We start from the raw sequence: 72,089 nt of genomic DNA, 5'->3' as shown, positions 1-72,089 counted from the left end.
AAAATATTAATTATAAACTTCCTGAGCAATGGACAGAAGCTGGAATGTTCTTTTGCACACTGGTGAGAACTGACCATTTCATATTCTTCTATTGAATGGCTGCAACTTCGATTTGCAGTTAACTCAAAGCAAGTAGAATCCATCCCATAATAGGATTTTTTTAATAGTCCCCAAACTATCGAAAGCTAAAAAATCTTACTGATGTTACATTCTGGTTTTGACTCTTTCTAATATGATCCGTAGGTTCAACATGGACTAGGGACTTATGCTGGTGAATCATCTTTTAAAATACTTCTCTCTCTTTTCATTTTCTCACCATTATTTTTCTCAGTATAACTAAGAAACTAATTTTCAATTGCATAAGCTGAAAAAATGAACTTTAAGAAGGTTGTTCCCTAGAGCAGTCATTAATGGGCACTTGGACCCTTGGATAATTTCCCCAAACTCTTTTTAGAAATGCAAAGATGGTTCACTGTGTTTTTTCACTTTTCTGGGGAAAGAGTAGCAAATAGCTGATCAGTTCTATATTTAGACATATCCACTAAAAGTTAATGTCTGTTAAATGTAGCCTTCAACAGGTGGATTATAACTAGATGGGACCCAGGACACTCCTTCTCTTTTTCTAAACTCCAAATATATATAAAATATTTACTGTTAGCTTGTAAATATTTAATAATAAACAGATAGGTTCCCATTTCCTTGGAATTTGTGGATTTCAATCTGAGTCAAGTTTTCAGTTCTACGTAACAACTGGGAAAAAAATCAGGAGAAAGGCAGACAAGGAGTACAGAACATTTAGGTAAATTACAGTTCACCGGGGAGAGCAAATTTTATGAGACTCAGAAATGAAACTGCAGATAAAGAATCTAAAAAAAAGTATTCTTCCTCTTCTGCAGTTTTCCTGGTTTTGTGACAATTCCTGGTGATGATTTGTGTTGATGACTCTACTGTATCTTACTGAAATATCCTCTTTCCCATCAAAGTTCTTAAAATATCTCAAAATATTAATAATTATTTGTCTTCAGCAAATAAAAATCTGTTTTAGAGCATCCTCACTGTTCTAGATAATATTTTTATTATGATTATTATTATTAAACAGAGATGGAATCTACCGCAGAGCAAAGCATCCCCTGTCAGCTTCAAGTCAAAATAGAAAAAAGAGAAACTCAGGACATTAGGAGACCCTTTTAAATGTTGGAACCTTGAATTAACCTATTCCAAGTTTAAACATTAGACATGGAGCTAAAAAGCTATCATCTATATAAAAAGTAGGGTTTACTCTAATGATCTTGGTCTCAGTTCTGCATCATCAAGGAGACTGAAAGCAGAAGACTTTTCTCTAACTGCCTTGGCTTTGGAAAATCCTTTTGAAATATTTTTTTTTCTATTATAGGTCAGTAATTCAAGCAAACAAAAAGTAGAGACCATGAAAAATGCCCTGCAGGAGGAAAGAGGAAATAGATAAAATACCAGTCAGATGTAGATACCAAGAACAAGAGATAAAGCAGTGTGATAAAAGGTAAGAGATTTTCTCTTGTTCTGAATGTCAACATTTAGTTCATTGTTGGTATCTTCCTTTTATCCATTTTTTGGGTCTTTGGTCCTGATTTTGTTCTGCTAATTCTTGGTCAGGGACACAGAGTGTAAAAAAATCCAGGTCTTCAAACCAAATATGAAGAACACAGTGGTGATGTCAGAGCATGGGCAGGCAACAGCTTCAGAAAACTGAGACTTTCCAGCAAATTCCCTTTTCTCCTATTCTCATCCTTTTGATCTGAGGACAAAGATCATCTTATTATTAAATCAGCTGATCTGGTGTTCTGTTATAGGTGTTTTCTGCCTCTTTTTATTACAAAAAAGCCTCATTATGGAAAAGGGGAAGTTATAAAGTCTTGATCTCTGTGCACATGGCTTTCAATTCAACATCACAACTTCAGTTTGATCTCTGTTTACAGAGCTTAGAACTATTTCAGCACTTGTGTTCTTTTGTATAGTTGCTGATAAATACTTAATTTTCCTTCCCAGCTATAGAATCTACGTATATAGCAGTGCCTTTTGCACTCTGAAATATGTGTTGTCAATTTCTGAGTGGATACTAGCCAAAAGGAAAAGTTGCTATTATTTTTATATGCAGTCTAACCTTTAATATGCTATGTGCAATTAAAGAGGAAAAATCTTTCCTTGCTTTTATTAAATAACAGAACAGTATGGAAAGCCCTGAGAAATCTGTATTTTAACATTGGCATTGGGTATTTTTAGCAATATATACACAAGAAAATTTTATATCTTTAATAGAATAATACACTTGCATGTGTAATCTAGTTACTTTCTAGTAAAATTAATAATGCTGCTGCTTATCTAAAAGCTATGGAGAGGACAGATTTGAATTTCTGTATTCTGTAAGGATAGTGTGAGCAACCTAACATTCTGGAAAACATTGCAATTAGATGCTAAATTACTTTACTGTTCTTAAGCACATGAATCAAGCTGAGAAATAATCTCCCAAAACTCATTAATCAAATCAAGTATAGAACATTCCTTAACTAATGCTGTCTATTCCATGAAATGTGTATACAGAAGTCTTTCTTTTTGCCTCTTTCGTAACTGTTTACATGCACATTGAAGAAATACACTCAGCACTGCTAGCAGTAGTTCCACTTAAAAAAATACCAGGAAAACAAGCTTATAATAAAAAGAGTGATTATTAGGAGGGATGTGTGAAGGAGCTCACAGAAACAAAGATGTACAAAACTGTGTAAGCCCTGCTTCTCAAGGAGTTACAAAACCAATAATCTGGTTTTGTACAAACTCAACCTGAGTTTCCCTGAGTTGCAGTGTTTAAAAGAAAATACAAACTGAAAGTGAAACTCAGCTTGAGAGCACTAGATTTTATCTTGTTTTATATCAAAACCTAAAATAACTGTGAATTTTTCTTGCTTTCAGCATGAAACTATAAATCACTTCAGGTTCTCTCAAACATTTAATTAACCTTTAGGTTAGTTCCTCAGGGTTAAATGCTGTTGTCATTGGACAAAATGGGATTTTTGCCATTGACTTCAGTGCAATCAAGCTTTGGCCCTCAGTGAATTATTTAAGTGAAGTCAGTCAGCTGGGGAATACTGTAAAATAAAACTGGATAATTACTTAGTAGGCATAAGAAACAAACTCTTTAAAAATATTTTTCATCTATCTCTATTGATGACATTTTCTACTTAGAGAAAGATTTGAAATCTGGCATTTTTTTCCAGATTCCTCAATATCTTAAGAATATTCCACTAAAAAGGTTACAAAAGAGGCCAACTTTGCCAATGTCTTTAATGGATACCAGACACAGCAGTATGAAAAATTACTGCAATCATTCTTCAAATTCTTGGCTGCATTCAAGAAAGAAATTCTAAAATTATGGTTTTGAAGTGAAATGGAGATAAAGTCTGTTTTAGGATTTGGGTATTTCCATCACTATTTCTAGCTTTTGCTGTAGATACATACTTGGAAATAAAGGTAAGCACCAGAAGGATTTTAGAAAATATTTTAGATTCTGCTCTCAAAGTCCTTGTATATGTCTAACTGTATCATAGATGCTTTGATGCACTTTAGCCCTAAACAAAACCCTCAAAATAAATGTTGCAAATGAGCCAGGGAGGTACCAAAAGACAGATAGGGAAGTGATAAACACAATCCAGACCTCAAGAGGAAGTCTTCCCAGTGATCACTACGGGAATGTCAATTGAGCCCAGAAGCCCTGATTCAACATAGCATTTAGGCTTCAAACTTCCCATTCATTTTCCTCTTAAATTAATGGCAAATTTGGACCTAAATACTTCATTAAACTTGATTTGGCTTTGGTGATGTTTTCAGCACACTATGTTTTTGATGACTTACAGAATTATTGGAAAGACTTAGCTTGTATTAGGGATTTCAGATTGTCTTTTAGTAAAAGCAAAACCAATAATGCATATGTGTGCTGCACAGGAAAGAATTTATCCAAACAAAAATTGCAGTTTCAATTTCTAGGCTATTTTATAGCTACACCTATGAGGCTGTAGGAGATTAAGGATGTAGGATTCAGAGGCATGATGATTAAAATGATCTGCTGATATAAGTTCAAACCATGCACAACTGATAGGAGCTATCTACTGACACTTGACTCTGAAAAAGAATGCATAAGTAATGATTAAGTATTTTTGTGTGCAAACTGCACTGAAAAGCCAACTAAAAGTAGTTTAAACTGATTACCCCATGCCCCATTTAATTTTAAAAGCATTTGGGGATGGATTCTTTATTTATTATTTTTAAATGCAATGGGCAGGATCTGTTTTACTGTAAATACGCTAGCAGAGCACACTCTTGAGAAAACTTATCTGATTCTGCCATTCCTCCATTCTTAATGGGTTATAATTCAATGGGATAGCTATGATTTTTGACATTATGGGATCTGGTTCAGATCATAAAGGGTATACAAATCAGCTCATATAGATTAGATGCTATGTTGGTCCATAACTGTTAAATGGGGTCATGGTTTCTAACTAGCTAATAGACTTCCATGTACTAAATTATTTCATGGAATTTAGTAGCATCTATTTATCAAAAGATTGACATGCATAATCTTAGGTAATTAATTTAGAAATTTTTCCCTTCTCTTGCTTCTGGTTTGGATGCGTTGTTACTAAGACAAATTACTTAAGTAGTTTTCAGTGCTAACACTACCAATATTTCTAACTAGCAGTGACATTTTCATGGCAAGTCACTATTCTAAGCAGGACTGAAAAGACAATACTAGCATTGTAGCATTTTAGTTTCCTTAACTGGGTAGGAATAACAAGTGTTCATGGGTAGCACAGAGCATCTTCAGTACTGGTGGACACTTTATATGAAGCTTGTTCTGACATACTCAAAATTAGCAACGGGCCTGTTTTCAAGAAATAAAGATGTTAGGGGTTGGAAGGGACCTCATCGAGTCCAACCCTCTGCCAGGACAGGATCACCTAAATTAGGACTCCATAACCTGACTGGGCAGCCTGTTTCAGTGGTCACTTCTCACATTGAAGAAGCTTTTTCTTATATTTCAAAGAGTTCTTTAGAACTCATCCATCAGTCTACTTTTCCCAATCAAAGTAGCAGAAAATTTAAATTTACATTACTCCAGTACTTCCCACTTCTTAAGAAATCAGAATTAAAGGTGGGTTTTATTTCTTTAACATTAACAAGATGAGAATAATGGGTAATAATGTGAATAAACAGAATGGCTGACAAATTGACAAGTGTTGTATGAATAACTGTTGGAGAAGTTTATAAATGCTTTCCTCTCCTGGTTACTTGACTTCTATAAACAGCATGGAACACTTCAGAATAACTATTGCTACTGGCAGGAATGCCTGTGCAGAAAATTATTGTCATATTGAAAATAAATAAATAAACCACTACAGATAATAAATGGGAAAGTCAAAGAAGTAGTTCTAAAACGTGATGAGGAGAAAGCAAGCAGGGAGATTGGCTGTTGTTTTGTACAGTGCTAAGGACACTCATTGCCCATGTTATTCTCCAGTTGCATTATCAAGTTTGGGAAGTATTTCCACACACACATTTCATTTTGAGAATTTATAAGGTCCAGCAGGTTCTCTTGATCAAATAAAAGATTTGTATATGTAGTTATCTGGCAAAGATAATCAATAAAAGCACGAAAGTGTCACCTCACTGTAGAACACTTGGGATGCCTATAATGTCCCTGATAAGAAAACACAACATCTAATAAAAATGATGGAAATTAGAAGCATGCTTTGCAAGAAAAACAGACTCCTCTAAGGTTACCTGTTTGAAAACTCTATGGAAATGCCAGAAAGCTATGTTTGATAGACACAAGCTCAGCTTTATCACATTTAATCTCTTCTAAATGATTGAATTGCTAGTACTATCCAGAAAAATATTTACAGAATTTTGTTGGAGAAATGTTTTCCTGTTTAGAAAAAGAAACCACTAAAAATTAATGTTACAATGAGCTGTTAAGGTGGGGAAGAAGGGACTGCTGGTTATTATTGGCTTCTGCAGCTGTTGCTGGTCTGAAGTAGTAACTGAGATTGGCATCACATGGCAGATAGAAAGCATCTTGGGGGAAGCAGTAGGAGAAGCTGACTTTTTGTTTGCCATTTTTGTAAACTGAGGTGAAATAAAGAATCAAGCTAGATGGAAGATTTTGGTTTACTGCTGTGGCTAAATTTTCTTGGTTTCTGTTAAAGCTCAATTGTCTTGTTCTTATTGTGAGTCACTGTTGGGTTTAGGGTGGCCTCAGAGGGAAAGAAAAAAGTCTCTTCAAAGTGTTACATACCTGTCATGTGAAAATGAGCTGGAATACAGTGACAGCAAACATGGTACCCAGGAGATTTGTGTTAAAGCAATAAAACTGTTACAGCTTTATAAGTCAAGCACACTTTATAATGAAAGTACCTCAAACTTATTTTTTGTTTTGGTTTTAGTTATGAAAAAACAAAGCTTACTCACTGGACAGGCTTCTTATTAAAATATTGATATAAATGTTGTGCCACTCCTTCTCTTTCCTGACACATGCACAGCACAGAGGTTGACCTGTAGAAGTCATACAGTTATTTCAGCTGGGCTGCACCACCTGACATGCTCTGCTAAGCACATCCACACTTTGCCCAGTGCAGCAGAGCATGCAAGAATGAGGAGGACCCCTTCCCTCTCCTCCTCTCCCTGTCTCCCCAAAGTTATTCTCTCTTACTCTGTAAGACTCAAACGCCCAAGATAAATCAACTCCTTTTGAGTTCATCATCCTGGTACTTAAAGAAATTTAAACATAATCAAGATGTAGAGACATTTCATCCCTGGTTCCAGTGCTTATCTTCCTACCAAACACATTTGAATTGAGACTTTAGTTGAAAACAGAGCAGTGCTCTGCATTTGTATGTTTGCTTTGGTGGATGGAGGGAGAAGACTGATGGCAAATGGTATTTGCTGGGTTTTGCAGACTTTGATGGGATGGCTTCACTTGAAGTTAATAAGTTTGCCAAGAAGATCATTAGCTGTCCTGCATATGATTCCCTGCTATTTTTAATATATAAAATGTAGTATTTTAAATCCATCCCATGTCCTAAACCAGATTTTGTCTTAAGCAGCTGTGCTTAAATTGTAAAATCTCACCCTTGTGTCTGGTTTCACATCTGGCAACACCCAGCTAACAGTTACAACTTACTTAGAGTAATTAAATGAGGTTCCTTTAAAAAGCCAGAATGATACATAAAAAAATAAATTATTAAAACAGTATTTTGCTTTCCAACCAAATTCTACAGAAAGTTTGTAAGTAGCTGGTCTGCCCAGTTATTTCTAAAGGTGTTGATCAAAATAAGTGCAGGCTGGGGAAGGTAAAGGCAGACTTGTAAATGGATGGGGACTGGGCAACATTAAGCTCCCATAATTAGTAGTCAGCAGTGTGTCTCCACTTTGATGTCAACTATGTGCTTTCTTTAGTGTTGCAGGGAGGAAGAAGGCTTAAAAGATTTAGTTTCAAGATAATAAAGGGCCTTGCACATATATGAACAGACTTTAACTGCAAATGGAAATTTAAAGGTTACAAATACAAATGTGGGCGTAAAATGTTAATTTTGTGTGTTATTTATGTAACACAGCCACAAAATACACAAATATTCTATTTATATGAGCACCATGTAAGGTATAGCTTATGGAAAGAAAAATGATGGAATTTCTTGCCTCTACATCTATGATTTCTCTCTATAATTTTGTTTACATCTGATACAAATGACAAAGCTTTAAATAACCTACTAATAATCTATTTACTTAGAAAATATATAAAGATGACCCATGCTGCACCATCATTCCTACTTAAAAGTTATACCAACTTTAGTAGTTTTGAACAAGTGTATCTGTCAGAAGACTTTAGCAAACATTATTTTTACTCAAAGAATAAAGATCTGACAATGAAATCCTGCAATGAATATAGGACTCATACTAAAGCAATTCTTTCTAATAACTATATTGAGCCTGGGGTCTACCTTCAAGTAAGAAAACATTTATTAATAATGCCTATCTCATAGTGCTTTCTTTTTAGATTTTTAATGTGTATAGGAGGAAGGGTTAGAGGACAGTAGGAGAGAGACTCTTTGCTCATACAGCTGCCCTGAGAGTCTGTTTTGGTTCTACTGAAAATTTACTGCATAAGCAGAGAGAACTGAAGTGGAAAAGGTGTTCTTCATTCAGTATCAATGAACATTCAGTGTGAGACAGATCTGAAAAAAATATTTCATCCTCTGAGAGCTGTTAAAAAATCTAGAACTTCCAGACTAACACCTAGCAGAGGGGTATAGCAGAGGATGGCACTCCTTTAGGAGATAGGAAACATTAATTCAATCCCATACTCCACCTGCCAGGATTCAAATGCATATTTCCCTGTTCCTAGAAGAGGAACCTGAAAACCAGATTATATGTCATTCCAAAAGGGGAATGGCTGAAAAAAAAAAAATAAAATTAAAAGGTATTGAAAGTCTCTGAAGTGGCTGGTATAGCAAATTTTCACTTTAGTTTTTTCAGTCTGACCATAAGAAATTACTCCTACAGCTCTACACATAAATGATCTGGATTCCAAGCCCTTCTCCAATTAGCATTCAGTTTACTTTATCTACTGTTCATACTGTGGAGTTTTTTTGTCTACATTCATTCATGCAGCAAAAAGCAATGTCAGCTGATGTATTTCACATAACACTACAGAGTGCCCTTGATTATCATCTGTATGCATAGTTAACAAAGCCATGAAATGGGTCCTATCCAGGCATCCTATTAGTAAGATGACTATTTTTCTTTAAGGACTAGTTCACAAAGTGCTGATAAATCCTAATCCTGGCTGTTTCATAAAAGGCTTGTTGCTATCTGACACATCAAATAATTTGAAACATACTTTTCAGAACCACTTCTGTTTCTGTATCCTATCCCCTCACTGGTATGGTCAGTTGTTATCCTTTTATGCATATTTGATGTTCTGAATTCCTGCTGAAGAAACCTCCTGAAGAAACAGCTTCTGAGATATGAGGGTATTATTGTCAAGCCAAGTCAAATTTCCTTTCAGAAGTTCGTTTTTCATGTGACAACTCAGGTCACTCCAAGGCAAGCAACAGAAACAGCAGAATTCTTTCTGGGTAGAAAACTGTCCTTCAACAGTACCTAAACATCTCACTCATTTTTATTAAGTATTTCTGTGCTCCCAGAATTATGCTAGACTCTCTAATCTCACTACATAAAAAGGATTCAAGTTCTGCTTATTCAACATCAGAATTCAGTAAGCATTATGAAGAAATAGAAATTTAAATAAAGGTACCACTTGACAATGCTTATGACTGGCCCAGACACTGCCCAGGTCTGTACACATCTGGAAAATCTGCACAGCAGCTGCACAGTAAAGATGACCAATACTTGTCAAAATGAAAATAAGCTAAAATGAAAACTTCAGGTTCACCAGTTCTGTTTTATATGGTGCTATGGGAGCACTGAACTGCCTTCTTAGTTACATGTGAAAGTTGAGAGCTTTGGTGAGCTTTCTTAGGTCTGATAAAGCACTTCTAAGTCTTCTAAGACAAAACATTCATTGCAACTACAGAACAAACAAGAGTTTTGCCTGAAGGGCTGAGTAGAGACTGCAAGGCTGGAACCTAAGCATCAGAAGTCTGATATGAAGATTTAGGTTGCAAATATTTACCAGGATTTCTGCTTTCAAATTTAATGACAATTTTTTAATAGATGCCAACAGGAAAGCTCTCATATGTCAGGAACTAAACAGATCACAACTTTTCAGAAGCCCTTTAATTGGGGGGAGAGGGGCTGTGCCAGCTGTTGTGTTCATACTATAAACGGAAGAAAACAACTCTGGGGTGGACATTTAATTCTGTCTCTCCTGATAGCAAACATTAACCACGGGCCTGCTATGGGACCACCTGCAATGTGTTAGTCATTACAGAGGTCACTGTTACCCAACATTTTAAACTGTGAATAGCTTCAGTTTAAATTAGGTGTAAAAAAAGTCATTTCCTTTCAGTGATAAACTAAAACACCTGCAGCACAGCTCAGGTTTACCATGAAAGGTATAAACTCCCACTCTGAAGTTGGGCTGTTCAAGGACACACAAAACCACAGTTTTGTAAGATAAGATCTTTCTAATCTAAATTATTACTATGTTGCCAGATTAGGTGATTACATGCTCAACTATTTCCCTAGGTGGCAAGTTATTCTTTGCTTTACAAATGACATCTTCTATTGTGAATATATTGTATTACTTTTCTCCCCAAGTCACTCATAATCTAATTTTCCTTTTTGCTAAAAAAAGAAAAATCCCATAACACCATCCAGAACACAATCCAACCAAATAAAACTAAAAGAGGAAGTGTTTGTTATGTCCCTCCCTTGTTGATGCTGTCCCTTCACTATTATAAAATAAGAAACATTGTATTTTAGTTCCAAACCTGACCGTAGTGCTCTAACTGCTGGAGACACTTACTGCTATTTACTCATAAATTTTCAAAATGTATTCAAATGGCTTATCTTTGTTTTATTGTACATACTCTTTTCCTTAAGATCAAGCAAAGGCAGAGATCTGGAATGTTTCTTAAAAAAAACAAAAACAAACAAACCAAAAAAACCACAACCCCCCCCCCCAAAAAAAAAAAACAAAACCCAAAACCAAACCAAATCAAAACCAAACAACCTCATCCAAGTTTTATTTTCAAAGATTTTTGTTCATATAATTTTGGCTAAGCCATTTAGAATTAATTTGAGTGCTGGGCTTTAATGGTCAGGTGTTAACACCACAATTCACATACTTGAGGTGTGCATTCATGTATCCAACTTTTCCTTGAATGTGGCTTTCATCCAGAAGAGAATTAAGGCATTTAGGCAGATTTAGGTTAGACATTAGGAAGAAATTGACATGGAGGATACCAGACCGTTCTTCATCTGCTTTTGGACAGACTATTTTAACTTCTGAATTTAACCATGTGACAATTTTTAGAAAGAAATGGGCAAATTTAAGATATTATAATGAAAAGGCCCCTGAGACTAAAGATTGTGAAGTATCCTGACTGTAAATCTACCTCTTCATACTTCGTGTTCCACACCTAGTCCATAATAGGTTTTTGCCTCAGTTTTACTCTCAAACACTATCTGTATAATCCAAACCTGTTTGATTGCATGATACAGGAAAACAAGAGAGAGAAAGGTGGGTGAGGTACCCAATTTTTTCATTTATGACTCTTCACACATTCAAACATTGGATTAAGTGTAATTCTCAGTCTGACATAGTGATTTTCTACTTTAGCTGACTCATTTGTGAGCCCATTCTTCAGAAACTTGTTGAGATTCCAATTTATGGGATTTGTTTTCCAGCAGCCTGTAAGGAACTTTGAAAATGGCAAAGTTTATGTAAGCTCAGCTGCCAACATGCCTCACAGAAGGAACAAAACTATAAACCTAAGTATATTTCCTATCTCCCTAAAAACCTTACAAAAAATCTTGAAGAAATTGGAATATACAACAGAAAAGAGTCAATTTTGGCAAACTTCTAGGAAGCAGAATTCTGGTCTTAGTATTGTCCCAGCTATTACTGGTGCCTTAATGAACATCACTTATTAAGAAAGCAACAAAATGAGCACTACAAAGGCTAATTTAAAATATCAGATCTAAGTCACCAAGGGACCCATTTTCCCTGATGTTCTAGTATGGTTTTGCCTCCTTAGTTGTTGACTGGATTTTGCCAAATTGTGACTCTACATTTTCATGTGTGTTTCTGTTTGTATATGATGTCATTAAGACTTTTTGCTTTCCATATTCCAACCTGGTTTTATCAATCATTTATCTACAGACAAAGCCTCCCAAGAAGCTTCTTTCAGTACCCCATAAAACTGTGGACTGGTGTGCTAACAGAAACAACTGCTCCAATGTGGGAACCACCTAACCTTTTCCCAGTGTCACATCAAACAGAAACTTATGTGGTCCCTGACAGGGTGCTGAAGCAAACCTACCATGCAGATAATGAAATGCTGAAGCCCATTAATAATATTCCCACTGTTTTCTCCAGGCAATGACTGTCAGATGAATGACCACACGTTTTGTAGATAACAGTCAAGGAAATATTGTGCAGTGCAGCTGTTGTTAGGAAGTCATGTTTGTAGAACCTAAGAGCAGCACTAAACTTCTTTGAGCATTTCCAGGAAACTCCTAATTCTCTAAACAGGTACTTATAATTCCATAATATGTTTACATCTAAGAAAAGGAATAGCTCACTAGCCCCACTCTTTTATAAAAGTAACAAGTTCTACGAGAAGAGGAAAAGTGCCTTTTGCTCTGGTTTGGATTTGAGTAGACAAAACCACCAAAAGTCATTCAAAATTACTTTTGGAAACAGTAAATAATACCAATACCAATACCAAGCAAGCAATATTTTATCTATGTGAGAATTTCATCAAAACAAATTCATCAGGTAAATGATTATAATTTGAATAAAACTCAGACCGAACCCATCACATGTAAATACCCATGGATAGGTTTTAAAAAAAAGAAACTTTTAATTGAACATTATTTCTTTCTGGGGAAAGTTTGAACAAAACATAGGAAACATAAGAAATACCAAGGAAGAACATGGTGCTCAGCATGCTCAAAGAAGCAGGCTCTGTATCTCTGAGTCATAATGAGTTTTTGCCTTTCCCCTACTTGAAACTAAGAGATTTTCCATATCCTTGAAATGCCATTAATTTTGTAATACCTATTATTTTCTTCCATTTACCTGCAGAATATTCCACTGCAGGAAAACAAATCCCTCTCCAATTACTGAAGTTGCTGCCACAGTTATGCTCCTCCTACACAGTATATCCATAGTGATTTTAAATACTATATACATATACTATACATATATGTATATATACAAAGCATACCGCCTACTTCTGCCATTATTGCTATCAGTTTTTTCCTGGCTAATTTCCTGCTTACTTACTTCAACACTTTCAATTTCTTGAATGAAATGGACAGAACACACAAAACTGCATCACTGCAAGGAAGCTCAGGAATGATCCTGCATCCAGATCCTGCAGATCCTGCACCAATCTGGGAGGCCTTCAGTGGAAATGTGCTCTACAATTAATATTATTTCTTAGTGCTCTTTCTTTCTTTTCTGCCATACCAGGCCTGGAGGAAGCTGTGGAATGAGAACATCTCTGTGTTGCTCTCTAGTCACAGGAGATACAGAGCCCCAGCGAGGGTGGATTTTTCTTCCAAAAGCTGGGAAACTGGGCCAGGCTCTGTGTCAAACTGGCCTGTACACTTGCATTAAGTGCTAGACACAATCTCATCCACTTAGCTCAGTATGGCTACTGGAGTAAAGCAATGCTCACTGGGGGTAAGTTTGGCCAACAGGCTGATAGTTGGCAGTGATCAATAGCAAATATTTTTCCTGTTATTGACTGGAATCTATAAACACCAATACCAAGAACTGCTCATCAAGACTGAGTACTCTTCAAACTGTGGCCTTGTGACACTAAGAGGAATAAATATATATATTTCAAAACTTCACTTTATAAACATATGCAAGAGCTTAACATTCATCTCAATGTATCATGAACATTGAGAAAGTATTAACCAGATTAATCTGTTGCTAATTCCAGAGAAAATCAAGAGCAGTAAAACAAAGCCAGTGAAAATGTGATTTCTAAATATATTCATTTAACTGCAGTTGGGAATCACTTGCTTAGAGCTTCATTCTTTGGCCTTTGCAGCACTAATAGCACTGCAATGGAGAACTTGAAATGGTGAGAGGAAGGATAGCAGCTACAAAATGACTTCATATTTCTTTAAAAAATAAGCTTGTGTATTATTTGTGACACAAGAACAATCTACCTCCATTCAAAAGAACATTAACAGATACAAAATGTTGTAATGGTATTTGAGGAATGTTCATTTATAGCTGTAGTAAATCACTAAATACTGAAATACTGCTATTGGAAACAAAAATTGTTCTACACTCCAAAAAGTTATTAAAAAAAAAAAAAAACACATCAGCATCATGCTGCATTTTCTATTGAGAACAGACTGTTTCCCTAGCCATGGAAATAGTTACTGTAATTGTACTCTTGAGTAAGAATGAACCTCTGCAGGAGCTGACCCATGGGCGTCTGCAGAATACTTGAGGCCAGCAATAGTGTAAACTTCTGTTGTTGTAAACATGCATGGCCCTTAATCCATCAAAAGAAAAACATATGGATTCCATCTTTATTTATTTCTTCAACAAGTCAGAGTCATCATGACATCTTTAAATACTTTGAATATCATTGAGCTAACTTATGAACTAAAAAAGGCAAAACTTGTATCCGTAGAAGAAAAGTCGGGCTCTTTTTCAGGCTTACTGCTCAACAAAAAGTAGAGTTCTATAAACATTGCATTAAAATTAATAAAGCTGTTTTGAAAAGTTCTGTATTTCAATATTATTACAGCTGCTCTTGGACCACTATTTTAAATCATGAGAATCCATCAGTTCACATATATTTAATATACTAAAGCTGTAATATATATAAATTGTTTTCAAGTTTATCTAATGGAAAAAACCCCCTTCGCTTACAGTCTTGAAATGTGCATGTAGTGAACCACATGTACAACAAGGAGCAAAAAGAAAACTCCACAGAGATACTCAAGACCTTTTATCCAGTAAATATCCAGTATAATCATCAGAAAGTAAGGATAAAAATAGATTTTAACACAGACACCTGAATGTAAAGAAAAATATCTGACTGAGCTGGCCATTTTACCAAGAGTATTATATCTTCATTGGAATGCAGCAGTGCATTTCTGTTGTTACCAGTGAATGTTACTGGTTTCTCTGCTATTTTAAACCAATTTCAACCATGTCTGGTAGGAGCCTAACTTGCCTCTGCCATTCCCAAGTGTTCCCTTCCTCTGCCTTACACCAGCACTCATACTCCTGGGACCTCACAGGGAGTTCTGGGACCAATCTGGATAAAGTACAAGCATATTAAACAAGCAAACAAAAAAGCTACTTTTTGTCTCTCTCAGTTTCCCAGACCATATTACTACTGTCTTTAAATGAAGCACATATTCAATGATAGGAGGAAGGCAGGACTGTGATAATCAAACAATACTGTCTTAAACATCTGTTGAATTATACACTAAAGACTTGATCATAACTTAGCTCACATGTTTGGCTACTCAGAAAACAGACACGACATCCTGGACAGAAGTGATGTCAATAACTTCCTGCCAGCCCCAGAATTTAGGTCTGTACCCATTAGCAAACGTGAGGGAGAAGGGAGCAAGTTTTAGCTCAGCTTTGCCTGTGTTAGGCAATGGAGATGGAAGTGTGTGTGTGACCATATATTCAAGGAAAGTAAACAGGTATAATCCAATTTGAAAAAAGAAACCTGAGAAACAATAACACAAAAGATTCTTAATTCTGTTGCCTAATCCCCCATTGGACATCAGCTTGCAACCAGAAGTTTCTACACACAAAAAAGCCAAAAAAATTTTATACTGTCTGTGCAGAAACATCACAGCATGGGGCAGGGAAGTCCTGACCAATGTCAGCATGGCTTGGAGACAACTGCACCTGGAATGCAGTGTCCAGAATAGGTCACCCCTCTGGGAGAGGGACCTGGAAAAATGAAGGGAATTAAGAGAAGAACAACAAAAGGGGTTAGTGAAGGGAGAGAGATTTATGAGGAAAGACTTAAAAGAGGTAACAAAGATTGGCCAAATAATGACTAGGTAGGGGATATGAGTCAGGGCAGCAGTCTATAAATATTTCAAGAATATAAACACACAAACAAGACAAAAGAATTATCTAGTGATGCTCACAGCATGTAACTAGGAGTTAGAAGATTAATGTAAAAAGGGAAAAAGTAGGGTAGATACCAGAAAAATTTTTTGAAAGTGTTGTGCCTTAAGATGGTGGAAGAATGTGATGTTTAGATCCTCTCCATTCAGCAGATTCTGAACTAAACTAAACCAATGAAATAGCAAATGTACTGTGACTAAAACGTTTCTATTTAAGTGAAGAGAGCCTATAGTTCTTTTAACATCAATACAAGAAATCTTCCGTTTCTTCAGTGCTAAATCATGTTAAAAGCAAGTAACCTTATTCATTTCCTAAGCTCAGGTGACATTAACATTACATGACTAACATATTTCTATAGCTTCATAATTTTCAGATAGCAGAAGAAATGTTTGAACTTTTCTATTAATTGCCATTCCTGTACATCTGGCAACTAAACAGATTTTGTGCAGAAATTGGTGCTTTTTTAAGGCTAAGTTGGAAAAATTTTTAAATTGTGATTCATACAAACAGTAAGAAAAGCACGTAGGGTTTGGGGGGTTTTTTTGGTATTTATATTGCCCCACACCAGAAATATATTATATTATTTAATGATCTCTCCATAATTACAGCTTAAATTACAGCAACTATAATTCTTATGCATTTTCCACATTATTACTATTCAATTTAAACAAACCTTATATTTATACTGGTATGAAACTACCTTGTAAAAATATTGATGTTTCATTTACATAGCAAAGGTATAATTTTAAAGATCCTTGAGGCTTCTGTTTCCCAGGAGTTATATGTATTTTTACAAGATAGCAAGTGTGTTTTTATTATTTTAAGTAAAATCCATTCTCCTTTATATTATTTTTACTAGTCTTTTCAGTGTTATTTAAATGGTGTTTTGAGAAAAAAAAAACAAAAAAACCTGTTTACCAATAATTCCTTCAATCTTAAACAAACTCACGTGTCCTAAAATAATGGTTAAGATCTGATATTTCTGTTTACAGACTAAGGCCACCAGAAAAAAAATTACACCTTTTCATTACATTGAGAGTTTGAAGTTTTCCAGTCTAATTTCACATCCTTCTATTAATGCTTTTATTGATAATTGGTTGGAAATTCTGTTAGTTTAGACCCAGGATCCAAACTGTGAGCCAGCAAGATAAGAGATATGGAAATTAGCAAATGTGAGCAGTAGAAGCAAAGAAAGAAGCAAAGCCTGCAATTTAAGTCTGTCAATATCAAGACTAGAATAGTATTTACTTTTCTGTATGCATCTGGCTACTCAAAATCAATTTGATGAAGCAGCTCAAATTGTGGTTGTTAGTAGTGGAGGATGGGTGTATGTGTGGATACATGAAGTCACAGATTGGACACCAAAAGCCAGAAGAACTTGCAAAGAGAAATTCCTGAAACTCTTTGCCAGAGCATGCTTTCCTAGGGACCTGTCCAACCCAAACGAGACTCCGTGGCTGTTGGCCATGGGAAGCTCAGAAAACTTCCTGCACAAGGAATTCCAAGCAAACTGGGGGCTGTGCTCCAGCTGAAACCTGCTTTGTGGAGCAGTCCAGTCTGGCTGCTGAGCCTGTCCTTATAGGAATATCACAAGGCAATTCATTTAGCCACTTGTACAAGAAGAGCCATACAGAGTTCTGAAAAAGGGGAATGTAGTATGAGGTCAGAAGGTCAGAAGGTCAGAAGCTGCAGGTTATTTTCTTTATTGTTCAGACTCTGATGGCTTCACTGAAAATCCTTCTGTATAGCTTGAAATTTATTTTTAACACATTCTTGTGTGAATTTCACTTGGAGGAATTGTTGTTTTCCAACTTGGTAGGACAAAAGAAAAATTGCTGTCAGAAGTCTAAGAAGCTACAGAATTCCTAGACACTGTTTCTCAGGAGAAATACACTGCGTGGTCTCAGTATAAATGTATGCACAGAGATATCTCTGTGTATATCTAGTTATACTATGTATGTGTACAATATATGTATTATAAATGTATGTGTATATATATTGTACAAATACATATACATACAGACATAAATATATGACAGAGAGACCACAGACCATATGATGTGCATGAAGAATCTTTTGTGTTTTATAAGGCAAGCAAGCAATTATTCTGACTACAGGAATGAGTTAGGATGATAATGAGAATTCATTAATATAATAAGTTATTATATATAAATGTTTCTTTTCGTATAGCAAAGACATTTTTGCTTAAATTATACTAACATAATTCAGATTATAATGTAAACATCCAGTATAATATCACAGAAGTCATGTTCAAGGATTTCAATATATTTTTGTCCAAATAAAATTATCTAAGGCAAAGTCTATTCTCTTGCTAACTTCTAGAATTGTCATCCACAAGTGATTTGACATTGAAATATAGCACACTGCACATCTAAAAGAAATATTTTAGTAGTCATGTGACAATGATTTCAGTTTAAATGTAGTTAATAATTTGCCATACCCTCTGGCTTCCAGTTTGATCTCTGCAGTTTCAGGTCATGTCTCATCCACAAGTTAAGCATATAACCCTTCCTCAAACCTCTGATTCAAGGACACAGAACTTTTTAGTCATTTCCTATAGATACCTGAAAGGATCAAAGCAGTAGGGTCTATGAAAACTTTACCTGCTTTTAAGTAATGTGAAGATTAAAATTATCAATGTAACTAATGTTTCCTTTTAAAAATTATGTACTTGTTTGCATTACCCTTTTAATAATATTTCTTCTTTATACTGGTTTTACCTTCCAGAATTAAAATATTAGTACTTGGTAGTCTTTTTTATTCCACAATTACTGTGGTTCAATTAGGCTCTTGCATATGTCAGGTACACTACAGTCTAATTTAATCTTCTTTACACATTGCCATATTGCAATTATACATGCTATCAGAGTGTTAACACATATTTAAACCTGTTATTCCTTTGTCACTGATTTACAAAGAGGTACCTGAAAAGAAGCAGATGTCATAATTACATGCTTATTCAGCTCATTTTCTACTAAGTCTCAATGCAAATTGCAGATGAGCTAGGCATGTCCTGAAATTAATGTAGTGATAGCACACTAATGCTGTGATTCATTATGGTTTGTCAATGTGCTCCACTTCTGGAATGTGTGATAAAATTATATTAATACTCCACAGTAATGAGATTAATGAATTAGTACATGGGGAAGAATAATGGTTCACTTTGTTAGACTATTGAAAAAATAACATATAGGTAATTAAAAAGAATTAGTCAAACTCTCCATACAACCCCATTTGTATTAAATTAATTTGTCAGGCTTCATTTCTAGTAATTGATCACTCTCTGTAAATTATAAAGCACTTCTCAACCATATGAACTACTACTGTAGGAGGAGAGATTCCAGAGTATTATGAACCATCAAGGTGGTCCCTGTGGGTTCATATTAATTAAGGTTTAACAGTTTGGAAAATTGTAGCAATATTTTATGATTCATGTAATTAAACTCTGTTACAAAGTGTCACAACTGCTAGTTATATCTGTGCCTATGATTTATATCTTACCCTTATTTCAAAGGGAGCATAAGTAATGAAATATTCTTAAACACACAGACAATCAAAGGAAAAATGTACTGGTTGTTTTTAGTGTTCCTAACTAATCACATTAGCATTTCATTGCCTCTACTTCAGGCACTAATGGCCACCATCAGACAGTGCAAATTAGATTAATTTAATATTCAACATCATAAGCTTTTTCAACAAAGACTTGATTCTGATCTCTGACTCGTTTTATACCTTTGTAATTCCCCTTATTTCGATTGCAGTTTCTCGTATTTTCTGCATTAACAATGCAGAATCTAATCCCTTCCTTCCTTGGTTCTCTCATACAGCTAATACTTGCCAACAAAAGCTACTTCAGTAAATTTGAAGTTACAGATCTTCTAAACAAAAATAGAACTGCAGTCTAACGTGCCTGATGCTGAACTTCAGAGGCTCAGTGTATCACATTAAAAGACTTCCTTTGAAAATGAGTTATCTTGTGGAAAATGTCCTTGAATAATCTACCCTACTCAGTCATTTAGACAATTAATGTTCTTGGAATATTGTTTTATACTGTTGCTGGAGTTTCTCACTTCTTTTCTTATGAATCATTAGCACTGAAGAGGACCTTTTAAAGTGAAATGTTATTGCCAGAAAAAGACATTTTTTTTAAAGTTACACTTAAGAGTTTGCAAGAAAGCTTTAGTTTTGATTGACTTCCCAAGTCTAAAAACTATTCCTTCTGAAGAACTTTAAATGATTGGTACTCTCAGAACAAAAATCAGGTCCAGTTTAGCTTTTTGATTTAACAACATTCTATAGGACTGTGGTTGTCAAAACCCCAGAAACTACAGCACTCAGAGCCATCCATCAGCCCTGCTGTGTGTCATTTGCAATTGATGGCACACCTTGCACAGTGTGACTCGAAGATTGAGAGTAGATGGCAGATCAATCAAGCTGGGAGATGTCTAAATCTGATAAATTTGTCCATAATAGAGACGGTTCTAACAAATCAGATATTGAGCTTGAGACAAGTACAAAAACAAAGATCATATATAAAACCCTCACATTTTTTTTCAAGATTATACTTATTTCTAAATTCAAATTTAATCTAGAAAGCAAAAATTTGACTCTAAATGACTGACTGGCATTTTTTCCTAGAATTCTAACAAACCCCTGTGGATTTATTTTTTTATTTTTCAGGCTAAGGGATATGCCACAGCTATCTCAGCTTGTGTGCTGTGGCTCGTGCAGAGACTGCACATGGCTTGCATTGTGTGGAGTATAGTCTGATGTGTTTGTGGATTAATAGGATTCTTCTGCTCCTGCAACAATACAAAATTCTGCTTTCTGGTAGAAATAATATCTGTTCTCAATGATCTTCGTTCTCAGATATCACAGTAATGGCCATCAAATAAGTACCAGAGAACACTGGTTAGTGCAAATGAGCAACAAATGTAAGGTTTGATGTGATACCACAGAAGTCCATTTAATTGAATAGCAGGCTTCTAACTAGGCTGTTTGTAAAAGCCTACACTGCAGCAACCAGGCTGCACCAATCCTCTGACAGAGTAGCAGCACGTGTGTTGGTGACACTGGGTCCATTCCACAAGTTGAGAGAAATCCTCCAGTTCCTCTGGGTGCATTCTGAATCAAAATGGGGAGGGGGCTGCCCACAGCAATGCTGTATGGCTCTCTATTGGCTTTGCCCAAAGCAGGTTTTCTGATAGGAAAAACAAAATTACTGTTTCTCTAAATTTATAAATCACTGTCTTTAAAAGTCTTTTCCCATCTTTGAATGCTTCATCTTGGTAGTTTTCCCTATGTGAAATTTAGCAGTGAAGAGCAAGTTCCCAGTGCAGATATAAACACCTCTGTAATCTGTTCTAGGCAAGTGAACAGAAATATATGAAATATTTTCACAGTTGCAGTGAAAACTAAAAAACCTCATCTGTTCATATTCACATTCCAGCTTTGCTTCCTGATAGTATTTGGTTTTCCTCTCTGGGTTTTTATGCTGCTTTATCCTGGGAGCAGAATTTAGACTATGGCTTATAGAGTCAGTAGGTAGCAATTCTGTCCTTATCTAGTTATGACAGATTTAATATTAATGGAACTAAGGGGAAAATCAGTTTCCTGATAAATGATGATAAAGTGAAATCCTTAAGCAATAATAAAAATCAACATGCCATATCACATCACCAGTCATTCAAAAGTGACAAGCAGAAAAATTCTGCTGAGACAACATCCAACCCCAAGTACAATCACATTTATGATTTAATTCCCATTTAACATCAATCACATCAAATTAATAACCACTCTCAAAGAAAATTAAATCCTAAGTGCATTATTCCTTTAAAGTGTTATGATCAGAGAAGAAAGTCCTAATTAAATCTCAAACCAACTACATGTTTTATATATCTGACACCTGTAACTTGGCCAGCACTGTGAATTGGCCCCATGTGGGTTTTTGTCATAAAAAACCTGACAATCCCTTCTAGCAGCTGCCATAATTTTGATTAACATGTAACGTATCCTTTTGTAAAAGTTCTTGTTGTAAAGACTTTCCACTACTTTAATGACTGTGCAGCCTTTCTGTTTTAGGAAAATACCACACTATGCTGATTACTCTTTGGCATGCAACTCAGAGACAAAGTTGTGAGCCAATATTTATTCTGCTCTTCCTATCTTAGAGTGTTTCTCAACAAAGGTGTTCTTATTTCATCTTCCCAAGTTGTTCATTCAAATGGTAAGGACACTGTAAGAATAATTTCTTAAAGTTAGTGAATACACATCATTCTGGGTGCCCTGAATCACAGGTTGCTTTTAAATTTCATGTTACTCCCAAGTACTTAGATGACTGAGAGTGGGACTGTAATGCAGCTGCACATCTTCATCTCTAGAGGGGAGCCTGGACACCTTAGGACATAATTTCATGGCCAAACTATCCTTGACTGGAGCAACATGCTGTTTTGTAAGCATCCATGCCCAAACTACTCCCAGGATTCTGTCTTTTCCTAGGTTTTTGGTTTGTCTCATGTTTCTCAGCTAAGTGAGGATTTAGTTATGTGACAGCAACTTGCCACCACTGCTCTAGATGATTGTGCCTTACTGAGACAGGAAACATGAATGCAAAGTTACTGTAACAGAAAGTAAAGAAACTTTTGGAAATCAGAAATACACACTACTTCAGTACTAAAGATGCTTCATGTCAGAAGATTCTTGTTATTTTGATTTCAAACGATGATAATAATCCTAATGTAACACTCGGGCTAGTGCTCCTGTACCTCCTACATGCCATGGTAGGAGCATTTTTTCCCCTCTCTATAGATGAAATTGCAGATACAGGAGATCTGCTCCCTTACAGAATCATAGAATGCAGTGGGCTGGAAGGGACTTTGAAATGTTATGTAGTCAACATGCCCTGCAGTAAGCAGGGACATCTTTCACTAGATAAGGCTGCTGAGAGCCCTGTTCAAGCCTGACCTTGAATGTCTCCAGGGATGGGGCCTCCATCACCCCTCTGGGCAACGTTTTCCAGTATTTCACCACCACCAGAAGCAAATAACTTCTTCCTAATATCCAACCTAAATATATCCTGCTCCAGTTTAAAACCAATGCCCCTCATCTTATCACTACACACTCCTGTAATTAGCCCCTCCCCAACTTCCCTGTAGGGCTCCTTCAGCTACTGGATGGCTGCTATAAGGTCTCCCTGGAGTCTTCTCCTCTCCAGGCTGAGTGTCTGCATTCATAGGAAAGGTGCTTCAGCCTTCTGATCATTTTTGTGGCACTATTTGAATTCTTTCCTTCCCGCCCATGAAACAGCCACTTGGAGGAAGAATGCATATGGCAGAGAATGAATTAAGTATAATAGATAAGCATGTACTTTTCTGTCTTCCTTTTATTAGGCTTAGCAAAGGAATATAGTTTGTTTCAGGATCACAGATTTTGACCTGGGTTAAGCAAAAGTCAGTCATGAAAAACCAAATAATAAACAGCACTTCCTTAAAACTACTCTTTATAAATCACAGCACTATAATGGCACCTAATGCCTTCCTGCCTCTTTAAGCTATAATGTGTTTTAGGATCTTACAACATGCAAGTCTGTTATTAAAGACTCTGCTGAATTATTCAGGGCTAAATCAAGATGTGAAGACACCTTTTTTGAGACAGAAAATTGGCAAACACTCTCCACTATGCCTTACAGCAAGAAAAACAATCTTGCTGCAGCTGTTGTGTTTATAATAAAATTGATGCTATAAAAATGTTACCTGAATACAAATGAAATTATTTTTATTTAAACTTCCCATATTGAGAGGCACATTTCCTCATGTGATTATGAAATCTCCAAGGCCTGCTGTGGATATCTGCCATAAAGTGCTTAATTTATTCTCACTTAAAAGTTTCCTGACATGTCAAGTCCAGATTTTAAAGCACTTTGTCATTGGAGGTCAGATTTTCAGCCCTTTCAGTACACCAGAGAGCAGCTACTCACATGTGTAGTTCCACTGTCTTACCAGGAATTTGAGGTGAGCAGCTGCACACTAAGGTAAGCCATGACCTATCCCTTACTGACTTCAGTCACAGAGTCAAAACTACCAGAACACATAAGTTTCACACTCTGGTCATAACCACAACCATGTATTTTTTATTGATCTAATAGCTAACAATTTGAAATAGTAAGATGTTCTATGCATGGCTGATATTAAAAAACACAACCTCCTATGAAAGGGTAATTTCCTATTGGGATGCAAAGATGATTTTTCACTCTGTTATTCTTCACAGAAGAACTAATTCTACCTGGTTTTCCATGTCTTGGATAAATGTAATTGTTTTCTTAGAAAAATCCAAAATAAGTGTGAAAATCAGCTGTAGCACACTATCCACAGCTGGATCCAGCTGCATTTACACATAAATCTCAAACAATTAGGAAAGCCATCTCAGCATCTCAGTTTTTCTACTTGGTTACCATTTAATTCAGTTAAGTTTCTCAAATACTATTTGTATCTTAATGCTTAAAGAACTGATCCTAAATAGCAACCACACAGAACAAAGTCTTCCTTTTAGCTTTTAGAAGCTTCTTGTGCAGAAACCTCCAACCTCACACAATAAGCAGTCGTCTGCAATACCTCTTGGAATTCTGCAGTCATTTCACTTAGGATGATGGCACCTACACTGGTCAATATCAGAGTTACTTGAACCTATGGATTTTGGGTGAAATCCTTTCTGCTTTTTTATAGTCTCCTACGCCCTGCATCTTTGCCATTAGACATTAGTGAATATACATTTTATACGCACACATTTACACATAAATCAAGTCAAAATCAGGAAAGACTGATGAAGATTCTAATCCATGAGTTTTAAATCATCACAGTCATAGAGAAATAAGATATTACTGGAACCATGTAAGTACATGGAACTTCAAGCCTGAAGGAAAACTACCTGGGGTTCTCAACTGCAAGCCTGGAGAAGAGAAGGCTCAGAGGAGACCTCATCACTCTCTACAACTCCCTGAAAGGAGGTTGGAGCCAGGTGGGGGTTGGTCTCTTTTCCCAGGCAACTCTCAGCAAGATAAGAGGGCAGGGTCTCAAGTTGTGCCAGGGGAGGTTTAGGTTGGATATTAGAAAGAATTTCTTTACTGAGAGGTTGATCAGACATTGGAATGGGCTGCCCAGAGAAGTAGTGGATTCTCCGTCCCTGGAGATATTTAAAAAGAGACTGGATGTGGCACTCAGTGCCATGATCTAGTAACTGCAGTGGTAGTGGATCAAGGGTTGGACTTGGTGATCTCTGAGATCCCTTCCAACCCAGCCAATTCTATGATTCTATGATTAAAGTGAAATGTATCCTGCATTAACAACTGAGGGGGAGCAATCCTACTCTGGGTCCAGAGCATCATATTCACTTGTTCTCTCAGTAGCTTTGTTATGGTAAGACTATAACCTTTGCACTTTGCTAATTATTTTATCAGTCTTTGCTCTATACATATATTTTGTCTAAATATTCATAACTAAATTTTAATAAAATGCAGAGCAGTAGCCATGCAAATAAGGATGATCAGTTTGCATTCTACAGGTTGTGTAACAGCTCGTACTACAAAACTCAGATTAATTACTCTCCTTCTTGTACCTTTGCACTTTCCAATTACTGTTTTTCTCTTCTTTATTAACTAAAGCTCATTTATTATTGAGCTCAGCTTGTCCAGCATGAGTATTAGCTGCCAGTGACAGTGTTAACCAGAGTCAGAAGGAGTGGGTAGATGCTTCTTTCCAAAGCTAGGTGCAGGAAACCAGTCACATAAATAGGAGCTTTGGGAAAATTAGCAATGGGTTTAGGAGAAATTAATTTTGCTTCTAAGAGTAAATCTACATGGCACAAGCTGTATCTAAATAAAGCACTGTACTCATGTCAAAAGCTGCCAACCTCTACTACTAGGACAACTTGCTCAGTGCTGTCTTGAGTTTCACAGAAATCCATGATTTAAACCACCCACACCAAAATAATCTGCCAGATTTCTTACTCTCTTCCTTCTCCTTTTATTCATTTAAGATGCAAACAGGTTTGCCACATTCTGTTTTAGCAAAAATATGCTTAGTCTGACAGTAACTATAGAACACACCCAAAGTCTGGGACCTCTTTCAACTTACTGTTCCTCTTGGTTAGTCAGGAACATACTTTTAAAGCACTCTTTCCAATTATTTTCTTTCAGATGACGGAAGTGATTTGGTTCATCTCTTGCTTTAGAAGTTAAAGATTGTTACAAGATTATTTTTATCAGAGATCAGAACTGTACAGATGTCCCCACCAGATTCAAATTAGTGTTGTGGAGGCAGGCATGTATAAATGTTCAAAAATGACCCAGTGAAGGGTAACATAATGGGTAAAGTTAATAACTCCTCTGCAAGACAGCTTTCACTGGTTGTCCCTTTGCAAAAGACTTTGGGGGTTACCTGCACTCTGAGATCTGCTGTTAAGGGTTTATATTTCAGTCCTGCAGGAGTTCTGCCTCTGGCCATGGTTGTTTTTTTCATCCTGTAAAACCTAACTTGGAGGCTGTTATCTGTGCCCTGGCCTGTTGCATCTTGCTCCTACTTTTTCCTGTTTAGCAGGGTGTCACTGATACTTGCCATATGCTGAGGGCTCATGCAGGTATATGTTAGCTGTGTCTTTAACAAGCGTTTGACAAAGCAGTAGAGCACATTTTGGAATGGGTGTTTGGTAGTTAGGTGCTCAGCCCATATTGGCTGTTAGTCATTTCCCTTCTAAAATTATGCTTAAAAAAAAAGACATGGAAAAATGTTGGCCTGTTCAAGTGAATTTGCTTCACAAGGACATGTGGAGACAAGACAAACCAGAGTCAACTTCTAATCCTGCCTTTCATAAATAAATCTAAAGGAAAATTATTGCAGTAAAATTTAGAAAATTATTCTTCTTTAAACACAAACTTAATTACAAATGAACATCAGCTATAGGCTATCAACTAATGCTGTTTATTACATTGATTATAACAGGGAATCCCTAGGGTTATTTGATGAAATAAAGATTTAATTTGAGGGTAAAGCACAACAACAAAAATGTAGCTAACTGTAAACAATAGTATTCCGAGTCCAGCTGAGTCCATCAATATAAAACCAGAAGTTAACCTCATCCTTCCACTACTGTAAACATATTAAATGCTATTTATTGTGATTACATGTGTGTGGCCTGTTACAGCCTAAATAGGAACATTTTCATGACCGAAAGACATAAACATCAGATAAGTAACATCATTATTCCCATTTGAAAGATATAAAACCTAAATATTAATTTTAATAGTAAGGTTAGCAAATTAGGAAACCACTCACACTAAAATCATTGCAATAACATCCATTGCTAGTAAATGCTCTAGTTCCAAGAAGATTAAACTACAGGTGGAGTTTATATGCTATCCTGACACATGTCATAAACAGATTTTATAATTTTATACTAAAAAGAGTACACATTTTCCAGCAAAACAGAATGAGTCAGAGTACTGAAAATTAAGTTAAAAGATATTTAAAAAAAAACAAACCAAAAAACTAAACAAAAAAAAACCCACAAAAAACTCGCTCAGTGAAAAACAATATCTGCAAAGGAGAGAGGGAGCAGGAACCCCCTGCACGATTACAGACAGCTCAGGTAGGGAGGTCACGTCCCACACGTCACACACTGACTGTGCCACCCCAGCAAACACAGCCATGCTATCAGCACAACCAGACTGGCCTTGTAAGCAAAGCTTTGTATGACACAGGGACAAAGTCACGAGCTTTCCTAGACCCCATCCTGCTCTGCTCAGAGCTCCTGACCTGAGCTGGCTCCCTCCGTGGCTCAGCTTGTAACCTTATCTGGCCCTTAGTCCAGACCTCAGCAGGACTCAGGTTTCTCCTGGTGTCAAGGGCTCCCCAGTGTGAATGTTCTGCTGTTTGGCTCTTGCAGACACCCACTACCAAATTCCACAGAAAAGTGACTCTGGGGGTTCCCTGTTCTGTCTCTGTACAGCACTTGAACTGTGCCAACACCTCTCACCCCAAAGGATGAAGGGTTACTATATTCAGGGTAATGCCAGGAGCTTCTGAGGGGATAGTTTTGGTAGTTTCCTGTCATTGCAAATGTGGCTAGAGAGGATGTGGAAAAAGGTGAAATTGCCAGTGATACTCCTTTACCCTTATCCCTTTCCCTTCAAAGTTGTTACCAGAGACAACCACTGACATGAAATGAGTAGCACTTTGGGAGCCTGTTCTGGAGTGGAAATCATGAAAGGACATTTTCTGATTTACAATCTGAAATTACAACAGATTTGAATTGCAAGAACAGGGCCTGTTTGTGGGTACAGCCTCCCTGATGGAATCTGCATTTTCACAATGGCAGTTCTTTCAAGTTTTGAAGTTCATCTGGAAAATGCTTGGGTTTCCTAAGCTGTCTGATCCACACTGCCTTTTTCCCCATGTTGTTCTTATGTCCAAGTGGTCTGTACTACTATTATTTTTAGTTTTTCTCAGTATTGCTTTTGTGGTATTATTTTAATATTGCATTAATTTAATATCAGCCATCCTTAAGGGACTTCTTTTTTTTCTTCTGCACTGTTTTGCTTGACATTGTTATCATTACTGTAAGCAGTACTTTGAACAATCATATGGTGGCCTGTAGACACTGGAAAAAGAAAGGTCAGATACTGTATATGACATATGATTTGCACATCCTTGAAAGGGAAATGAGTCATCTAGACAATACAAACAATGATAACTCACTTGCATATGACTAAGATGCTAAAGATAAGATATGTTTATAAATGAATAAACTTCCTGATTACAGTGATATATTATGGTTATTTAGAAAAAAAGAGAGGAGAAGAATTTTTATTTTCTGTAGCAATCTTTCACTTAAAAATAATGCTGGAGCACTGACACATAATTTCCATATTACACAGAGCACAATTAATTTATTCTTTGTAGACCTTTTCTAAGAAGAAAAGCATCAGTTGCTAACAGCTGAGCCCCACAGAAGCACAAAGTATACTTTGCAGTATGGAAACTCTGCTTGCAAGAGTCTTCTTGCTATCACAAGAGCTCATCACTACTGCGTTGGCACAGGGACCAAAAATACAAGACACCATGTTTTAGAGGAGTTAGTGAAAGGAATGAAAAATGAGACTTATCAAACCAAGATCAGGAACACACTTAATTTGTCATTTCCAGCTCATCCCATGGCACTCAGTAGTGTGAGCAGATGCTCCAGGTGAACATTGCCCTCCCAGCCAATGAGATAAGGAGTGAACTGCAGCATCTTCACAACTCTTTAAAGCAAAGCCTAAAAACCTTCTCTTTCCCTCTATTCCACCTCATCAACCCTTGGTGGGCAATCCTGAGAAGGCCCAGGTGACAGGGTCAGTTCTCAGAGACCTCACCGTGCTGGCAATGTGCCCTGGGCACATTCCCTGCCTGCTTCTCCTGGAGCTGCTGCAGAGGAAAACCTGGCACAGATTGCAGCCATCACCTCTGTACCATGCTTTTGTTTAGAGAGGCCAAGCCTACCAGGAGATACCCCCAGTTCAGCAGCCACAGAGGAGCTTCCTAACAGAGAACAACATTAAGAACATCCCAGCTTTCCTTTCCTTTTCCACGATTCTTTTGGTGACCAGTTTGGCTCATTTCCATGCTGCACAGCAGTTGAGAGTATTTGATCTTTGGCTGGGATACCCCACAGCCTTCCCCAGATGAAAAGTTCAACTCAGCTAGGTGATTAGGAGTCCAGTTTGAAAGCACAGCAGGATAAAGGGTTCAGATTAAAATCAGAAATATTCCAAACACCACAGCTCTGAGAGGGCTGAAGTTGAAATTAAATATTGGAGTCAGCACAATGCAACAAATTCACAACCAACCAGTGCATATCTTGCATAATAAAAGTTTTACCACATATGTTCTTAATATACAGGGGAGAGGCCCAAATATGACCCGGATAAATCCTCTGTAATATGAACCAAAACCTTTGAGTACTTTGTTGAGTACCTTCAGCTTCATAATCTTTAAAAATGAAGGTTTAGACTGCAGTGAGCTGAGTTGCAAGAACAAATATCTCAATTTACCTGGCTAGTTATTTATAAACAACTGATAATTGTGCTATCTCTGGAGCTGTAATGTATTTTATCAGTTGCTGCATTTTTTTTGCATTTTGTATGGTACTTTCAGCTGTCATAAACCAGTACAACAATCTGCCAACATGAAATAATTAATAATTATTATGTGAGTGACTGATTTACTTTGGAGAACATGAAAGGCCATGAAACCTGGAGTTTCCTGGTCTACATAGTGTGCATGAAGGAAATGAGCATAAGCAATCACTGTCAGCTGTTCTTGTAAGTAAGAATTGAATCATTTATCTGCCTGCATGTATACATTATCATCATCTCCCACTCTTGAGTTAAGTCCTAATAGCACTTTATAGTACAGAAATAAGTTCTTTGAGATATTTCATAAAAAATACTACTCCTTTCTTTTATGAATGATAGCTAAACATATACATATTTAACATAGAGTGGAAATGGGCTCTAGAACACATTTAAGTTTTGCCTGTACTGATTAAGCCATAGCTGAACCCCAGCTCTAATTCAAATTTATACTGCACAATGCAATTCTCATGTCTATTTAAATGCTCATTCCTCTTATTTGTCTTCTTTGGGTTTCTGTTTATGATAATTTTGTCCTGTATTAATCACTTGCAAGTACCTTCCATTGTTTTAGCACTTCAACTATTTTGGTTTTTATTTTCCATCAGTAGTTGAATGAATTTTATCCCTAGTCATGAAACTATTTAAATCAATCACACAATGTGTCTTGCTCTAACTAAAATTGCAGGAAAACATCTTTTGATCTCAGTATCTCTGAGTTGGACACAACTCTGAAATGGGTTGTATGATGTGGGAAGCTGTGAGATTCATCTGGGATGGATGACACAGGAGGTTCATTTCTAAAATTGTATGCACTAAAATTCCATGCAGTGCTCTTGAGTGACAGCACAGCCACTTCCTGGGTCTCTTGCCTAGCCCAGTGCCTCACAGACTGAGCTGAGACAAGGGCAGACTAAATTTGAAGACCAACAGTTTGGAAGTGGGACCCTCTGAGGCCAGAAATGGTCATCATTTTCAAAAGGTCATGGAAAACAGGAAAGGTGCCTGAGGACTAGAGGAAATCAGCATCACTCCAAGTCTACAAAAAGGGCTCTACTGCTCTGCCCCCATCAGACCACTGGAGTATTAATGCCCAGTTCTGGGATCCCCAGTTAAAGAGGGACAGATGTACCAGAGAGAGTCCAACAGAGGGCTATGAGGATGCTCCAGAAGACTGGAACACCTCTTATAAGGAAAGGCTGAGAGACTGGGGCTGTTTAATCTGGAGAAGACTGAGAGAGGATCCTGTTAATGTTTATAAATACCCAAAAAGGTGGGTGACAAGATGAAGGGGTCACTCTTTTCAGTGGTGCCCTGTGCTAGGACAATGAGCAATGGATGCAGACTGGCAAGGAACAAGGGAAGTTCTACCTCAATATGAGGAAAAACTCCTTTACTAGAGGGATGAGAGAGCATTGGAACAGACTGCCCAGGGAGGTTGTGGAGTCTTCTTCTCTAGAGACTTTCAAGACCTATCTGGATGTATTTCTGTGTGACCTGCTCTAGGTGATCTTGCTTTGGTTGGGGATTGTGGACTCAATGATCTCCAGAGGTCCCTTCCATCCTCTACCTTTCTCTGATTCTCAGGTGTGTCTGGAGGTGAAGTCCTTCAGAACGCCAAATTCAAATGGGCTTAAGAGAAATCTCTCTTTCAGAGCTCAGAATTATATTGGAGTGGGAGCAAACCTTTCAATTATTTCTTAAATTGATCTGCCATAGCCAGACTATTCCCCAAGCACTGTTTGAAGGTGTGACCATTGCTGCTGCTGCAGCCTGCCCTGTGACAGGAGGGACAAAGTCAGGCCAAGCTTTGCCCTGCTCCATTAGGCACAAGGTAACACATGAATTCCTTGAAGAGCTCTAAACCTTTTCTTTTGTTTGTCTCTTTTCTTTTTATTCCTCCATTCCTTGTTCTGTATTTCACTTTAGAGTCAAATAAGGTCTTTCTCTGTCACTTTAAATGTAATTTAAGGATGTTTGATCAGGAAAAGTAACTTTAAACTCTTCCAAGTGCCGGGCGAGGAGAGGAACATACACATAAGCAGAGTTTTTCCCAGACTGCTTTCTGCTACTTATTCCAATAGAATGCTAATAATTATGTTAAAAAGCTAATTTAAGAAATCCAATTTTTGGAAGATGGGTTTTCAAAGGGCACATTTAACAACTAGAGAAAGTTCGATCTGATTTCCCCATTAGAAGAGGAAGGAAAATCCAATTTTAATCTATTTTTGTTCTCTTAAAAAGATGATATATAGAAGCTACTTTGAAAATCATCCTTTCAAAGCAGAACTCAGTAGAAGCATGTGCTAACTTGTGAAGCGCAATTAAACTGTTCCGATAATTCTGCCTGAAAAAATTAGCAGCAATATCGAGGAAGCAAGTTGTTTTCAAAATGTCCATGCAGAAATGCTTCTGTGTTAAGCTGGTATTGATTCTGAAACAATCTCACACATGATAAATGAGAGCACGTTTAGGAGAGGACTCAGTCATAAGAGCTCACAAATCAATCAGCTTGTCAACAGGCAGACAAAATTCAATTTTTATCCTTAGTAAACTCTTATTTGGTGGTAGGCCATTGTTTACTTTGAAATTGCTTTACAAAGCAATGGGGGAGGAGGGGAAACATGGGAAAGAATCTTTCATCAACATATTAGAAGTTGGTATTTGGTTTAGGGCTGGGATCAAGAAAATCTGATTGTCTTGTGGATAATGCAAACCGTTTATCGCCTTCCCGATGATCGTAAACACTTGGCCACACACTGCCCTGTGTCTGCAGCAGCATTTCATAATAATTCTCATAGAGTGAGACATGGCATCACTAATTTGGAACAGGGCATGGTGTAATTGACATGTCATATTCTAAAGCAATAACCTGATCTACACAAGAGCTTCTTCATTGTCTTGCTGAGCTATGCTATATTTCAGACAAGTAGTTTTCATCATGTTCTGATGGCTCAAAATTAAATTGCAGTGAAATGACATGGTAAAAAAAAAAAACCAAAAACCACTTCAAAGCCCCACAAACCTGTCTTCCCAGAATTCCCAATCTGCTGGCTCCAAGTAAATAATTAACAGTAACCTGGTTGGAACTTGAAAGGTTACTGGAACATCTCCAATTTGACATAATACATTTGTATGATCTGTTAGCAGTTTTGTACTGATATCACTACTTGATTTTTGACACACCATAGAATTGGACCTAACAGCTAAAGACAAGCCATGATGCTATAGAGGAATATCCTTCATATGAGGCTGCTTTGTCACTTCTCTCTTGCCAGCCTACAGTTGATTTATTTTGAGGAAGAACTTAACATAAACAAATTGAAGGGTTAAGCCAGCTGCTAAGCCTTGCACAGAAAATTCTCCCATTAGGAACCTGAGCCAGGTCTTATTAAATCAAGACACCACAGGGAGCTGAGCTGTGAGAACAAACAAATCTTCTTACCCAGGGGTGATGCCAATGTGATCTTTTGAGATTTCTCTTTCAGGATTAACTTTTGAAGAGCAGAAAGCAGCATATGAACCATTCTTACTCCTTTCTGCTCATTCCAGTGAAAATGAGAAATTATGGGGTTTTGGAGACAAAGGATTTATAAACATAGAAGACACAGACTTCAATTGGTGGTTTACTTTCAAAAGGAAAGCAGAAGCTTCAAAGCAGAAGCCTGCTCTCTATCACAGTTCTTGTGTTCATTACCTCCTTTACCTTTAGAGATGTATGGGAATTTCTGGAACGTACTCATCCATTTGACTTTTTTCATTTATCCAATATCAGTTATTTCCCTGTACATAATACTTCTCATGATGCTTATGGAAGAGGAGCTTGTGTGGACTTAGCATACACTGCCAGACAAGTCATAAAGAAGTGACATTTGGAATGTAGATTTATCTAGTAATGGATCTGTTCCGCAGTAAATTCACTGGCTTTATCCTGGATGCCCATCAGGAACACAGATCTTGCAGGATAGGGTTTAGGTTTTTCATTTGGTGGGGAGCCAAACTTGGGAAAAATCTATCTGAATCATTTTGGTTCCTTAATCTTTTTTGTTCTATATTTCTACTATAATCAAATAAAAGAGTAAACTAAAAACACAAATATGAACATCTCTAAAGGTTGCACTCACAATTTGTTACAGGGTGTGAATTTAATGGCTGAGATTTTAAATTTCCAACCAGCTGTCCCAGAACTCCAACTCCAAACCTTCAAAACCAAAGTGTTTCCAAGAGCCCAGCTGCAGTTGCAAAATCTAAGCATAGTGACATACATGCTTATCATATACATGTCTTGTATGAAAGACATAAAGACTGTGGAGAATATAGAGGATATCTCAGACAGCCTGGACTTTGAAAACAAAAAAAAATATGAACAGGGCAAAGCAGCTTAGTAGATCTCCACTCATTTTCAGTTTGTGAAGGTGCCACACTTCAGTCATTACATTGATGTCTAATTTCTGAAGATGATTGAATCTCAAAGCCTCTTCTTGTCATCCTGGGACAACAATGTCTTGCAGACACTTCCAGGATAACAAATATAAGATCATTAAACATCTTCCAACAAGTTCAGCTCCTCCTCCTTTCTCCTGTCTCAATCAAACTTACAGGAAACTCCTAGCAAACAAAAGCATTTGGAGGAAATATTGTGTTCTGCTTCTTGTGGTGTAAAGGAAGAAGACAGGAGTATCTCATTTCACTGTTGTGTTTTAATGAGAAAAATGACCCCTTTGCTTTTTATCCTTCAAACTCAGAGCACATGAGAGGCATCCTGGAACCCAATAATACTTCTTTGAATGACTAGTAAAAATCTGTTAGTTCCATTTGTATTAAAATCATAAAAATTGCCAGACTCCAATGTCAACGTGAGCAATCTGTTAAATGCAGGCACTGGCAAATGACATTACCTGAACAATAATTAATTCTTGCATGGCTTAGAAGTAGGTATTCCACTAATATCAGACATGAAGGTATTTGTTGAATTTTATTGGATTTTAAACATAGGTCATTTGTTTTCATTTCCTTCTTTATCATAGATGTATAGCTTTTCCATTTTTACTATGTAAAATTGGAGTATCATATTCTCTGTTGAAAGCAATATTAAATTACTTTTAGGAAACAAAGAATATTATATATGGGGTTTTTTCTGATCTGTTTTTAACCAGAATAAAGCTGCACATCTGGTATATTTTAGTTTTGGGATATGGAATATCTCTGTCTTTCCCAAACATTGTCTACTGTAAACCAAACTGAACAACTTTCGGAAGTGTTCCTTTTTTCACTGAAATTTGAACCCTATGGAGAATGCTTGGCATATGGATTAAAATGGATGTGAAAAAACAGTCATCATTGGAACAAAGGCATTTTTTTTTAGACCACAGAAATGGGTATAAACTTGAAGGTGCAATCCATTCTAGGTTAGTTATCAGGATATGTAATTTAGAAATCAGGACTGGATCTAAGTTAAAGGTGATAACTGAAGCCAGGATACTTTAACATGGTGATGGCATTCCAGAAGGATTCAAAATGTCCTTTTATACAGGATACACATTTCAAATGACACTAAGATGGTACTATTTATTTCTGAAATTAGTCAGGATCACAGAAGATGCAAGCAAAAAGGTGGTCCTGGCCATTGGGTTTCTACATTGTGTTTTCTAAACACTGGTGTTTTAATGCAAATAACATCAGGGTTCAGGTTATGTTGGTTCTTATCCTGATGCAAACTGAAGAACCACCCTATGCTGTACAATTACAGTATAACTGTCAGGGGTTTATTACAGAGAAACAGAGCACTTCCCACATAAAATTCATCAGCAAGAGTAAAATCCCTTCCCACAGGACTAAATTCAAACCAATACTGTTCACTTTTATCTAAGTTTTATGCTTGAAGAATGGAAAATAGCCTAGCCAGCTGTTCAGCTGCATTTTTTTTTTTAATCTGTTGTTTTTATTGACTGAAACTGATTATACAACGCAGAGATCAAAACTTCAGATCTCTTTTTTATAGAGTTTGGAATAACAAAAATAAACAAAAAAATCTCCATCCTGCCTCATGGTACTAGAAAGCCAAGATAAAGCAGCACAGGCATGGAAACACCTTTGGTATTGAGAATTCAAAGCCCTGTACAAACACAGAATGAACTTCAAAACTCCTTGGCTAAACAAAGTGTTAATTTACTCCCCCTCACCACTACTGGGGCAAACAGCAATAGGGAAAAGCAGTTTATTTCCTTCATGGATCCTTTTAAACTGCAATAGAAGCAATGAAGGTCAAGCATGGCCCCATTTTATGGATTGCTGTTCAATGATAGGCTCAACAAAGTGGAAAAATATGCACTGATTAGAGAGAGCTGGAGAGCCCAGGCCTTCAAATTCTATTGGACAGCATCTTCCTTTCCTCCCCATTCATTTTATGATGCATGCCTTCAATTGCAAAGTACTATAAAAAGCTTCCTGGAATTCTTGGCACTGCTACAGATTTGATTCCACAGTGGCTTCCAGTGATTAACAGAATGCTAGAAAGTGCAAGACAAACAGAGATCAGGTGAGTAGGGAAAAGAAACGAAGGCATCATAAAAAGTGCACATAAAGTGCATTCCATTTGCACCAGAGCCCATACTTATAAAAGGAGTGTAGATTTTGAAAGTAAATCCCTCCTGCTCTGAGCACAAAGCAGATGACTTTGTAAAGACTCTATTTGCTGTGTTTATGAATATTTTGTTTTATAAATCAAAACTAACTTCATTGGCAAAAAGAGCAACAAATACTTTAAAATTCACTTGTTTCACCAAAGTCTCAGCCTGTGTCTGAACTCTTTCACTGGCCAGCAGTGTACTTCATCATCTGCAACTAAATTATTAAAATGCCAGCTATAAGGTTGTACATTATAAAGCCTGACTACATTATAATTTTTGTTCCTCCAAGCAGCTCCTTAAAATGCACGTTCAACTAATTTATCCTATACTTTGTACCCCTGTGGCCCTGGAAGGTGAAGCAACATCACTCATAAGAAATATTAACATTGGGTGTTTATCAAGGCATCTGTGATCAGAAAAGCAATAAAAGTATTCCTGTGCTCACTCATTTACTACTGAAATATCACAAAAAATTATTATGTGTCAGAAATCTAATTTTGTATTATATTTCTATATATTTTAGCAGTTAATTTTTTCAGTATTAGTAAATTAATATGCTTTGAATACCCCTGTAGCTACAGTGGAAAAATGGACCAACACACTTATTTAGTGTGGCTACCCAAATACATTAGACAAATTTTCTTTACAGCAAAGCATTGATGAATGAAGTGTCCCATGTTAATGTAAGAATAATCAATTTAGAATGCTTATGACAATTAACAAAGCTGGAGATAAGCCTTGAAAGCACCATGCTTTGTCAGTCCTGATTTGGATTAAACTTACACTAATAGGATAATTTTTCTTCCAAAAGGTACTCTTTTTAGGCAGACCTATAAATTAATATGAATTATGCATGTATAAAAGGACTAATGCCATTAATTAGACAAATCAAATTTTATGATGCAGCGAATAGACTAACACCAGATTATATGAGATATCATTCTCTCAATTCATACAGATTTGGAATAAATCACCAGTTTACATTTGCATGGTTATTACAGATTTAATCATTATTCATCAGTGACAATATTGGACAGTTTAATATAATCTTTTTTTTTTATTTTCTCATTGTGTCCAGGTATATTCAGTTCACACTTCTGAAGACAAAGTTTTGCTCTGACTCCCATGCTTTCACAGGGAATAAGACCATGCACATCCCAGGGAAATACAAGCTCAGAGGGTTATGTGCTCTGTATGCCACTGCATTTGTGATGACAAAAAGGGGCAAATTAAATAAATACAGTCTAACTCTTCTGGCATCAATTTTAGCTGTAGAATTGAAAACATTCAAAAATTTAGAGAGCCTTGTGTTAATGCTGGCCCACACTTTGATCCCAAAATGCTGTTTTATTTCAGCCACTAGTAATTTACCACTCATTGCTTCCTTTTTGCCTTTAAGCCTAACGCATATATGTTTCAAAGTGTGCTGAAAATCCTTACAAACTAAAAATGTGTATTTAAAAAATCAGGCTTTCTGTATCCCTGAATGTGCTTCAATTTTAAAGCTTTTTATATGGCAGATATGATTCCTCAAATATTAAGTTGAAAATCTTTGCTTAATAGTATCACTTACATGGAAAAGATACTATAACGATTCCCATTCAAATGTGTTAGGAACTATTAAACACTTATTAAAGTTATTTTAAGACGCTGCTTGCTTTGCCTTTAATGAAGTGAATAAGGATGGAAAAACCTACACACTTTATGCACATTCAATTCTTAAAAATGACTTCTTGCCACATACCTTCTTTTATCCACTATGTATACATCAGCTGTGGCCAAATATAGGGAAAGTATTATTCCCTATTACCTTATTCAGCTTTCAGAGAAATAGGATAGCAACCCCCCAGAGAGGAAAGTATTTAAATGACCATCCCACTCCTGATAAAGCTCCTGTCTTGGGGAATATGTCCTCTTCATGAACTACAGGGAGACAGGAAAACCAGCAACTGCAGGCCCAAGCCCCAAAGACCAACAAACCCCCAACCCTATCAGGGAAAGCTTTTCCCCAAGAAAACCAAAGGGTTGCAATCCAAGGAAAGAGCTGCTCTGTGTCATGTGACAAACTTCCTGTATTTCCAGCCCAAATTTATTCCTGGTCAGTTTATAGTAGCTCATGGCTCCACATCCACAAAGCAGGCTCTGTGTCTCCCGTCAGTCCCTGCTTTGTTAGGCTAACCAAGGCAGGTTCAGTTAGCCCTGTCCTGAAAGAGAACTCCCTGAGCTCCTACAAACACTTGCAGCCGTCCTCTGGACTTCTTCTACTCCAAGTCTCTCTCTCCTGCTCTGGCTGGGCAGATCTGGATACCGGATGGTCCAAGATGCTGCCAGTCCCTCTGAAATTCCATGGAATCCTACACTGCTCGGAAGCAGTGAATGGTGATCTTTCCCATACAGATCTGAACACCCTCTAGGATATGAAACATTTTTTGTGCCATTTGCAGTGTCTTACAAATGTTTCTCTCTCATTTTGCTTTTTTCTAAGTTCTTGGTTTGGATTTGTCCTTGGATTTTCTTATTTGAACTGTGAAGCCGTGCAGGATCTACACAGGAAAACGCAGACTCAGCTGAAACACCTAACTCTGAATTTCAGGCGTTCTGTTTTTAATTCATTGTGTCACCTTAGCACACAGAAAGCCCAAGTTGGTTTTGGAGATCATACAAAGGCCTTACTAAAACTCTCATTAAGTGATGTGCTTGGAGGAGGATTCAGTAACCCCATAAATTTACAATAGTAGAGTAGAAGAATGTTGAAATGCCAATAAGGACACACATCAGCCAGGCAGGCAATGTTTTCACATGGAACTGAATTATCAACTATAACTGGAAAAAAAAAATTATATGGAATTCATTCCTCATAAGTTTTTTTGCATAAATTAACCTGCCATCATTTTTTTAAGCTAAGAAATTCACAGGAGAGTAAAGCAATTTTCATTAATTGGCAAAAGCATAAACAGAATGCAATTTTCATTTTAGCAAGCACACAGTAAGTAAAGCTTTCTTATTGGTTCAAACCTCAAATATAAAGATGAATAATTATAATTAGTGTCTGATTAATTCTAATTAATATATGGGAAGGATGGACAGGTCCAAGCAGATGTTGAAAATAAATAGGGATTCACAGAACACCATAATGTCGTATAAAAATCTTACTTTATATGGTACAGCTGGCTGTATATAATACCTTTTTTAATTTATAAGACTGTAGCACCTGGTATTCCAATGTCCTGCTACAGATATTCAGCAAGTCACAGGAATATATTTTATTCAATATTCTTTTTGTTTAGATGGAAAGGAACCAATAGAGACAGAATGTACTGGAAAGAACTGCTAGCAGAATTAATCCAAAGAAATAAACACTTCAAGAAATTTTAAACTAAAATAATGAAAACTGAAGTGTTATAATTTTTTCTACACAAATGCCTTTGAAAGATTCTAAAAAGTTTATTGGATTTGATCTTTTATGGCAATATCTGTTTAAAAAATACAGCTCCATTGGAAAAGCAGGACAAAATGAATAAAAAAGCAGTTGGTGGTATGGAAACATAATGTCTTATGGTTTGATCAGATTTCTTAACACTTCTCCCCCTAGCTACAGCAACACAGGATGGCAAGGAAAGGGAAGGGAAGGCACACTTTGCTCCTGCTTGACTGGGCTTGAGTGATGATAACCTTGACTGGCTTATCCTTTGTATAAATAGCTCAGAATAAGCAAACTCAAAAAAAGTCTGAGATGTGCATATTCCTGTAGTGCACTACAGAATAAAATAGGGATACTCAGTACTCATCACTAATCATGTTTTTCTTGCCCAGTATTTCAGTTTGCAAAAAGAACATGACAGCTCAAGCAACAAATATTTTATTTGTGCAATATCTAATCATGAAAAGGAAGCAACACGTGGATTTCATTGCTCAATGTGCCTTATTGAGTAGGAAAACAACAAGATAACAGTTCAAAATTTTCTTTCTATCCCCTACAGATTTTTTTCCTAACTTTCACTCAGACAAGGAAAATAAACATGTACAATGTGCTGAACAAGTATGGTAAATGATTGTTTTGACAGTGTGAAAAATCCCGTTTGCTCTGATGTTTGTGTCTGCTGTTGTGTCCCTCTAAATAATAATCACTTTATTCAGCAATTTTTTTCATGAACTATTTGTTTGTTCAGTAGCTTCAGAAAGGTGTTCCTGTGTACCTCCCAAACTTGTCCATCCTTTCCTAGTAAATCTCTACTGCTGATACAAGCATATTGTAGTTAACTCACATAACCCAGCCAGACCTGACTTGGGATGAGTGTGCTTTCTTAATGGGACTATTCAGAAGGAAAACAGCTGGAAGCTTGGATTTGCCATGCACATGTACTTAACATGCATTTGCCTAAGACCTCTCAAAGTCTCCCCACATGCATCTTTGCCTTCATAGGGGAACTTTATGTCTTCAATCACTTGCTATATTAATGCTCCTTCCTAGCACTTTGCCACTGGCAATATGATAGTGATTCTGTTTCCCCCAGCACAGAGCTCTGCCCAAGGCTGAACACTTTCATTTTTGTCCTTCCTATCGTCTTTACAGCAGGCACAGTGTGTCTGATGGATGCCTTCTTGGTCACTTTGCCTCCTGAGTGCCTTTGAGCTTCCATCTGTGCTCAAAGCCAATGGTTGTTATTAGCCTGGTCCAGTTTCCTGGATAGAAGAGTCCAACTCTACCCAGGCTCTCAAGCTTTATTCTTGAGAATCCCATCAGTTTGCTCATTTCTCCTACATTTTTTGATTTCTGCTGAAACAACAGAAGAATAAATGTTTCTAGAACTAACCACCACTTGCTTGTAAGTAAGCACTCACAGAGCTGTTGAATCTACAGTTAGTGATTGTGGCATGAGCAAAAAGATAAAGCTGGGTATTTCTTAGAAATTCAACTACTTTGTGAATTCTGCTCTTCCCTGCAAATCCTGTTGGTGTTGTTTTAATGAAAATAGAAAAGTAAAGGAGAGAAGATCTAAGACAGGTGTAATGTAAATATTCCCCATGAGCAGTCCAGGTAGTCAAACAAGTATATAGAACATGCTTGGTTATTCACAAAAAAAAAACCACCAAAAAAACAAGCCCACAAAAAAACCCCAACAAAACCATCTGATAGGAAGTTGTGTTTCAAATATACAGGCAACCAAAAGAAGCAAATCCAAAGCTTGGTTCCAGATCTGTTTGTGATAGATCAAGTCTTTCTATTTTGTATGAACTCCAGAATGTTAGGTATTTAATATGAGATTTAGTGTATATATATTTACACAACTTGCAAGCTGAGACTATTTTTGAAACAGATTACTCTATTTTGAAATACAGAGACAGTGGTCAAAACCAGGATATTTTTCAAAATTGATTAGATGAGTTAAAACATCCAAAATTGTGTACTACATGCCATCTTGAAGATTATGAACCTATTTAAATTTCCTCTACATAAGCAGATAACTGAATTATCAGCTATTTAAAGAAATTTCTAAGACTTAGAAATTAACTTCTTAGAGTACTGACCTGAATAAGAGATTCTCATTGCCTACAGTAAAGATAAAGACCAAAATTTTGGCTCATTCATCTGAGAACAGAACTTTCTGCATTAACAGCTTTTAACAACATTTACTCTCCTCATCTATTCTTGGTGTGTGGTGGGCCTGAAAGTGAGAGAACTGATCATATGAAATTCATCTAACTGGATATGACCAGCACCCACTAGTGATCTGAAATGCATTTACTGATATTTTTTTCTCATATTGCTTTAAGGATAATTGGGAGAATAATTGGGAGAATACTTCTGAATCACTGCAAGGTTTATTTTCAGTAAACTTATGCACTACCTCTCACAAGACTTTATAGCATACTTCCAGCTTGGGACAGTGCCATTTGCTTCCATACAACATTTGCTGATCAGTATTATGTACCTTCTAAATAATGAATGAGGCACATAGGTACCAGGATGGGAGACAGTTATGGAAGTTGATAGAAGGGTACAAGCATCCTTTTCATTAGAGCAAGCCTAACGTTGCTATAAAGGAGGAATATTTTTATCTAACATTGCAAATACTTTATATCATTTTACACTGACCCATACCTACCAAGTATTTGCATAAATTTATATAAATACATATAAATCTCATGTGACTTTTCCTATTAAAAATACTTCAACTGCATACTTTTTCAGAGTATTTGTTACATTATAAAAATCCCCAGAGAATACAATATAATAGAACATGACTTTTAAAAAGTTTTTATTGTGGCCCAGTCAAATTATTACTAACTGAAAGGAAACATGGTGTGCTGAATATTTACCCCATTTTATATCTATTGCTGAGAAAAAAAAAGTAAAAATAATTTTAAATATTTTGGTACTGGCTGGTACAAGTAAAATTTTAAAGGATCCCTTTCCTGTGACAGTTTCAAGTGAACTTTGAAAAGCAATCTATAAGCTTCATAAATAATGTCCATGTGGCATTTAAGTAATTTATATACTCTTTTCAATGGAAATAAGCAAACCACTTAATCATTGAACATGCATTTATTTTATTTTAAGGGTTAACCTTTTCATTACACAACATTTTCTGGGGCTTATAAAATAAAATACTAATCCATTTTTAATGAAAAGAGTAACCTTTAAAACAAAAAAACATGTTTGTAGAAGTTTTGATGAAGACTAATGGCACAACTAATTATTTGCTGAAAACATATACATGTGTTGAAGCAAGACATAACAGAATGTCATGAAACAGAATCATTCCACTGAAAGGGCTACCTTTACTATTGCACCTTTCATGCATTTTGGATAGAGAATATTCAGAGGATAAATATTTAGAACAGTTAATTCTTCTGTCATACACAGAGACCCCAGCAAAATTACCAGCTCCCTTTGGAATCACCAGGGGAGACTCCTCAGAAATAAGATTCTCCCCTTTGATACAGAAAGTCATAATCTAATCTTTAGAAATATTAATTGATCTTTTGTCAAGTAAAGAAAATTATTTTGCATATACAATCCCTACTAAGTCGTAAGTTGTACTTTACAGTTCATTTTCCATAAACTGTTTATTTAGAGAGATGCCCAATCATTTAAATATGTTTGTTTGTCATCCTTCAAGTTTTTAAGGCATTTCATTTAGTAGTACTTAAAATCTTGTTCTATGCCCTGTTGTCACCTTCCAAAGCAAGACCAAGGCACTCCGTGCCACTTGAACTCCTGTGTTTAGCAAGGAAAATATTACTAAGAGAGGAAAAAAAGAACCAACAAAAAACCAGCAATCCTGAACCCACATGACTTTGATTGATTTAATGGATTACTGGTGAGCTGAGAGGGGAAGAGTTATCAAAGATCTCTGAGAAATTCCAACAAAAATTTCACATGTGGAAATATAATAAATGTCAGAGCTGGATAAAAACATTTAATGTGATCTTGTCCTTTAGAAATCTGTGTTTCAAAGCACAGAGCACCCCACTGCTCACTAATTCCTTTCCGTGTAAAAATTGATGAAAAGTGTGCAGAAGTAAGTAAGGGATCCTACCTGCACCACTAGACCTAGTGGAAATTTTGTGGTGAAATGGCTGCAAAGGTTTCTTAAAGAGATTCTTCTCTATCTGTGCCTTCTTCCCTTGATGCAAACAGAATAGCAAAAGCTGGTAGAGCTGATATGCATAAGCATAAGTCTGGTGTATTATTTGGGGAGAACTACCATAAAGGAAAGTAGAAATCAATAATTCTAAGGAAATAAATACTAAGACTTTAGCTTTTGTGCTATTGAACTGCTAGTTTTAGAATAGCAAGCTTTTTCTTTCTGAAATGTTCTCAGGAAGACCCTTTTCTCACTAAATGATGAAAATGCCAAAATTATTAAAACTTGCACCAGTATCAGAAAAAAATTCCACTTTCCTAGTTTTTCATGTGCACCATTGTATGTGGTGCTCACAGGGCTCTGACTGCCTGGTAAGTGTCCCCAGCATGCTGCAGCACCTGAACCTGCACAGCCCTCTGGTTTCTATCTCAGAGATAGAAACCCAGCAGAGATCTTGCTCTCATTTCTAAGCAAGGAGCAGTTCTGGCATTGTTTGTTTGGGTCTGTGAACAAGAAGACAACTGGGTGCCAGAAAAGACTCCACTCAACAAGACACAAGATCTTGCCAGGTCTTCCTCTTGTTGTGTTACTGTGCTGAGTTGGGACACACCGAACTGTGCTGCAGGCTCTTCTCTTTTTCAGAATAGTAATGGAAAGAGGAAATTTGCTGGAAAACACTTTTCATTAAAGCCTTCAGTAGTATTATTACATTGAGTAAGAGAACAAAAGCAATATGTAGTCATTATGGAAATTTATGATCCATTGTCACTGCCTTCACTGAACATCCATCACTGCAGGATGTTGGTGTTTATCTACTCTATTCCCTCTTGTCTGTGCTGATGGAGGTGTAGCTGTACTCATAGTGTGCGTGCATGTTTTCTCTTTCACAATTAAATTGGGATTTTTACACTTGCATTTTACAGCATTGATTTAGTCAAGATGATTATTTTAGTAAAAATGTCCTTCTGCTTGCTTTATTCCCTGAACACTGGGGATAGGGTTTTACAGTTTCTCTGTGTACTGTCTTAGGAAATTAAGGATTTGTTACACCATGAATCCAAGACCAGTAAAAAGGCACAAGAAGTGTACTGTTTCTCCATTAAAATGAGTTTGTTTCAAGTCAATATTTCTTTAGTTGCAGATTTACAGTATGCTACCTGCTAGTATTTACATAATATACAGTAATTGCTAAGAGACATGTTGAAAATGTACCATTAGTATTATTTACTTGGGGAATCCAAGTGCAGAAACCTAAACATATCATGAATTTTTAATATTTTTCATAAAACAATGACCTTCTTTTTGCTTCAGCTTCAAATATGGCAAAGAGAAGGTCATGGAGCTGAAATATTTCTTGTATACAGTAAGAGCCTAATCCAACAGTCTTTGCAAAAGTAAAAGTCCCATTGACTTATGTTAACTGTAGCACTTTTCTTACAAGAGAACTGCAAATTCAAGCACTAATTAGGTCCCTGGACAGAGTCTTAAAAGCACTGGTAAGTGAACCTAGGAAGCACTGATACTGTGCAATCTAAACATTATAAATATTGGGAGTAACAAAGCTGAACACAGGAAACTTCAGAGCCCCGTCCTATGAATCCATATTAATATAAATAGCCTTACTCATGCTCTGTGTTAAATCAGGGAATGGTTAAAGAGATTGCAGATCTGGTGTTTATTCTAAACAAACTCAGTCTTTTGAGAAGCCCTAAATTTAACACATGCAGGTATTCTTTACTCCTGAATTTTAAAAGAATCTGGAAATAGCTCCTTTGCAAATGAGATAGGTACCAGTCTGCCACTTCCTCTCACAGATAAACAGACACACACATACATGCTGTCATATTGGTTGTTTTTTCCCCATGGGTTGGTTGTTTTTGTTGCTTCCTTTTATTTATTATATTTATGTTTGAAAAAGCATTAACTTGTATAGCTGTATTTTAATCCTACACTTACTGGATATGACACATTTATAACTGTTATTTCCTATACCTTTACTGCTCACTGCACACCACTTTTGCCTTCATCTCTGCAGCTGAACAACACAAACAAAATGTTACTTTCACATAAACTTGCTAAGCAGCATTTTGCACTCTCTTATTTCTTAATCCAAAACATCACAAAAAGAATAAGAAATCTGAACTCCAGTAAGGGATCAGCTGCTTTTGTAGTAGGGGAACTCTCATGGGGCACTATGATACATCAGACCCTGGAAAGGACTGAGGGATTGAAGGTTTTACATCCGACATTTTATATTCTTTATTTTCTTAGTGGAGTCTCCAGTAGTTTTTAGCTATTACAGATGTATAAAGAGTATTTTTTCCTTATCTGTAAATAAGTTCACTTTTTGACACACTCATGTTTACTTCCCTAATCAGCAACATAAGAAAAAGAACTTAATCTGAAGTGGTTTCTTTTAATTTAAAAAAAAAATGAAGATGCTATTTTATATGCAAGGGAATGAAAGGTTCAAATTTACCAGAGGTGTTCTAAAATACTGATAATTAGAGGTGCCCCCAGTTTTTCCAAGATAAAGGAAGTTTAATCAGAAAACTAAACACAAGAAAAAAGAATTATTGAACTATTCTGGCTTTGATTACTTATGCTCTCCCTTAGTCTTTTTTTATTTTGTGAACTTGAGAGAAAAGATGGGAAGAGGGCTCAGGCTATTGGGCTTTTGTAGAAGAGCAGCCCTGACCTGGGCAATCAGTAAGTGCAATTGTGTGACAGGTTGGGGACCCCCAGTGCTGCCTCCCTGCCAGAGCCTGTAGCAGAGAGGAGGTGCCTGTAGGCATGGGCGGCTTCAAGAAGCTCAGAGAGGCTCTGTCAGGGATGAGAAGCAGGAGATGCACTCAGAAGCAAGGGCAGCAAACCAGCACCTCCCAGGCCCCACCAGCAGACTGTTGGAAACAGGTCCTGCACCACCAACACTCAAGGCTCTGGGTCAAGCTGTGGCCTCTACGGGTCACACACGGGGTGACCAGGAAGAGCAGAAACGGGTGGCCTCTGCACCAGTCTTATTTGCCAGGGTCAATCCCTCCCCAGGCAAGGGGAAGTTCTCAAGGTGTTTGAATGAGATGTTTGCATTTCCTTGCATGTACTATGATGCAATTAAGTGCATACAGTTCTTATTAAAAATATTTAGAAGATAGTTAACACCTTTTTGCCTTTGGTAACTGTATATTATTTGAACATATTGGCAGGCTAACGATGTGTTAATAAAACCCTGTTCTGGTTTCTTGTCAGCATCTCATAAACATTCCAAACCATGTGAATTTCTGAGCATCTTGGAAAAGGTGCAAGTACTGTACTAAACAGTGGCAGAGTTTCATCACCTGTTACAAATATTTAGCAGACAATGAAGATATTGTACTACCCATAGTAAAATTATTCAGGTTGTTTTGGTAAATTAACTTGCTGGTTTTATTATATAGTTGACTTGCATATTTAGAGCTACTGAACTAAACTGCCTTTGAATCCTGCTTTTAAATGGTACAAACAAAAAGGAAAAATCCCATGAGTACTTTCAAGTGCTGCTGTGGTGACCCTTCTAGATGGGCTGAGCTAAATTATGGTACTGAGGTGACAACATTTAGGACAGACTATTCTTCCCTTTTCTTTTTTTTTTCTGTGCACAATTATCCCAGAAACATACCCATGGTACTCTGAAGGAAAATAAATTTTATCTTTTTCTCCTCAGTCTGAATAAAAAACTGATGTTGGCATGAAAGCAGTCCAATCAACACCCCTGGTACAAAGATGTTGTTGTATTTTAGTGGTAGAAATCCATGAAGGCATAAGGAGAAATTATTATTTTTCTTTTACCCAGACTGATCACTTCTGTCATTCAGTTTCAGTGTACAAATGGAATACCACCCATTTGCAGCCTTCCTGTAAAACATCAGCTTCCAGATACAGTACTTGGTCTTATTATCATTGTCAATAGTTCCATTTGGCAGTAGACAGCTAATTCTTTTCATGTGCTAATGATTAATCAGACAGGTCTATTTACTAATGTATCAGAATACATTAGAAATATAGGTAATGAAGGACAGAATATCAATTTATTTATAAATGAACTGCACTTATATTGGATGTGTATTGACTGAAGTCAAAGAACAAAGTAGAAAATGTAATATACATGTAAACCATTAAAATGAATTAAAAGAGAATTTTAAATTGTCTCAAAACATGATTCTGTTGGCTCCTCTGCAAGCCTAAAGCAATGTCAGAGTTAGCTTTGCCAATACAGACACCATAGGATGCCCTCCACACCCGCAGCACCTGTAGCTGTACTCCTTAGCAAATGTTCTAATGAAACAACACAAAGATTGTATTTCCATTTCAGAACTCTGAGCTCCAGGTTTGTGTAAGCAGATAAATATCTTTGTGCAGTCAATAAAGATGTTCAAATCCTGACCACTAGAAAATTAACACTGCTTTGGGAATACCTTCAGAGAGAGGAAACCTGATTTGCCTGATTTTTTTAACAGCTGTAGGAAATGCAGAATAGACATCTAGATGTGATATTTCTGAGACAAATGCCAGGCTGGAGCAGCTGATCAGAAGTTGGTTGTTATGGAGGCAATGTTTCCAAGCAGGTTTTAGCACCAAGTGTGCTCATGGCCCTTGTCTGCACTCTGGCAGAATTACACTGGGATTAGAAACTATCATCTCCTGGCTGCAAGTTTAAGAAAACAAATCTTATTTACTCGATTATTCTGTATTCATTATTTACATCAACTTATCATATTTCCCAGAGGACACTTTAAACAGGTTTGTTTTTTTTTTGAGCTGTGGCAGTTAGCACACAATAGTACCCATTCTTAGCTCTACATAAAATATTTCTGCTTCATTTACTGCATCTATTACAAGTACTTTCCTTTTGCTTACAAGTGCTGTGTCTCTCAACACTGATATTTCTCAGTGAGAAGAGACAGGCACTAGGAAAGCAGGGAGGAGACCACCGTGGGACCAGTTTAAAATGTTAAAAGTACGAGACAAAATCCAAATGTTCAAATGCAGTTTTCAGACAAATTCCTCTTATTTCTTTAAGGTAAATATTAGAAAACCAGAGGTTAAGATTCAAGAAGCCTTTCACTGTTGTGTATCTGAAAACTGGAACTGGTTTAATAATCCCAGCAATGTATCTGCAGTATTGAGGTATCTGGACACCCTTTCACCATTACTAATGCACATAGAAATACAAGTTGATGTAAATTGTTACAAAGTTTGATCACAGACACACAATTGCTTTTTCCCAGGTTCTGTCTGCACCAGGACCTTCCATTTAAGAATTTAGCTCTTTACATTAAATACTGCAAGGCTATCTGAAAGGCCAGTTTCAAAACGTTCTATTACAGTCCTTTGTTAGCTATATATAAACTGGTTTAATTGTTTAACACTTTGTCCACTGAATGCAACAACTCAAAGTGAAACAGAAATTTTGCCAAACTTGGAATGTAAGCTTCAGGCAGAGAAACACATCTGTAGCAAACAAAAGAAAAGCCACAAAATCATATGAAATACTCAAAAAGCCAAACCAAACAATAAAAAACAAAAAAACCCCAACCCATCAAACTGATTTTGTGACCACTCAAAAGTGGAACAAAGGTCAGTGTCAGAAGCTTTCATTGAATCTTCACACAAAAGTTTCTAAAAATGTCCATTAATTGAGAAATTTTAAACAATAAATTTACATTTCTGGGCAAAGACTTTTGCGGGGGTAGAGGTTCAAGTGTGCAGCTGAGTTGCAGTGCTGTCACGGTTTAACACTGGCCCGGCGATTAAACCGAATAACAGACGCTCTCTATTAATCTCTCTCTCCTTGATAGGGAAAGGAGAGAAAATAAGGGAGAGAGACTTATGGGTTGGAAACTAAACTACACAACTTTAATGAAACAGTAATGATAAATAGGTAAAATTACTAAATATATACAAATATACAGGAAAATGGAAACCACATTCCTCCCCCCTCTCCCCCAATAACTCTCACGTCACCACCGAGGCTGTAGGGCAGCCCTGGGAAAGTCCAGGCTGGACTCCTGGAGTCGGCAGCAGTTGGGAACCGGAGGCAGGAACACACAGATATGGGCTGGCACAGATCAGGACCACAGGCAGATGAACGGACAGGATCCTTCCAGGATGCCAGGTGAAGGAAGGGAAGCAGGAAATCCGGAAAAGATCTGGCTCGGCCCTCGTGATGCCTCAAATTTATACTGAGTGTGACGTATATGGGATGGAATACTCTGTTTGGTTAATTCTGGCATCTATCTTGTCTGTTCCTCCCCAAAGGAGGGCTCAGGTGGGGCCTCTGTGTCCTCTTGGACAGTAAAATGTTTTCCTTAGAGCTGAGCAGTGTCCTTGGCCCTGCATACCAGTCTCTAGCAGTAACTATAAACATCAAGTGTTATCAGTCCTAGAAGCACATACACTGCATGAGAAACTTGCTGTTAATTTCAGCAAATGCAACTACTTACAAGGGACTTAGCTAAAAGCAAAAGTACAGAAACAGAAAACCACCTTTATCCTGGCCCAAACCAGGACAAGTGCACTGAACACTGTGCTGACAGCGTGAGAACTTTTCCTGTTGGGAGCAAAGTAAACCACTCCTGAAGTGTGTTCCCTTGAGGTCTTCTGGAATAACTCCACACCATGGCTGCTATATTGGGTTAAACAGCCTGATTTAAACATACAACAACAGCTCCTTTTCAGTTCTGTTTTTGTGGTGGAGCAGGTATAAAGATATTTAATGCTCAGATCCACATAGAATGTTAGGGAAAATAGACTGAAAACTCACATGGCAGACTGAATGTGAGTGGCCTGAGCACGTAAGAAAATACAGACATGGAGATAACGAGGACCCTAATTCATTATGATTCCTACAGAATCTTTTATCAGACTGCTTCGCTGTGTTTAAAACCACCTTGAAATTTTATCTAAATGTATGTGGACCAAAAGCACATCTGAAACCAGAACCCAGGACTACCTGAAAGGATATTTGACATGATAGCACAGAGATTAGAGACAAGAGAATTAATGCCAGCTCAGTTCACACACACAGATAAACATGAAAGCTGCTCAACTTTATTCCCAATAAATAATTTGCTGGCTTCTCTCAAGAGAGCTCACTGGAGGATAAGCTGACCTTTGTTAAAAATGTAACATTTTTCATAGAACTGCTTTAATCATGGGTAAAATTTTCAGATTTTGACAACCTTTTCTGTTCCCCTGATAAAAGCTCTTCTTCAAGAATGTCTAATGCTGCTTCTTACTTGGTGTTCAATAGAAACCAGTCTATAACACGATGCACTCCCTTTATGTGATGTTTAGATATGAGATTGATCTCAGAGGACACCCTGGAGTTCTGAAAGTAGGATTATTGGATTTTGTGGCTTTCTCAGATGTCAGAGATCTTTAAACAGTGTCTTGCAAAGTTGCTACATCCCAACTGTCTGTGAACAGCTTATGAACTCATCAGAGAAGGTAGTCTCCATGTTAATTAGACTTGAAGGGGAAGATGCAGGTTCCCATCCCATCAAATTAAATACAAGGACTTTCACATGCTACAAAATTATTTACTTAATCAGCTGACTTTTAAAGAGATAAGCTATTGACATGAGAGAGAGAATTCAGAGTTCAGAGCAATTGAAATACAGAAGTCATTATTAATGCAGTTAGCACAGATTCAGAAACTGACTTTTCAGTTCTACTCTTACCCTGAAAGTGCACTGGATGCTTAATGAACTAAAAGAAAATTATTAATTCGTATCTTCAACTGGCTTTCTGTGGCCTTTTCTAGATACACAAGTTTGAATGGACAGGAACTAAGTCCTACCATTAGGACTTACTAGTGCTACCATTTCTGCCATTTCCTGTATCTAAAACTATCAGAGACATGCTTGCCTTGAATTCATTGCTGGTTTTGTTAAAAAAAAGTAGAGAAGATGGTAAGCTTAAGTGAAAACAAACCCTTTAATCCTTGAGCAGAGACAGGTAGGCAAAGTTATTTCCATTTTATGGAGAATGCAAGATTTTGGCATTTTGTTACATTCCAGTTAAAACCAAAACCATTTCAGAGTTGCCTGGGAAAGGGATTTACTGCTCTCTGCCAAGTTTATCAGGAGCTGGGAGCCTAAAAGCACTCACTGACTGCAGGAAAGCCAGTACTCTGAGAGCTCCAACTTCTGGTACCACCTGCTGCACCCAGTGACTGAGCCAGCCCAGTTATGGGGGCTTCCAAGGGTCTCTGGGGAGCCTGGCTCTTGGGTTCTTTACTAGCCAGACAGGTCTTCAGGTTGTCAGAAATTGATTGACTTAATCAATCACAGAATGTTTGAAGAAGCCTCTATTGACATTTATCAGTTTGTGATGTTTTAAGTTCCATCTTTATGGACTAAAAGCATTCTTCTCTGTGTTTCTGGGCTTCAGCAAGGTTTTGCAAGGGGCCATTTCTGGGGAAAAAGAAAAAACAAAATAGGAAGGACCTGATTTCTGAGGTTAAAGGTTTCAAGTCTGATGCCAGAAGTGAACTTGGAGCATTTGGATTTAGGCAGCTTCCAAGCTTTGAGGGCTGGTAGTGTGAAAGGGCCTAGGAGAGCTTCTGCTTATTACTGCTTTTTCCTGAACTTTGTTAAGGCAGCTGGGAAGCCTTCTTACTGCCTCTGCTTACAGCACAGACAGAGAGATGATACAGAGACATTATACAATCTTTGCAGCATTTGCTTTCTGTAATTTGCAAAACATCATCTAATTTATTACTTAGACAAAACACCTATTTCATGATTATCTGATTAATAATAACCTGAACCAAGAATCTCATCAAAAGCTCTTTAAAAAGATGGCAATTTCAGTCTTTTGTCTTCAGTGTTTTTAGCTAAGTTACAGATTCACAACTTGCATTCTTCTTTATAATGCAAGTGTAAACAATATGCACATTCATTTATTGCCCTTCCCTGTCCAAAAGATATACAATTTCTGAGGGACAATCTTTCAAAACACAAATGTTGTTGCTGAAAAATGAAATATATTATACATCACTGTTAGTTATTTTACCACAGTAATGTAAATCCTTGCATAAAGCTATTATAATAATTTCATAGAAAAAATTACCCACTGAGCTAGTAACTCTAGTTTTATGGACCACATATGTAAACTAGAAAACTAATGTTTTTCACATAGTTATCTACTCTACATAAACATGCAAATTGAAAGTCTACTTTCATGGGTAGAAAAAAATATTTTACTTCAAAGTGATTATTAAAAAAGTAAAAATTTTCTTAGTGATTTCACAAGTACTCTTACTGATTACTTACTTTGAGCTTTATCCAGAATGCATAATGGATTTAATTTACTTTAGACTTTTTGCCTGCTTTTTTCTATTTACAGGCTTCTTCCTCTTTGCTGCACTGAAAAAATCCGATGTTTTTAACTCAGTTTGCTACAAAGGTCCTGCAAGGGGCTGGTTAGATATAGCACTGAAACAGTACATGGCACTACAGTGCTGTTCTGATTTCCTCCCTCTCCTCAAAAAGACAAAATAAATACTGTGCTTTCATAGCAATGAAGCAGCAAAAAAGGATCATTCAATAACAGCAGTGTCAGTCTGGAACCCAAGCCAATATCAATTAATTTTGAGGTTTGTAGGTCAATGTTTTCAAATCATATTACCTTTATCAACATCACATCCAGGTATCCCTGTCACACGTGAATAACACCTTTCAGTCTCCTGCATTACTCTCTCTGAAGAAGTGCAGAGAGGCACTCAGAGACTCTCAAGTTGAATCCAAGTTAGCATAACACAGGGAATTAAGTCCTGAAGATTGGGAGAGTCTCATTTCACAAGAATTTTAAAGCTCTTACAACATCTACACTAAATGACCCAGAGTTTGCTACTTTACTGTGGGCTTTGAGACCTACAGTGGAGGGAAGGTTTGGCCTCTCCAAGGGCATATTCAGTAACAGGAGGCTGATAAAGAGAATTTCCTACATCTCCATGCCAAGGATAACAACATTGCTAACTCAGGCAGGCTCAGGACAGATACCAATGTATCCTATTACAAACATATTGATAAATTCCACTTCACTGAGGAAATAAGGCAACTTGGCCTGTAGCTTGGGATCCTGAGTAGGGCTCTTTCTTTTGTTACCCAAGGACAATTCTCACATCCCTTGTGTGCTAAACCACTTTGCAGTAAAGAGTAATATTGTCACGAGTGGAGAGGAACAGGTGTGAAGCCACTAAAAACCATGGTTTACCCTCTGAAAAGTGGGTAAAAGTAAATTCAAGTAAAAAAGGTGGCTAAAGGCAAAAGGCAGATTCAGGGAGAAAAAAGAGCATAACAAGGCAGGTACAAAAACACACCACTGAGTGAAACAAAGAAGAAAAATGGAAAAGACAGTCCTTGGAGGGGTCAGGGAAGAAAACAAGGGAGTAAAAACTTTTGCTTTTAAAGTGAAGTTAAAAATCACCTTCACTTCAATGAGAGTGGAATGGTCTCCAGAAAACCCTATAGAGTAAGAGACAAGGCAGAGCCTGTAGTACACTCTGCTCATGCAGCACCACTGCTAATGCTGAACACTCCCACTAAGCAAAGGCAAACATAGATGCACTTCTGAGAATGAGAGAATATATGCTGTACATAGAATCATAGAATTTTCAGGGTTGGAAGGGACTTCTATGAACATCCTGTTCCACCCCCCTGCCATGAGCAGGGACACCTCCCACCAGATCAGGTTGCTCAGAGCCCTGTCCAACCTGGCCTTAAAAACTTGCAGGGATGGGGCTTCCACCACCTCTCTGGGCAACCTGTGCCAGTGTCTTACCATAGCAAGACAGCCTAACTTTCCTTTCTCAGACACCCAAAGCTGACCCATGACAATCTTCTGCTGAAATTTCAGAAAGAAAAAGGGCCTTTAAAATGCATGTCATAACAGGTAATCATAATGCAAATAAATCCCATTTTTTTTCCCCTTCTCTTTGCTGCATGCCATTTACTACTCTGTTTTCAAGCTTTTCTTTCTGGTCTTTTTAGAGCCTTGGTTTATTTCACTCTTCCGCTCTTTCTTGTGCAGTATTCTAATAGCCTGTACTGATCAGACAGCATTGGCAAGAGGCTATTAAAACATATGTAATCAATTTTATTATTTTGTAGCAGTTGCTAAGGGCTTTCTTTAATGAGAGAGCTAATGATATTGAAAATGCAAGGAGTAGCATCAGAAACTGTGAGAAAGGCAGAATGTTCAAAGTTTGGAGTGTGTTTGCCTTGGAGCATCCCTTGGTTAACTGGCTACTGGGATTGATGGATGTGCCGGGCTTCCAGTTGCGGTCGGGGCGAAAGGAAAGTTGTTAAGTAGTGTTCATATGTCAGCTTCCATGGCCTGAATACCATACCACAAAACCAAAATGCAATTCAGCACGACTGGCAACCATCCATCAAACAGGTCGAAAATTGAATGAACTTACAGCAAAATTCTCCCCAGCCAAGAGGGAGAAGCATTCCTATGGGTTGCAGTAAGATACTTCAACAGAGTGCTTGTGTGCAGCACACGGCAAGCCTGGCCCTCAGTTCCAGCTTCTACCACTCCCAGGGCTTTCATAAACAGTTAACATTTCATAAAAGTTACAGTTTTACACATGATTTCTAAGCTACAGAAAATGTACAGAGTGCCTTGCCCCTCCTGCTCCAACATGCTTTATAAACACTGGCTACAGCAGCTGACCCCGAGGTACTCAGAACCTGTTTTTTCAGCATTTAGAAACTGCTCTACCTGATCCTTTGTGCTCCATTCAGGATCTGTTGACAAAAGAGGGAACTGGAGTGTTTTGTGCATGGTTCTATAGTGCAATACCTGATTTCTGCTCTATTTCACACTAAGCAGAGAGCTCTTAGAAGCTTCAGAGAAAAAAAAAGGCATCAAAGAAAGTGAGGAAAAATGTCAAGAACTTGTAAACAAACAGCTGGCTTGCAACATATGTATTTTCTTCTATATTTTTCAGGTGCCACAATCTACAATCCATATCTGCCAGCCTTGTAGCATGCAGCATAATTTAACTGTAATTGATAATGTAAGGGCAGATGGAGAGAAGTGTCAGCTCCTGCTCACATCCTCTGGGGATGCTACAGAAATCAAAGCAGATGGTCCAATTGCTTCTTATTTATGTGTTGCTGCTAGCTCCTCTGCTTGCAGGATAATGGATCATTATTGCCTGCTGTGCACAAACACCAATATGCTTTTAAATCTGGTTCTCAAACCATATGAAAAAGCACTATATTTCATATTAATTTGTGAAGCTGCACTTAACAGGGTCCACTGATTTTAATTTATAACTTTCAAAATAAAAAGGTTCAGCCATGAATTTTGTTTTTCATAAAATAAGGGATAAACAGAGATTTTAAGCAAAAGCATAATTAACTGATCATACATGCTTAGAGAATAGAGAGCAGTTAATTATTACATGAAAGGTAGCATAATGTGGGTTTATATAGTGACCAGTCTTTGGGAAGGAAGGCAAATCTGCTTGAAATGATAACTTCAAATACATATCAGATAATATATGGTGATGTGGCTCAAATCCTTTGTTTACCCAAAGACACTCATGAATTCCCTCAGAAATAAGAGTTAGGAAACCTGTTTCTCCTAGGATCTCAGACAAGCTCCAGGCCTGCCTGCACATCCAGTCTGTTACACAGATCCCAGGGATTAAAGCCCCATGGCTTTCCCATTGGTAGTACATCTATTAAGGGGAAATTGGTTGGTACACCTCCTGGAACTTATTGTTCCAAGTTTCAGTGACTAAACCTTAACATTTCACAGCACAACCAATATTTATTTCTTTTGGCTACTACACCAAATGACAAAGCTAAGTCACTGTTTTGTAAAATGAGATAAGACAGCCAGCTGTGGCACTCTGCTAGCTCTGCTGAAAGATGTAAGAGGTTCATGGAAACTGCCTTCCAAGTTACTCATGTTGTACTTTTTCTCTTAGCAGAGGCAATACCTAACCAGAAAGATTTTGCAAGTACTTAGTCCCAGACTTCAGCTATCAATATCTGGTGCTGTTAGCTTTTAGAAGCCTGAAATCAAAGGGCAAACTATAAAGTGAGTTTACCATCACAACCTAATTAGACATCTTAACACCTACAGCATATAGAGATCTATATAGCCCAGCAGATGCTTTCAGAAATCCTGAAAAGCTGTCAGGTGTTGGTCAGTGCAGGTGGTGAGTAAAGCACTGAGTAGAGTAAGGATCTTTCAAGGATGGAGCCTAAGAAGGAACAAATTAAGTTTAGGTTAATCCAACCCTTATCCTACCCTCAAGGTGAATTAGCAAATGACTAACATAAGAAAATATTCAGTGTTCCATGCAGTGTTCAATTAATCCATTCATCTGCTAAGGTGATCAGATACTCCAATGGCTGGATTTGATACTGAACCCCTCTTTCACCTACTACCCTACCATTTTAACGACATGGTAGTGGGTGATTTGAGTTTAAATATGAAGCTGTTTTTGCAGCACTGTGTTTTGATGTATTCTGAACGAAAAGAATGGATTTTTGGTAATTTTTTTTTTCTCTGTCTAGAACCTAAACATTGGACCATTGTCCAATGTCAGGGGAAGAAACTACAGAACAAAAGTGCTCATACCAGGCAATGTTATTTCACTCTCTGACCAGGCAAATGACCATGGACTGATGAAAGGACTCTCCAAGGAATTTGGATCTGTCCCCTTGAAGACAGTGGAAACTGTTAATGAGTGCAATGTTTGAGCTTTCTAATATTATTCAGAAGTCCCTGGGATTGTATTCTGCACATTGTTTTTCCCTAACCAGGGCTAGCCCTGCACGTCAGAGGCCATAGGAATGTTCTTGTTTCAAATCCATGACTACAAAATATAATTGATTATTTTTTTGGTCAGCCTTCAAGGCATCTCCTTTTGCAGGCTGTTACTCTTCTCATCATTTATTTTCTGTCTACAGAATCAATGCACTCTCAAGTCTTCCAGGGAGGTTCTGAGGATGTTATCACTAATTTTCCAGCTATGGTCTTGTACATAGATTATGTAAAGCCAGAACAATCATCTTTAAACTGTTCCACAGAGCACTGACCATTCTGACTTATCCCTCTTATAGGCAGCATTGTGTACCTGGATCTGCATTGAGTATTTGCATTTGTGCATGTCAGACTAATTATTTTTTTTTGTTGCTAACATTTCTAATTTCCTCACACTGATGCTGAACTTTTCAAAGAAAAAGGTGGTCAAATTCAGTTCAAATACTCAACACACTAAAACAAGTCTCTATATTGTGTAAATATAATGCAGTTTATGCAAGATGCATAATTATGTAGTAACAGTCCTAGAGAAATATAATTAAACTTGCTGGAATACTCCTAACAGCAGCTGAGCAGCATTCTGATGGACCTCCTCTGGAGGAGTTCATTATGATAATTTTGTAACAAACACTTTGAAACACTATGGTGTGTAAGAGCCTTCCAACCCCAGGCAGTCAGGACTTGCCAGTCACACACAAACAACAGGACCTACCTTGCCTCTGGAATTACTCACAGGATCCACTGGATATCAGAGGGCACTGTAAAGGGGTTCTTAAGAACACTGATGATGAGAATATTCAGACTTTGCCTTCTCCCCCTGATAGCTGAACCAGGTACAGCTCAGGATCCAGTTCCAGAATCCTCTGACTCCTTTTCCAACAGTTCACTGGCAAGATTTTACAGGTGCTAGCAGGCTATAGTTTGATTATGATTCTGCCATCAGTGCAGCAGATTATATTTAAATAGATGCTGGTGCATCTTCTGACTGGTTGCCAGATGGGAGAATTCAAGTGGAAAGTAAGAAAAGTCCCCCTCACCCTGCTCAACACCACAACTTGCAGTACTCCTGAACCATTCTATGTCTGTAGCTGAAAACTAAGTGTAAGCTGTGCTCATTGCTGGGCACTGGAACAGATTTCCAGACTATCTTTCTGGCAAAGTGAGACCTCCTGTAACAAGCCCCTGGAGCTACTGCAGGGACAAGGGGTTATCCATGGGCAGTACATTAGGACAGGGACTGGGGATCACCTTATCCTGCAGAGCAGCACCTAGGTGGGAATTCAGGGGTGATTAAGTGGTGCTGAGCCTTGGTACACAGTGGATTTCACTCAGTGGAAATGTTCATTACACTGCTGAAAGAGTACAACACAGTTAAATGGGTTGAGCAAAGATTCTGCTCCTCACCCAGTTTCTGCCCAGTGGGCCCTGGAATGGTCATTCCTGACACATCTGCTTGGACCCTCACATATTTACTTGGCTTATTTCCAGCTCTTGTTTTTTTACAACATATCTTGAACAAAGCTGAAAAGCAGCCTTTAAAATCCCTAATATGTCCCACTTTATTATTTTGTAAATGATTTAAACAGTTTAAATGTGGTGACTTCCACCAAACCAAGAGATGCAGTTCTGCTCTCCTTGGTACCTACTGAAATCAGAAATACTTCATAGCCTGCTGAGGAATCATTCCTAAAGTAATCAGAGTTGCAGAGTAGTGACAGTCTCAAAGAGATTAAATCCTAACAGAGGAGTACTAACACTTTTTGTTTTATTTCTCTCTTGTAAGCCTCATTAAGTGCCCGGGTGTTACAATCCCCGAGGTGGAACAGCATTCCACTGGGAAAATGAAACTAAAATCAATGCTGGATATGTGAGAAACTTCAAGTTACAATTGTGATTTTCATGTTTCAATCCTATTTGATCTATATGGATGATAAGATACATCAGCTCCATGAGGGTGAGTGTGACCTGAGGGTGCAGTACCACTGTGATTGAGAGTAGTGTATAGGTCTACAGTGATAGCAAATATTATTTTGTTAAGTATGAAATGAAAGACTTAAATTATGGTTAATGAAGCTGACTGAAGGCCAGCACCACAGCTCACTTTAGACAGGAATACCAAAGAGCCAAGCAGGAATTATCACAGGAGGCCAAACAGCAAGCACCAAAAACCTTTCCCAGGTTCTTCGGAGCAACAGAGCAGATAGGAGCCTCCCAGGAATTACAGGGGAAATGCAAGGGGGCCAAGCTCAGCCTCTAGAGGAAAAACTTGAGCTCTCTGGTGTCAGGTGAGAGGAAGGCTGCTTGGTGGCCTAGACTGCCATCAGAGATCATCCAGCAAAGCTTGAGCAAGTGGCTTTGGGATGAGCTTTGCCATGCTGTAGGCCAAACCTCCTCCCTGTCCCCTCTTTGCATGAACGAGAGAAGTCCCACAAGCTCCAGCTGCATGATATAGGACAACTTTTCATTGTAGAAGAAAATTATAACTGTGCACATATAAGTAATTCTTCAAAATAATAAAACCAACAATTGATTACTCATATGATTAATTTTTCAAGGCATTCAGAACAATCAATTTCATGGTTCCTAAATATAAAACTCCATTAGATTCTCTAAAACTGTTATTTTGAATACCCTTGAAATCAACAAAATGTTCCTTTCTGTAACAAAGAAACATTTGTTTAATATGTTAGAGCAAATGGATTTTCTCTGCCAGTGATTAGACTCTTTCTTCAGTTCCTTCTGGTTAACAGAAATTTTGATTGTCAATCAAATCTTAAATCTCTGTACTTACTACCCAAACAGTCACCGAGAATTTCTTCTCCTAATCACGTTCCTGCCATAAAATAAATTAATGACACACTCAATCATTCATTTAGAACACAAAGAAATGTTCCTTAATAGTAGTTTTTGCATTACCCAGCTAAATTTGAAATATAATTTAGCATCTATCTAATTAGAGTAGTCACATAGACTTCTACAGTAGGTGCTACAGTAATTTTTCATAACCTCAGCTGACACTTTCTGTAACCTGGAACTAATGCCAATAACTTAAATACAGTATTGCAGTCAGATTCCTAGTGAGAAAAAGAATAAGACAAGACCCTTGAAGTTACACCTATTTTTAAAAAGTCATCTCCCTTTTTCCTCAGTTCCTGCTGATATCCAGAACTGCTTCTCTACACACTTGTTGCTGTCCTGATGTCTCACAGGCAAAGAGAAAAATTTCTGTGTGGCATCCTAGAGGCAGTAGAGCAAATTGTTTGATGGGAAGACATGATTCTGATTTCTATTTAATACTCTATAAAAATCTGCCTAACAGACCCAAATGACCCAAACTATTTTCAAACTAATTTCTGTTCAACAGCTCCAACAATTCAATACTTCTCTGGGGTGCAACACTGCACTAACAGGCAGGGAAGCTGTGAGCTGAGCACCTCTGGGCCTGACTCTGACCAAGGGGATATGCAGGATCTCAGGATGAAGCCCTCTAGTGCTGTGTAGCTGCATAACAACTTTTTTTTTTTTTTTCCAGTCTTTTTCTTAGCTGATTTCCTGATTCTCAATAGTTAATGCTGTGCTATCTATATACTTTGCTAGAAAACATCTTGGATGACCTCCTACCACTTGACTTCGCAGTGATTTTCAATATGAGAAGATAAATTGTGTGTTGTTCAACACATTTTGAAAACCAGTTGTGCATGAGGAAGGCAGAAAATAGCTCCCTGTGCAGAATGCAATGTCTCTTGGCATTAACAAAGAGTCAGTTTGGTTTTACTTAATCTACCTGCACTTTCACTGGCACTCAGCAGTGACAGGAGCTGCACCATGGGAACACTTTTTACACCTACTTAATTTTCTTTCTGTGTGGAATAGCCTGTGTTGTTCCTTTGCATGAGAATTAATGCTCAGTACACAAATAACTTTTAACAACTTAAAACAACCTGCTGAAATAACCACGGTTCTGCTGATTTGGCAGCTAATGCGTGGTCTGAGGTATTGTTTTGTTTTGTTTTTCCTTCATTTACAGAGCTAGTGCTAAATCTGTTAAACTTTAGGTCACCTAAACATCCCTGGCAGTTCATGTACACTCTGGGAGTTTTTGTCCTCTGATAGAAAACATTACAGTTTAGCATTACTAAGCAGCTAACACCTACCAAAGAAGTACTGAAAAAGGTTTTCTCCATATTAAAAAGAGGGAAACAGAGCAATATTTTAAACATCATTCATAAACACTTTTTTTTCATCTGGCAAAGCAGACATGAATACTCCTAAACTGATCAGACTACTTTTGCTAATCCCACACATTTCAGATTTCTTTCTTGGTTATTGTACACAACGTTTTGAGAAGCTTGAGTTCAGCTTGAGCTAGAATTAAGTCTGTGACTCTGATTCACCATTACATTCTTCAATAGAAGGCATTTTGTGGCAGGCTGTAATTCTGGCTGCAATCAGTAGAGATTTTCTCATGACTTTTAAATAGTGAGGTGTGACATCAATTGATCTTTGCCTATAGGAGAACTAGAGAAAGAATAACCAAAGAGGCTCAACAGTCAATCAAATGTACTCTAACAAGAGCTGCTTTGAAGGTATAAAGCTCTTTTCTAACCCAAAACCAGCCTGCTCCTTATTCTTACGACAGGAACTCCATTTTACACACCCAAGGTTCTCTGCCATCTACATGTTTGTGTCTGCAGCTGCATTTTGCCATTGGCAATGTAATGCTGAAATGAGCTGCAATACAGCATCCTGACTCACTGGATTCACAGCCTGCAGGAAAGCAGGTAATCAGGTGTTCTAAAATGGTTTGAAATATGATTTCCTCCCCTTTCAGGCAATACAATAAAAACTAAGAAAAGTCAAATAAGCTGGAAGTTAAAATTTTATTTAATGAAGTAAACTATTTGCTTCATTTCAACTTGTCTTTCTTCTCTTCTCAGCACCTATTTTGAGATAATTTCCAGCATCCTCATGAGCTGCAAGAGTTATACATGTGTGTCTTATATCACAGGAAAGACAGAAACTGAATTTAACCTCTGAATCACACCACCATATCTATGAATTCTTTTCCCTTGGTAATAATGCAAGTTTGTCCTCCTTCTAAGAGAAATTTTTCCAAGATCTGAAGGTCCCATGCAGATGAGAGAAGTACATCAGACCAGGTAAGCAGAAGAATTTGAGCCAATGTGTATAAATTATAACATGTAAGTCATGCCACAGTAAAACAGCTTTGTTATCTTCATTCTCTGAAGGTAGTTTCTTCCTCTTTCAATTACAGAGGAACAATCAGTTTCTTAATAGGTAAAGCCACTTTGAAGTTAAAGCTCAAGATAAACCACATAGCAGATTTAGTGCAGTGAGTTTGATTGAATATATGCTTTAGTCTCTCAGAGAATGTAAAAAATAGAAAATTATAACATGAAAGGAGACCAAAGTCTGTGCCTTGTCAATGCCTGGAACACTTTTAGAGCTAGAGGATTTACTTCATTCTTCTACATATTTGAGTAACTTTCCTGAAATTATTATTATTACTAGTGCTTCTTCTGGTTGTTTATTCCAAATGTTGACTATCATTCTCTGTGTAAATGAAATTATACTTTTTATTTATCCTTGATGCATCCTACCACAAACTGTTACTCTCTATCAGACTACAATATTTTCATATGTTACATTGATGACAATAAAGCCTCAAACACAGAGGATGTTTGGAAGATCAGTTCCATAAGGGACTCACTTCCAAGTCTCCAAGAATAAGATGTATCTAAATTCACCTATTAAGTAATAGTTTGAGTTTACAGAAGCTTCCTCACATTCTCTGGCTGAAGCTGGCAATCTGTACAGTGGGAGAAGAGCCAGGCATAGAGTTTAGGAACAGCATTTAAGAGGAGCACATTTCACAAGATGAGGGGAGAAGTGGCCAAGACCAGGCACTGTGTAGAGCTTTGTAGCATATAAAGTACATGAAATTAGGAACCAGGAAGGCTGCTGGGGCTTTGCTTGAGATTCTGCCTTAGAGAGATGGCAAAAGTGATGCTGAGACCATGCAGTCTGAGGTTCCCCAGAACTGAAATTGAATTCTTGAAAGGAAATCTGTAAAGCCAGCTTTGATCACAAATAGCCCCTTCCTTACACCAGTATTTATGAGGACAGCAAGCACCTACCAACTCTGCCAAATGAAGGCCTGATGGTACTAAAGAAATCCCCATATAACCAGAGATAAAAAGGATGCTGCAAGTAAGGTACATCTTTTGCTACCATCCCAAAATCACACCTGTGAGAGATGGATACTCTGCACCACTGGTGTGACACTGGGAAGTTCAAGTGGGTCCTTTGTCTCTCTGAGCATGTTGGTGCCTTTCTGGCCCCCAGATGGAGCAAAAGAGAAGAGCAATGTGAGCAGGTAGGGTCTAGAGCACAACCTGAGCATTTTTGTGATTGCAAATGATAATAGCTCTTGGAGAAATCTGGACCTACACTTCAATATCAAGACCCAAGACGAGTTCCGGGAGTATCTGCAACAGAAGATGATTACTTAGCTTCTCAGTAAGATAGAAAAGCAGCTATCAGCATGGTTATCATAACTATATTAATGGAAATACCCTTTGCAGATTTCATAGTAGATATTGGTCTGACTGAAGGTCTCACTGTTGTAAGTTGGAATATAATTATCTGTTTGAACTCCACAGTTCATTGCATTTGTTCACACATATTTTAATTGGAACTAGAGCTACCAACTTCTGGCATCTTGCGTACTCCCAGAAGTAGGTCTGTTTTCTTCACATATAATCAACAGTAATCAAACATGTAAATGACAAAAGCATCAAGCTTTGTTTTTAGTCTTTTCAAAATAAAAACCAAAATATCAACGGCAAGTATCCAAGTCTCATTTTAGTTTCCTTTAAAAAAAAAATTAAAATCCTGTCATTCTTCTGCAAAATTCTAAGAGTATAATAGCACGTGTATATCTGGCTAATGCCTAGACTTTGAACACGTACATTAGTTGGACTAATTAGGCAAGTTTATGAAAGAATTCTTTGTTTTGCACATTGGATAATACGATTCTGTGCTGTATTTACTCTTGTTACCACTGGGTTGGATGAGTGACGTACTTCTTGCAGCTGTAAAAGGTTTTCTTTATGCCAGTTTCACAACAAAAATATGATGAATGCTGAAATCTGTTATTACTTCTGTATTTATCATAAACTGAATAATAATCTTACTGATTTCATTTAATAGAAGCAGTTTCTACCTGTGATTTTTATCCAGAATGCTTTATTTGCAAACTGAAGGATATTCTAGCATGTTTGAGAGCTGTATCTGAAGCACCATGTCCTACAGTCCTCTGGCACAGCTTGCTAAAGATGACGCCTGAGATTAAATACAACCCACTTGGCAAAGGGCAGATGGCAAACAATTGCATTTGACCTTTGTCAAAGAATGCTCATCCACAACTGCTGCTCATCACATCCTCCCTTCCATCTTTCCTGGGGGACCAAAAAAAACATTGGTGTGTTCAGTGCAACTCTCTGAACTGATGCCCTGCCTATTAATACCTTATGCTGACTGCCTGTCAGTCCCAGGCCTGACAGCAATACTTCTTCTCTGCCAACGTATGGAATAATAACTGCATGCCACAGTTCAACTTTTACCCAAACTCTTTGCTCCAGAGCTTTTTTAACATGATTACAAGTGACAGCACACAAGTGCTATTAAAGAACATGTTGGGGAAATGGCACTGAATTGCATACAGTTAATAACAAGATCTTATTTTTGACTCAAAGCTGGACTCACACTCAGCAAACTGGACTGGGAGTAAATTCTTCAGGTTTTGAGACTGGTTATCTTCTCTTATTTCTGGCACCCAGTGAGTACCTTTAAATCTCAGCACACAGTTTATGGTCTGCTCCATTAACAGACATACAACTAAGTGGAACGTTAAGTAACTGAAACAGCTTTTTTGTAATTACCTTTAGCAATTATTTTCTCTTTATCAATTATTTTTTTCTTGTCATAACTCTGTGCACTGCAAGCACTGCTAGTACATGAGGATGCAAACATCAGTGTCTCACATAACAGCATGTGAATAGTACAAGTGTGTCAAGAGCACACATGACCATAATATCATTTACGTCACGGCCATTTTGCTTGGTTATGGAGAAGTGGCCGTAAATGTAATTATTTCCTCTTTTTAAGCACCTTTTAAAAAGCTGAGTGAGCATGGATGGAATGTAAATACTTTTTTTTCCCCCCCCTGTGTATCACAAGAGAAATATAATTTTGAAATATATTAGGACCAAAGCTGGAATACAGGAACTACAATCACACACATTACACAAGAGACAAAGGTAATTTTTGTTTCTTTTCTTCTAACCCAGCATATAAAACACTGGTGTCCTGAGACCAGGAGAAAATTTTAAAGAAACTGAAAGAAGCCCTTTTTTATGTGAAATAAATAATCCAAAAGCAATATTTAAACTGACAGGACAGAGAGGAAAGCTTTATTTCATTTAAGCAGGAAAATGAAATTGGAAGATCAGATAGTTCATGCCCACAGGTAGCTTTCCTGGGGCTGTTCTGTCAGAAAAAAAACCCAAAAAAACAAACAACCAATCTAACCTGTCCCTTCCCTTGAAGTGTTCAAGGTCAGGCTGGAAGGGGTATGGAACAATCTGGTCTAGTGAATAGTGTCCCTGCTCAGACAGGGGGGTTGGAACTGGGTGATCTTTAGGTCCTTTCAAACCCAAACCATTCTAGAGATCCTATGATATGATACAGAAGCTCAATAATCACCGAGATGCCTTTAGCAGCCACAGGGCATTTTTTACAATAAATTCTTGGGAAGGTTTATTGGATTATCAGACACCATCATCTCACCCAGCCCCACTCCTGCAAGATGAGTTTCCTACACAGTACCTCCCTAACACCCAGTGCTACTTAGCTGTGAATAAGCTCAGGTACCAAGGATATCCCTACTGATCCATTTCACTAAGAATGCCTTCTCAGGACCAAATTCTAAAGGTAAGATTACTGCAAAGAATATGAGATATGTGCTATAGCAGTGTAGAGGCTTTTCTTTCTATTACCATGGACTCCAGCAACCAGAGACTAGCAGTTGAGTTACTTGTGTGGAATCAGGACCTTTCTCATCCCATCATGAAATCCACTGCCTGTTTCCTCTCAGACTCCCCAGTCTTTGACTTTTGGCCAAGCATCCTCCTGCAGCAGCAAGTTACCTCTCCTGAACTCATTCCTTGCTCACTCTTGCATTTCCAGGGTTTGGCCTGTGGCTTTTCACTGATTCCAGGTAAACCACAGCTTGCCAAGCTGGAAATTCTTCCCTTTCCTGCATGTTTTATAGCCCCACTCATCCCATGAAGTAAATAAGGACTGTTCTCAGATGAATGGACAGTGCCTAGACATGGCTGGATGAGAAGAAGATCAACCTGAAAAATACAACATTGGAGCTACAGAAAATAAAAGCTTTTAAAACTTAATGTGGAAATGAATTCTCTGTAAAATGTTGCACAGAAGAAGAGCACTCTGCCCCAAAAGGTAGTGAGTATTTTATAGCCTGCTGAATTTCAGAAGCTAGGGTTAATTTCAGGAGTTACTGAGACTCCTCACATGCTAAAGTACTTTGCCAAACTGTGACAAGATGAAAGAAGGTGAAAGTAATGAGCAGCTTGAGGGTGTATGTTTGTTTTAGTCAGAGGAGTTTTATCATTGACTTTAATGGTGCCAGGCCTGTATACCCCAAATCAAACAGTGAGTCAGGTATTTGCATTCAATACTGGCTGATGAGCCAGTCTAGAAGTATAATTGTAGGTAGGAAGCAGAGACTGTGCCACAGCTCCTCCAGTCTAATTGGTACATCTTGAGCTGATGATGATGCTTCCCTTTATCATTTTACATCTGTTTCTGCTTCAGCAGAGCTCTGCAAGTCCTACACCAGTCTGATAAGCTTAATTTTAGGTATATTGTTTTCAGCTGTAACAACTGAACTGACAACCAGCAAACCCAAGGCATGTTTCTTCTTTTATTTTTTCCCTTTCCATTTTATACATTCCTTTAATTTACTTATTTATACTTATTTTACGGCTTTGTTCAAATTTGTATCTCTGGCAAGTTTACAGCACACTGTGCTTAACTTTGCAAAGCCAGACTGTTCTCTCACATGCAGTAAAGCTTTCCACATCATGCAGGTTGTGTTTTCTTTCACTGTTTGGAGGACCTTTTATGAAATCAGCAGCGAGACGGAAGGAAATCATTTGCATACTTGGCTCCATACACCTGGAATTCCTTAATTTTAGGGATTAACAAAATGAGTCTAATAAAAAGCATAGGGCCTTGTTAATCAGCTCTGTAAATTCCCTTCATTAGCTGTTACTTGCTGCCAACATGAGTGCACATTTCAGGAAATTTACATTGTGCAGGTCAGTTATTACTATTTTATGAACTGATTTCTAATTTTATGTGACACAGTTTGTGTTTTTAGTGTTCCTAAAAGTTAAATAACTTTAAAAAAAAAGCAAGCAAAAAAAAAGCAAAAAAAAAAAAACCCTGGATAGTGTGTGCCCTTGTGCAGCCTCATTCACAACACTTTCCATACAGTAGGTCTATAATAACATCAATTTACTGCAACTGACAATACAATGCAGTGTCATTAATATAAGCCCATGATTTGTTTTTGAGTTGATGTGGAAAACTTTCCTCCAGACTATAAAATGTGGGTTATAAACACCTGAAGTTTTGTCATTTTTTGTTCCTTTTTTTTTTTTTTTACCAAAGGCAGGAAATATTTCTAAAGTTATTATGCAATCCACTCACCATAATCACTTTCTCTTACTAGATCCTACTAGAGTGAGTATAGCTCATGTTTTCATAGAAGTTCCTGATCACTGCTTATTTCTAGTTTGAAGAACAAATCTCAGTCCTACTGAAGAATCTGGAGACATTTTCCCCACTGATTTCAATTGTCTCCCATCAGTACTTTGATTTCAAGGAGTATCTGGGCAACTATTGTTGTCTTTAACTAATAAAACTATGAGCATCTTAAATATACTGATGTTAGGCTTGTAGAAATAAAATTAGTTCTTCTCACTTCTCAATTCTTTATTAAGAATTATTATATTCTTTATTAACTCAAAATTAAGATTTTGGTTTTTTTCATTCTTTGAATATGATGCTTGCCCTTCAAGGTTGGAAATACCACATTCCAGTAATGTGACAGACATAAATAGCATGGATTTAGATGCATTAACTTCTTCTTGTCTACTGGATTATATTTGGACTTGAATAACTACTCGATCTGTCATGCTGGCTTTAAAAATTTGACTGGACTTCACACTAGTGCTCTTTCATTCTAGAGCAAAACCAGTTTAACCACTGGGGGAAAACTGCTCCATCTTTCTGGTGCCAAAAAACTATGTCCCAAAACTAGAGCTCCGTGGCCTGAGGATCTGACACATGGCAGGGAAATGAATCAGAGAGACTCAGCAAAAGGAAAATGAGATTTGAGACTATGATGTACACATACCCTGATCACTGTCCTACCTTCTTGCCATTATTTTAATCAATTCTATCCATTCAAGCACACAAAAATTAACTGAAATAACTTAAAGTTCAACAGAAGATCTGCATTTAATAAATGTCACTAGAATGCAAGAGGAAAAAAAAAAACCCTTTAAATGCTTAAAGTCCTAGCAGTAGTAAGATTCTGATATATATTCTGAGAGCAAACCAAGGGACTGACTTCTTCAAAATAAATTATTCATTTGAATTAATCAATTAATTCTAACATCATTGTCTAAGTCACAGAGGTGTCATGACAAATAATATGTACAAAGCAATTCAAGACATGGAACATGTGATGAAAATACTAAATATTACATATTCAAAAACATTTTTTTCATGCATATGCAAAAAAACCATTCAGACAATTTTCTGAGAAAATAAGGGTCATGATAATTCCCCACTGGTTTTGAGAACTGGCAGACTACATTCAGTTCAAAGACCTTTTCCTTCTGGAAAAATAAGCATACTTTCTCATGGATTTAAGTTAAAGCAATGTGCAGGGTATATGGATAACAAGGTACCCTTAAATGATGCTTCTGTACTAGATGGCTATTTTACAAAAGTTTTATTCTAGTTTTCTTTTTTCTCCCAACTCTTTTTGTGTTTTCTTTGGCTTGTTTAATCTCCTTTAAGTACTTGCACTTTGTCCTGAAAAATTTTTGCAATTTTTTGGTAATTCAGGAATAAATGACTTTTCCAGCAGCAATATCAATTATTTTAGGGTCTCTCCTCCTTTTGGGAACAAACTCAACCTTCTTTCTTTTTTTGCTTCTTCAAGAGGATTTAATTCTTAGAAACTAAAGAGAAGGTTTTGCAACTCTATAGTTAGTACTAAGAAGTAATGCCACGTAATATTTCACAGCTGCAGCTTTGACAAACTATGTTGACTTTTTCAGTGTACATGTATCTATCTATTCTATCTCCAGGATAACAAAAATCAGAACAAAATTATTAAGAGAAATCTAGCTACATACAAACATGCAGAAATCAGAAAATGTTGCCATCTCAGATTACCAACAAGATACTAACGCTGTGTGAGGAAAATTCCTTGGTCCTTGAAGTAGAGTACACACTGCAGAGAAGAAACAGCTCTTAGAAATCCCTGGCAACTGAAGACACACTGTAGGGTTAGTGGCTGACCCTATGAAACTCCTCCAAAACTAGTATCTAACTTTTCTTTTTTTTTCTAATGTAACTAAATTAATGGGTTTAGTATATTAAGCTACTCAGTGAAATGAATAAAGTGCTTTATGTTAATGCCACAAAGCAGACTGAATAGCAACTCTGCATCTGGCTTGACCTTAGGAGCAAAGTGATTTGAAAAATTCTGATAGTGCCCATGCAGGGCTGAAACAGGAGACCTGAACTCACCATCAAGTGTCCTTGTTTTAAGCTGGTGGCCAATGTTAACAGCCAGGAAAATATTATTATTTAGGACACTTCTGCTTGATATTCTTTCCTTCACATACTCTCAGTTTCCCCTCTAGAGAACTGTTGGTACAACCAAACTACATGTCAAGAGAGGATATAAAAAATGGACAGGATCTTTTCAACCTTTTGTTACCTTACCTGCCACTGTAGAAAGCAACAAGAAATGACAGCAGAACACAAACCTTCCTTGCAGTTCACAGAGACTGATCACACACTATCCACCCCTTTCCATTTCCTTAAATATTCTCTTACAAATTGCAAAGCTTAGAGGTAACTCTGGGAAAGGCTGGGGCATTTAAAAAAATGTTTTTAGGCACTCCTCTACTTTTCACATCTATTGACCAGCCTATCACCAAAACATATACCATACCACCCTTCTGGGCATGGGTTATACATCCTGGTGAATACCAACTTCACCCTTAGCTTTCCTTGAAGTCCAAGGATAGAGGATAAAGGGGAAAAAAAATAAAAAAAAAGAAAGAGAGGAAAAAAACCCAGTTCCCAAGTTGGTAGTCGCAGACACTGGGGCATTAGCTGAGGCAGAGTGAGCAGACAGCCCGCTGCTGCAGCTTTGTCTGGTGTCACTGGGTTGCTGTCCAGCTGAAAAAAATACTGCCTAAAGAAGAGCATATTGCCAATGCTGGCTGCCAACCTTAGAACTAGTGATAATCCAAACAGCACAAAGTGCCCATTATCAGTTCCTTCTCTGAACAGCCCATTAAAAACAGCTGTGCAGATAAAAGAACTGGAGAACTTTGTAGCAGAAATGAAGCAGAGAGAGAATGTGGTGATTGGAGCCAGCCACTGCCATTTAATTTCTGTGAAAGAAGAGTGAAAAAAGGAAAAGAAAAAAAGAAAAAAAAAAAAAAAAGGAAAAGAAAAAAAAAGAAAAGGATAAGATTCCAAGTTATGAATGGGAAAGGAAAGTTGCATGCCTGCCTACTAAGGCACTAAAAACCATTGTGGAAGAGGATTTCCGAAGGCAGGAGGTCTTCATTAAGATT

This window comes from Calypte anna, chromosome 11 (assembly GCF_003957555.1).
Source record: "Calypte anna isolate BGI_N300 chromosome 11, bCalAnn1_v1.p, whole genome shotgun sequence".
In the NCBI taxonomy this organism is placed as follows: Eukaryota; Metazoa; Chordata; class Aves; order Apodiformes; family Trochilidae; genus Calypte; species Calypte anna.
This window is presented reverse-complemented; position numbering follows the sequence as displayed.